The following is a 72,089-nucleotide window of genomic DNA, read 5'->3' on the forward strand; positions in this document are numbered from 1 at the left end:
AGTGGAACAGTATTCCCCAAAGTCTGATCGATAACCTCATCGCATCCATGGCAAACAGGTGTGCAGCAGTCTTAGCTGTTCGAGGAGACCACGCGCCCTGTTAAAACTCATGTATCATGTCTAAACAGTACTTTTTTTTATCGTTTACATGTAACCAAATTGTTGCCCTAAATCATCTTTTCATGTTTTTTCCATATTTTCAAAGAATTAAAGCTTAATTCCAAATTTTTTTACGTCGTTTTTCTGTATTGCGCATTGATACGCGTGTACTATCCATTGTATGCACAGAGTAATAATACTATATTTATATCTTAAGTCTATGATTGTATGCCAATACGTGGCTGTCTCGCACGGTTTTCTTCACTTTGTTGCTTGCTCCCCTAATTGGTTTGAGCAGTGTATATGTAAAATTGATGTGCAGTAGTTCTGTTGTTAAGAAAAGCCAACTATTCTAACAATTGCTCTGATTAGTCTAAATTAAAAATCGCTGGTACAAATCAAAGTGTAAAAGTGTATTTTAACACAATAAGTCAAGTAATAAGAGCTCTTAAAAGGTAAAAAATTCTTTTTTTTCCTTTCTGCAATCTGTAACTTTTCTTAATATTGAATTTTTAATTCATATTTCAGTAAACGTTATATTACTTAAAATTTATACGATTTTTACAATACTGCACAGTAAAACTGATGGCACTTTGCTTAAGACGTCGACATTCATTTCTTCGAACCCACTACAAGCTTGTTGTCACTGCCAATTGGTCGAAGTTTCTTGATTCTCATTGTGATTTAGCTCCTCGGATACCAAATTTCATCGGCTGGGTCTGGCCATAAATGAAAAATTTGCCAACTTTCTTCATGGCCCTTACACACGGTTCCCCATTATGATCAAAATTGGTGAGCATCTGCTTGTACCTTATCGCACGAAGAGCCTCTTCAAGTGTTTCATTTGAATATTTGCGGTAGGGTCGGCCACCGGCTTCCTCCCGCACTTGCGAACCATTGTTGGAACAATAAAAAAAATAACAAACTAGTGAGAAAATATAGCCAAAACGCTGAAAAAACACAGGCGGCACAAAGTCAACACCCGAATCCCCCATTTTTTTGTTTATGCTTCATATTTCTGCCAAAAAACGCAGTATTTTTACAGTTCAAATAGGTATTTCTGAACTAAGTAACTTCTACACAGAAACCTTAAGTTACCTATTAAGATATGGTATTTTTTCAGCCGAAATATAATGAGAAATTGAATTTTCTGGATGTTATGCCGAAACTAATATTTGGAAAGGGATTGACCGATTGATGACCGCTCACGCCCAGACCTCTTGTGCAAGAACAACTTCCTCCTAGGAGACTGGGTCGTGTCGGAGAGAATCTTCTATTTATTCAACAAATGCAAGAAATATATACAATCTATGGAAACAATCAAGACAAAAATGGAATAATAATAAAATACACAAAAAAACCACGCTAATTTATACAGATTAACGATGTACATTTACATCTAGATCCTGTAATTGGGATGTAGAGGGTGTCTCCGAGGGATGGAAGGGCTGCCTGGATTGATTCTTCTTTACTCCTGAGTCTTGTGATCGATCCATCAAATGCTGGCTAGGAATTTTCGGTCTTGGTTCTGAAGCGGTACATTCGGAGTCGTTGAAACCCTGGTAGTTTAGTATGTTTTTCAAGATGCTTAACAAGTTTTAATATGCGATTTGCATTCATTGGACTTCTGATGATGCGTCGTTTCCAGAGTGTCAGCTTGTCCCGGTCTGGCAATTCATAATGGAACTCTGGTTTTTGGGGCACTCTGAGATGAAATCAAAATTGTTTCCCTCTTTTTCGCATAGGCCTGAGGCTACTATTTTGAATCTTGAATCTGTCTAGATAGACCGGGAATGGCCCGTGTTCTGTGAAGAAGATGGTGATGTTTCTGGGCCATGGCAAGTGGTGTATACTGACTTTGGATAGAATTTCGTGGATCTTATGCCCTGCACATTCAGTGTCCCATCTTTCTTGCCATTGACGTAATGATTCTTGCATCCACTTTCTTTAGTATTACTGATTGAGAGATTGGTAGAGTATGGGGGGGGGGATGGGGGTCCTTCCTTGGTGGCGAGCTTTGCGAGGAAGTCAGCTGGGAAGAGAAGCGATTTGTCTCCTCAGGGAATCGAACCCGGGTTCCCTTTCATACCGGAAAAATTTCTTGTAAAAACACAATATAACCTACAAAATTCTCCTAACAACAGCTGACAGGAGATGAGGCAGTAAATGATGTCAGTAGGTCACCTACAGCTCCTGAATCGGCATGAAAAATCTTAAAACCGATAGTTCATCCATACGCTCCCAGGAAGCGCTTGCGTCCTAAAATCCGTGAATGGCACATAGTCAGAACCTTGGCACAAAGTTACCCCAGTTTACGGTACGCAAGTATAATTTACCTAAATTCTCCAAAATTCCCCTTAGCGTGATTATTGTGAACTCATGGCGCATTAAAAAAATAAAAACGTCTTACATTCTGAACAAAGTACACTGGTGGATGAAATTAAAGGATTGAAAATGGCCTCACTCTGTCATAATGCAGGACGCACTTCTGTGTGAAGACGCTATGACTAGATTGTTGAAAAACGATTAAAATGCATAAAAAAAATAATTCCGCAGTTAATAAAACAAATATGATGTTACCGTTGAAAATATTTCAAATTTAGATTTTATCAGAATTCCAAGTTGTAAGTTGAACATTCGAGTTGTAAATTACTGCAATTAGGTATAAATTATATAGCCAGTGGTTTAACTGCCAGAATGGCTATGTTGATAGCATCTTAGAGTATTTCACGGTTGGTTTTCATGACGTCAAGCATTTGCTATAAAATACAGTCGAATATACCGTTATAGCGAAAATCTCGTTTTGATGAAAACTTCTTTAATCCTCCCCAGTTAAAAAGAAAGCCGATTCCAAGGACTAAAGACGTATGAACATGAGGTCCTTACGATATTGCAGAATTTAAGATGATTTATCTGCAAATTATCCAAGATTTAGTGATGCCGAGGTAGATCTTCTCTAGACGATTCGAACGATCACACCATCATGATCTCACTGGGTGAATCAATTAATATACAGTCGAACTCGGTTATAACGACACATCAGCTGATCGCCAATATTCGGCGATGGTGGTTGATTCCAACGGGGGATAATATTAATGAACCCTGCTTATAACGCTGATTAAAATGTAACAACTCGTATTTAATGACGCATTTTTTGTCACTTTCATTCCGTTTCTGAAGAAATTCCTAAAAAATTCTCAAAGAAATGTCCGGTTTTTCGGACATATATAGAGTTTGTTCTAATCCAAATACTTATAACAGAGATGAAGATAACTTTTCGTGTGGGGATAAATCATTTCGCCACTACACAATTCACCGACAAACAAGTCATAGACAAAGTGATGTATTGAGTGAGTGGATGAGCAGGTGAGTGAGCAAGGGAATGATCACTTGCTCACTCACCTGCTCATCACCACGCCCGAGTGGCGTGGTGGTGAGATGCTGTCACGGTCCCAAGTTCAAATCCGAGGAAGGGTACAGGTAAGATATGTTCCCTAACAAGCTCGAGGCGACCACCGATACACAGCTCCTTCATTTCCAACCGTAACTATGATTTTTGCCGCCAGGGGCAAACATTATTTTATCGCCCCACAACATTAAAATTCGATAATTTTATAACGGTGTTCTTTGTTCCCTCCTATAAAATTGCCTCCCGGGACAGTTGCCCCCCTCTTTCTTCCCCCCCCCCCCCGCCGTCCCCCTCTAGTTACGGCCCTGATGTATTTAATCTAATTAATGACAGTGTAAATTGCAATACAGCGATATGGCCGGAGTTTTTGTTTGGTCAATTTTCTCAGCTGTAGCTTTTTCGTCGATGAAATTTTTATCGGTGAATTGTCGTATCGAGACGAGTTGCTTGGTGGTGAATTGTTTGTCGGTGAATTTTCATATCGTGAATTGCGTGGCAGTGAATTTTCCGGCGCTGAATTCTCTGTACAACGACAAGATTTCAAGAAATTTTCAATGTCGTTATAACCGAATTTGACAGTACTCAATAATATCGCTTCTTGTCAACTCGCATACTCTCGATATCTCCAACTTTCAGATAAACCTTATTTATTAGGCCTTCATTTTGTTAGATGTGTACATGTGTAGTATATGATGTTTATATAATAATATATAGTTTATATCGTCCGGGAATTAAAACGTTCATATAATCGTATCTTTGGTTCCTCACATCTGGAAACTTGGCACATATACATTTCTTAGAAGTCCCGGTGGCAACAGGCACGTGGCGTTGGAAGTCACGGCACCAGCAGGTACGACGCAGGCCCCGTAGTACGTGGCCGAGACGAGCGGCGATGGATCGAGAGGATGGTGAGGGTGACTCAACGACGAGCCCTGGTCCTTCGTCTGGCCCTGGGCCTGCTGGCGGAGCTGTTCCAGGCGCTGGCTGTTCTGTCGTTTCCATTTGGTTCTGGAAGCGAAGAAAACGTGAGATTAGACATCGGTAAATCAAGGCAGAGCTCTTTTTTTGTGCTGCCATCTATACATATGCTTGTGTGGTGTAGCAGTAGTAGGTGGGGCCTCCAAAAAATGGCTCGGGATCCATGATGTTCTTAAGTCAGCCACCTCGTTGGGCAATTTGCCTGTTGTGGCGTTGTATTTGTATTTGTATTGTATTGTATATATCATGAGGATGTACATTTTTGTTTTCAGGTTGTTGGGTTCTATGCGGTCAAAACAAATTGTCAGAAAATAAATTTGAAGACAGCATTTTTCTATGATTATATTCACTATGATGTTTGTTAGATAAATAGAAGAAAAACAATTATGTTTAAAACATATTTAAAGTATTTATTTTCATTATAATTATGTATTATAATTTGTTAAGGCGCCAAGCTATTGCTATATGTTTGTCCACGCGATCTTGAAAATTCTTCAGGTTGCTAGACGTGTTTGGTCTGACAAACCTATACAATGTCCTGAAAGTGTTAACGTGGACTTTAACTAACGTTCTACCTATTGATATTCCCCTACAGAGCCACTTTAGTAATCACTAAATGTCTCGCGGATCCAAGTGCTCTGAAGCTGCGCCGCGCATCACTCAAGTAATCTGAGAATTTCCCGCAGGTAACTTGAGTGATGTAGGGCCGCTTGAGTGCTCTAAAACTGTGACATGTGTCACTCAAGGGATCTCTAAATGCACCACGGATCATTTAAGTGTTCTGGAACTGTGTCATGGGCTACTTAAGTGATGTGCGAATGTGCCACGGACTGAGTTATCTGGAAATGTGTCACCGGCCGCTTAAATGCTCTGAAATTGTGCCACGGGTCACTTAAGCGATCTAAAAATGTGCCGCCTAGTGCATTTTCAGAAAATTAGGTTTGGGGGGGGGGCACATTTGGTCTGCGGACCATGGGTTCAGCATATATGGCTTTAGAGCAGCGGTTCTCAACCTTTGGAAGCCACGGCCCGGTATCATTTATTTATGTAAGTGGAAGGCCCGGTCAAATACACGACTAATGGAAAATGAATGGGGGAAAATGAAACGGCAGGTCAGTCGCGGCCCGGTATGAATGATGTCACGACCCAATATCGGGCCGCGGCCCGGCGGTTGAGAAACACTGGCTTAAAAAAAAATTCCTTAAAGTGAAATATTTAGTTCTTGGCCTTCAAATAGCGCTGAAATGAACAGAAATTGATTATAATGACATGTACCCTAAACTAAATTTTAATTTAAAACATATTTTTGCATTAAAAAAATGATTTTTTGATCGTTTGGTTAGTGGGATGCACGACCCCTCATGCCCCCCCCCCTCCTCCACGTACGTCTCTGATCCCACCAATATGCGCTAGGTGGTAGGGAGCAGAGCTGACGAAATTTTGCTGACGGGGGGGGGGGGGGAGGGGGGGTCAAAAATGGCTAAAAATTTGCTGACGTAATATTTGAACGGCCCCTTTGTCACAAAATAGGAAATATAAATTTTTATACGGTCCCTCTGCCCTGCCTTCTATATATATAACTTCTAATTAAAAGGACAGCACTCCTTTCTCTCATTTAAGTTGGAATGTGTGCGTGCAGTGAACCTTCCATGAAGTTTGTATCTGCGTAATGTGTGTGTTAGTACCATCTACCATTAATTTTCTCTAATTATGCACGAAGTACTACTATACCGTTGTAGGCCTGTTGCTCTCTGCGGCGACTCTCATTCATGCTGTCCATTGCCAACTTTTCTTCAATTTTGAATTCGAATATCTTCAGCGAATATTGTACTTGTAGAAACTTTGAAATTGCTTTTGTTGGTCTCGGGATGGGACAAATGTTGCCGCTCTTCTTACTGATTTTCTTGACCACTCATTCCTGAAATTTGCCGCTCTGGTCAACAGCCAGCTAAGCCCCCCCCCCTTCCCCCGTAAATAGCTGCTTAATAGGAGACTCGGTATCCAGGGAATCAAACAAGTAGGCTATATTTCTACGGAGCTCTTCACACGAAAATATTGACGTATTAGCGACGGAGTCACTGGCGACATTACGTAGTAGTGGACCGTGGGAAAATGTAGAATGTAATAAAAAAAAAAGCCCATTTTTTTCACCTGGTTGTCGAAAATTGAACTTTTTTTTTCATTTGCTTTATTGTGGCTTTTGTATTTGTATTTAAAAATGGTTATGGATTCGAAACTCACCTACGATTCTGGTACCACGTTTTGACTTGGGTTTCGGTGAGACTCAGAGCTTCGGCCACGTTGCCCCTGTCGGCGACGCTCAAATACTTCTGACACCTGAACTTCCTCTCGAGGAAGGCCAGTTGGGCCTGGGTAAATGCCGTCCTCCTCCGTCGGGGCTTCTTGGACTTGCTGCTGTCCTGCTGCAACAGATGGTCTGCCTTCGTAGACGTGCAATGTCCATTCGCTGACGAGGGACCTTCGCTCCGGTGTTTCTGCTGGTTCGATAGGTTCCTGTGGTAGTGGTTGTGCTGATGGTGCTGATAGGCTGCTTCGTCGTTGCTGCTGTTGGTTGAAAACTCGCCGTCTCTTCCTACGGAACCTTTTTCGACTTCACCGTATCCGTGGTTGGAATCCAAAATGTACAGCGACTGCGGAGAAGGGGTCCTGTCCAACAAGTCGTATCCTAAATGATAGAGAAAAACGAAATATGTCACGACATATAACACATACAATTGGATATCCAATGACAGGCCATATCCGAAACATCCTGAAGAGACAAGTCGTAATGTATCACTCCGCCGAGTCTCTGACGTCACACCAAGATATGCTTCAGACTTGTAGTATCTAGGAGTCTTTGACACTACCCGCTTCACATCTTTGAAGCTGGATCCACACCAGTAGAACAATGCAGAATTCTGTAGCGCGAAAACCGGTTTTGGAAGTTGGTGGCATTGCGTGGGCGATTTAAATGGTCGATTTTGCGTGGTTACATCACAAAACCGGTTTTTTGCGCTGCGGAATTCTGCTGGTGTGGGACCGGCTTGAGAGATAGAAAGTGTTTCTGAATAATATGTGCTAGATCATTTTATTTTAAACTGTGATGGGCCACTTTTGAGGAGGGGGGGGGGGGGCATACAAAAAGAACCGGATTCTAAGGCCCACGATTACACTATGCAAGTTAAATGAAAGATCTTCTGAAGTGTAATCTCTGCCTATAAGGCAGGGATTCCCAAATTTTTCAGGTTTACCACACTCTTAAATTTGAAATACCTAGCAGCACTCTTGTTTGATGCATTCTAAAGTGCCGAGAGAAAATTTTCAGGAGTAATAACCTTATTACTTACTTCAATATAAATGTATTTTCAAGATACCTCACAGTGCCTCAACGCTCCACACAATCAGGAATCACTATATTAAGACTTTTCAAAATTTTCATTTTCGCGTTAACATTGGAGAAATGAGACTAAAAATTTCACGTACCTCGCAGCGCTCTGCTGATGCGTGTGCGCAAAATTCACCTCCATGACAATTCATATAACGTGTAGAACTCAGATACGTCGTTCGTGCTGCAACGGGTTGTAACATGTTATGGTTATCAAAATATTAAAAAAAATATATTATACTGACACCTTGTGCCCAAAAACCCAATTAGAAAGTTGTAACCCTGTCTCTATTGATGCCAACAAAATAATATACATGTTTTTATGTGCAATATTCAATGAGATATTATTGAATGAATATTGCACTCAGAAACGTGGAAAGTTTTGTTTTTTTGGCATCAGGAGAGACACGGCAACAACTTTCTAATTGGGTCTTTGGGCACAAGGTGTCAGTATATAAAAAGTTTTTTTTAATTTTTTTATTATTTTGATATCTATACAACCCCTTTCAACATGAATGACGTATCTGAGTAATAAGCGCGTTATTTGGAAATTTTTTCTAATTGGAAATATGCCTCTAGGATCAACGGTTCACCAATAAAATGCCACGCGTAGTGTTACCTATGTACCACCCTGTATAGTTCATCTATTCTACGTACATATTGATATGAGTGGGTCTACATAGGTTTTCATGGCTTTTACCCTGTATAGCAGCAGAATCATCATAATCACTTTACTAATTTCATCGTGATTGCAATTTTCTTAGGAGATTAATTGATACATTTTGGAATAAAGGATAATTGAATAAAGTTTTAAATTATTTGAAATTAATTCTTTCCCCTGAAATTGATGAAAGAAAGGCGTTTCCCTGGAAAGCTGTTTAGGCTGTGAAATTATGTTACTCACCACAATCGTCTTGGTAAGTTTGATAAATTTACCACTTTTATAGGTGATTATACATAATAACCATTGATGAAAACTTGAAATTTATCGTCTTTATCTGTGATTATGCACAATATCCTACTATAATTGACGAATTTAATAAATTTAAAAAAATAATTCCAAATGAGTCTGGTATGTGTGAAGAATATAGTCGGGACGCGATATAATGAGAACAAATTTTACGATCGTACCCCGATATAATGATATAACAATAAGCTTATATATGACATATCGTGTACAGAATATCATATAGTACAATTTTTATGTTTATCAACGACGCCACACTTAGGCATAAAGCATAATCACCGATAAACGTGATTAATTTTAGGGAATTTATGATATTTTCCTCTACCGGATCTAACTAACTATATTTACATTAAGATTATTTCTATAACTCAATACTTTAAAGAAATATTAACCGTTAATATACAGGGTGTTTCAAAAAGAATCATTCGATTAAAAAAAATATCATAACTATTTAGCTTTTAATCTGTTTTGATCGAATAATGTATAGGTAGAAAGAGGAAAATCTCGAGTTTCACGCAGTTGCCGGCAGGTAGCGCTAACGCTCTTCCTTTGGCAGCCACTTCAGTGTTTGTCAAGACTGGCTTTTCCCACAGTTGGAAACCCGATTCGGATGACTTCATTTTCCAGCAGGACGGGGCATCGCCACACTGGAGCTTGGACGTTCGATAATTTTTGAACAATCGCATTCCTAAACGATGGATCGACCGTACGATTCAGTTAAACATCACTGACCTCCAAGATCACCGGACTCACAGTGTGTGATTTCTTCTTGTTGGGGTTTATAAAGAGACTATAATAGCAGCCGTGGATGCAAACATGCCCGCAAAAGCTTGGGACGGATTTGATTACCATATAGACATATGCCACGCATCCCAAAATGGACATATTGAGCACCTTTTAATTTGGTTTGTAAAAAAACTTTGTGATTAGTCATGGAATATAAAATTGATCTTAAGTGTCTATGTGTTCAATATTTTTCGTAACATACTCATTTTAAATCGGGTGATTCTTTTAGAAACACCCTGTACATTTAAGAAATTCTCAATGTGAGGATGAAAAAAATAAGCAAAATTATATTCAACGTAAGTGACGCATTTGCGTATCTCCGCGGAAAATTCTTATAGATTTTAACTTCCAAGTGTTATCGCGCATTCTTGAAAAGCAAATATTTCTTTAGAGAATGCTCTGGAAAATAAGGGTGACCATACAGTCCGGGTCATTGCGCCACGGGTCATTTAAGCGATATGCAAATGTGCCGCTTAGTTCATTTTCACAAAATTAGGTTTGGTGGTGGGGGTTGGGCAAGCCACATCAGATAACCTTCAGGGCCACATTTGGTCCGCGGGTCAAGGGTTTACCATATATGGCTTAAAGGATGGTCGCAATGAATTTCTTAAAGAGTAATTTTGAGTTCTTAGCCTTCAAATAGCATTGAAATTAACCGAAATCGATTACAATAACATATATAAAGGGATTTTCTTTCGAAATTTTAATTTTTGTTTAATGTTTTTTATATAAAATTTTTTTTTCGTCTGTGGCAGGGGAGGCACACCAAGCCCCATATGCCACCTCCCTCCCGCGTACGTTTCTGATCCCACCAATATGTGTTAGGAGGTAGGGGGGGGCAAGGCTGACGAAATTTTGTTGACAAGGGGGAGGGGGTCAAAAATGGCTAAAAATTTGCTTACGTAATACTTGAACGGTGCCTAAATCCCATTTGGCGGAACGGGACACATGGTAAACGGTTATTGGCAAAATGGGACAACTGTTTTTCTTTCCCACATGCAGAATGTTCAATCGTTTCATTTTTTTTTTCATTCGATTCCAAAACGCGACTTTCCCCCCATAAGCTAAAATCCTGCATTTTTGTTATTCACCCATTTTGAGACGTTAGACTAAAACTGTCATATTATATCATGAATTACGATATCCTATATATATATATATACAGGGTGATTATAAAAAAACTATCCCGACATATGGGCCCCTAACTATCATACCATTCACAGAAACTGAATGAAATTTTGGCATAAGGTATTTTGATGCATGCGCTCAAGAATGATATGGAAAACAACAGCGTCACTCTAACAGTTACGGTTACAGTGAGAAAATTGCGAAAATATCAAATGGCAACACCAAGTTTTTTGTATTGGAATGTGATCTCCATTGTCAAAAACCCCAAATAGCGTTCGAACGGCAACTGTAGCATGAAAATCACCGGCGGTAGATAGGCCAAAAGTGAGGACAACCAATGAGGACAGAGAAGCAGCATAAAATAAAGCATTTTATTGTGTTTTCCACATGACCTTGTGGAGGGCTAATCAGGCTGGGATCTCAAACGGTGTGACGAATGAAACGAACATTAATGCTCTGGTGCACGGCAAAGTCCTTTTTCCTTGCCTAGCTCCGGGCATTTTCGTGCTACAGGTGCCATTCCAACGCTATTTAGTGTTTTTCAGTATGGAGATCGCATTCCAATACAAAAAACTTGGTGTTGCCATTTGATATTTTCGAAATTTTCTCACTGTAACCGTAACTGTTAGAGTGACACTGTTGTTTTCCATATCATTCTTGAGCGCATACCTCAAAATACCTTATGCCAAAATTTCATTCAGTTTCTGTGAATGGTATGATAGTTAGGGGCCCATATGTCGGGATAGTTTTTTTATAATCACCCCGTATATAAATGTACAATAAGTTTCATAGTTTCCTTGAGAAATTTCATCGGAAAAAGGAAATCTGAACCCGGCCAACTGAAAGAAACTGATCAAGAACTGGAAGAAAGGGATTTCATTTTTCATCATACATTTGCCTTCCCTACAGGAAGGCCACACGTGCATGTATAACAGCGAATTCTACGGACTGATTCAACACCACCTATTGAAGAAGGCCTTCAGCACGAAGCTCTTGACATCACTGAAGAAATCCATCTCACCTATAGATATTGGATATAGCATGCCGACGCATGTGCCATCTTTACCCTTTTTTTTGTAGCATATCCAATGGCTATAGGTGAGATGACCTTCTTCAGTGACGTCACGAACTTTCGTGCTGTGGCCTTCTTCTATAGGTGGGGATGGTGGTGTTGACTGATTACAACATAAAGTACAGAGATGCTTGTCAACAAGGGCGGGGCCAGAGATTATCTTCTAGTCTCCTACATGGTCTCTTAGACCGATAACGATAACTTACAGGGAAAAAAAAATTATGGAATGTTTAGCTTCAGAAATACCGAAAAAAAACTATCGATTGTAAAAAAAAATTGAAAACATTATCCAAAGTCTTGATAATCACAGTCGAATCCCGTTTTAACGAATACCGATATAGCGAAAATCTCGTTTTAACGAACACTTTTCTAATCCCCCAGATAAGCTTACATAGGAACAATGCATAAATCTGGAATTCCTTTATAACGAAATTTCGTTATAGCGAAGTGATTTCTTCGGTCTCTTGGAGTTCGTTATAGCGGGATTCGACTGTATAAATGAATTTTCCCGTGTTGTGATATTGTCCCGTTCCGTTCTTTCCAAAAAGTTATAACAACACCTGAATGATATGAGTTTCTTTTTTTTTTTCCTGTCTTAAAAAAATTCCCGTGACCTAGCGATGCTAACCCTGAAAACCGTTTTTGATTTCGGTTTTTATGAATTTTTAAAGTTTCTACACGGACTTTTTGCCCACCACCTGTATTTATTCATTAACAGAGGCTATTGTTTTTTACTTTTCATTCCCTACTCGTATGTATGTAATGTACTGTATATACTGTAATGTTATAGTAAATGCGCTTGTATTTTTAATAAATAATGTATCATATTCATTGATAACTATTTAGTAATTGTACGTAGAAAATGTACATTTTCATATTTATTTTTAATACAATACAAATACAACGCCACAACAAGCAAAATGCCCAACGAAGTGGCTGAGAAAAAGATGCCCATAAAAATATGATTGTCATATATTTCAAAAATACAGCAACCCAATTAAAAATGCAATTGACACAAATTATAAACAATATATACACGTGATAAAATATTATACAACGCCCATAAAGAATACTTATGGTTGTCTTATTCTAAGTATGGACAGAGCTTCTCGATTTACCCCAACGTGTTTATCGTATTTCTTTTTGAACGTGTCAATTGTGTTACAATTTACTACCTCCGGGGGTAAGCTATTCCATTTATTAACAACCCTATTGGAGAAAAATTCCCTGCGACACCATAGCCTTGCATTGTCCCTCACCAATCGATACTGGTGTCCCCTTGTAAAAGCATTCGATTGGCGGTGTACTAAAAGTTCATGGTCCATCCTATCCATCCCATTGAAAATTTTGAACACTTCGATCATATCTCCTCGACACCTGCGTTCTGTAATTTACTTCATTTTTATATAGTATTTGTTTATTTTTTATGCAATTACACATGCATCGGTCGTTACGTAATTTCACACATTATGGCAATCGAACCCGTATTTAGCGCAAACCTGTGTTCAACGGGAAAAAAATCTCGGTTCCTTGAGTTTCCGTTAAAGACAGGTTTTACTGTATTTTTAAAAATAAAATTGCATCATCGGTAACAGTGAAATGTGCGTTTCTGCACAGTAGAAGCTTCTATGGGGGAGAGAACTGTCACATTTCACTATTACTCTCTCATAGAGGCTTCTACGGCCCAGAAACGCACATTTCACTACTACTATCATCTCGGTACTGAAAACATTCTCATTCAATTCCTGATGGAATAAATCTCTTTAACTATTTTCTCTTTGAGCACTTGAATTTGGGCAGGGCCGGAACTGGAGAGGAAAGCAACTACCCTAGATGAAACGGCAATCTTGAAGGGGGTGAAAAATTTTTAGAGAGAGAGAAAAATAGTACGCATTCACTTCAAAACATGATGAAAAAAACGCTGTTATAGAGTTTTGGAGTTTTACAGTGACGGGGGGGGGGGTACTACCATTTTATCGCAACATTGCCCTCGTAAGCATTCCACCTAGAAACTTTTCAAGTTTTAACGAATTGGTGCATGTTGGAATGTGTTGTGCCAGTAACGTGAAGTTTGTTTCTGTGGAATGCATGTTATGCGTTTCATAGAGTGCTGTCTTCTGATTTCAGAAGCAAACAATTCGGCAGCTTTAATTTATTTTAATTTATTCTGCCTGTTTTCTTGTGTGAAAATTTCAGGTAAAGGGCCTTTCAAGTATTACATAAGCACATTTTTAGCCATTTTTGACCACCCTCCCCCCTTGTCATAAAAAGTCAGCAAATCGGAAACCCCTCCCCCCCCCCTCGATGCTGACGTAATACTTGAATGACCCCTAACATGGGCTCGTTGTTTTGTTTAACCACTTGCCTGACTTGCTCGTGTCAGACGCGAGCATCCGCTTCTTCGCGAAACTGATTTACCCGTGCTTAGCCATCTCCTAGAGATAGAAGGCCTCCGCAGTCTGCTTGTGACGTCAGTAAGTAGTCCATTTTCCCTCAGAATATTCAGGGAAAAAAAAATTCGCTGCTCGTGCCAGTATCATCGATGTGCGGAAAAGAAATGATCTCTGGCTCAGAAATTGGCGATTTCTATGCCCCACATCCAATCACTATGCAGTATTTTTGAGCCAGTCAGGAAGATTCTACGCCAAAGTAAGAAGAAACGAAATAGGATGCTGTGTTTTAAAATGTAGCAAACTTGCTAGGTAGTCTGAATGACGTTTATGGCAAACCCCGTGCAGGCCTTCTATTTCTAGGAGGTGCTGGCCTAGCACGGGTATCCTAATCATTGCTCCTAGAGGGCGCTAACGGAAAGTAGACATTCAACTAAATCTACACAAACGATATGTGGTTTCATGCAATATATAACGATATCTAGATACATAATATCTAGTTCAGTTGCATAATGTATCTAAAAACTAGGTTATTTATATTCCATACAAAAAAAAATTCATTATAAGAGCTTTTTAATTTTTTATCAACTTCAAAAAAAGGTAAAGAGTGAAAAAACATGTGGTTAACGTTCAATGAAAAGCTTGAGGGAAATTTCCCACAAGTGCCCATCGTTGTATGAGGGGTGAGTTCACCGAACATTTCAAGATTCTACACACCTGTAACACATAATGGCTCTCAGTGTCCAATCAGTGCTGATCATGCAACACTACCTGTCAAGACTGATCATGTAACATTGCCTGGCAAGACTGATCATGTAACACTACCTGGCAAGACTGATCATGTAACACTACCTGGCAAGACTGATCATGTAACATTGCCTGGCAAGACTGATCATGTAACACTACCTGGCAAGACTGATCATGTAACACTACCTGGCAAGACTGATCATGTAACATTGCCTGGCAAGACTGATCATATAACATTACCTGGCAAGAAAAGATTTAGCATGTTCCGGGGGGGGGGGGAACCCACATGGTCACGATTTCTAAAACTGGCCGTCCTTTCACTTCATTTTTTTGCTCGAGTTGGAATTATTCGCTTCGTTTTTTACTCTAGCTGGTGTTGGTTTGACGCACTGGACCAGCGGGGGCGGGGTAGGCGAATTCACTCTTTCTCTTCCTTGGATCACTCTTTCTACATTTCGGTTTAGAATGGTGTATGCCAAATTTCACACCACACTCAACTCGGCTGGCCAAATACAAAGAGAAGCAATTTTTTTCTCTTGTTCTGTATTTTTTTTTGTTATCATAAATTTACTTTTCATTAAAAAGACCATTTCATCAAATATATACACTGAAGTGCCAAAAGTCATGGGACACCTCTTAATATTGCAGCACTGCGCGGGGTAAAAGGAAGTCCCATACGATATTAAGAGGTATCCCATGACTTTTGGCCCTTCAGCACTGAAGTCATGGGACACCTCTTAATATCGTGTGGGACCTCCCTTTACCCGGCGAAGTGCGGTAATATTAAGAGGTATCCCATGACTCTTTTGGCACTTCGGTGTATATTTTTTTTACTATTTTCTCGTTCTTTTGACAGCTTCTTCCATATTTCGTAAATTATAATGAGAATACAGTAGAGTTTCGATTATCCGAAACAATTAATCCAAACAATTCCCGTCTGGGGGTCGTCGGATAACTGATTTTTCGGATAACCGAATATTCGCGGAAAAAAATTTACCAGTGTTTATAGGAATAATATGAAACAAAAAAACTGATATTAAACACAAAACTGATATTTGCATGAATTTGGGGAACATATCATTTGCCGCTGTGGTGGTCGAGTGGTTATAGTGCCGGACTCGTGATGCGAGGATCCGGGTTCGAACCCCACAGTGGTGGTCGGCTGAAGTTGGTTTTCTGTGGTTCCCAACTTCAAGGCGCAAATGCGAGCCGATCTCCCCGTTAAAAAGTCTCGCCACAGAGAGCAACAGTCCTACAACGGTAAATCATTCAACCATAACACTTCACTCATAGTTAGTAAAAACTGGGGGCAGATGACAGCACTACACATAACAAGCATTACACAGAAACAAACTTTACGTCAGGTTGCACTACACGTACACGCACATTCCCGCATGTACCGATTCGTTGGGGGGTTCCGCGGGGGGGGGGGGGTGCATGTGTGGTGTAGCAGTAGTAGGTAGGGGCTCGGGGGTCCATGATGTTCTTAAGTCAGCCACCTCGTTGGGCAATTTGCCTGTTGTGGCGTTGTATTTGTATTTGTATAAAAAACGGTACAGATATAGTATAGAAAGCTATACATGATTGGAAAACCCTCGTCCAATAGGCCAAGAATTAATATTAACACAGAAAAAGCCATGACATAATCAGACAATAATTTATAATGACGTAATACTTATAACATATTATTGTGATGAAACATCAACAGATAAAAAATTTGATCTTAATATTTTCGGTATAAAAATGTATTAGTTTTTGACATAAAAGTGCTTGCATAGATTGTAATTTCTGAAAATAAACTACATTTGCAAAGTTTGGAAGAAACACGACAAAAGCAAGATCGCTGAATTTTGGTACTAAAACGTACCTACTCGTACAATTCTCAAGATCACAGACAAAGAGCTGAAACAACATTCAGCTGTGAGCAGGCCCGTAGACAGAACTTTCGTTCTGGGGGACCAAGGTAACAGAACAATAGATTTGGCCATCTTTTTTCCTTTTTTTTATCCATTTTCTCACATTTCGGAGGGGGACCAGACCCCGAAGTTCCTCCCCCCCCCCCGCTCTCGCTACGAGTTTGGTTGTGAGGTTATGTACACTGTTAATGGCACCATTAGCAGGATCCCTAGGATGAAATCTTTAGCTAGCCTTCAAACTACACTTTTCACAGGTGCTTCTGTAGTGGCTTTATATCAGGAAAGAACAAAAATTGACAAATTCTCCCAGGGCCGGAGCCCTGTCAGCACTACCCTTGTGGGTGGGGGGGGGGGGCACGATACTGCTCAATCCATTTCAAGTGTGTTTACTTTATAGTCAAGGTACAACAGTTTCCTCCTTACACTCACGATTGAAATACACGACAGACCTCAAAATGGCAGGATAAAAGAGAAAAGTAGGAAAAGTTTCACTTTTTACATACGAAAGCGCATTTGGAAAACGCGCTGGCTTCGCATTTCCCGTAGAAATGCTCGGAGACTTGGGGGGGGGGGGTTCGAAAAGAATCACAGCTTATTTTACGGGAGGTTTCCGACAAATAAAAAGAGGGTGGGAAAGATAAGCAATTGTTGTTTCCGACCCCAACTACCGCGGGACCGTGACAATGGAAATTCTATTCCCCCGGCCCCCTCCCTGCCTACAAAACACACAACCTCTTTTGACTACCCGACCGTCTCATTCCCAATTGTAATCGACAGTCAACGCGTGATAAGCCGCCCCACACACACACACAAGAGGTCGACCTCACTTGTACGTACTTTATATACAGCTTATTATAGGGATCAGGGGAATACCCCGCGTGTATTAAATAAATACATAAAAAAATTTTTTTAGTGTTGTATAATCCACTTCTTTCCCATCCCGACCACTTGAAAAAACTGGAGTTTTACGTAAGTTGCTTTTAAATTAGGCATGAGGAGGATAGAGGAAGTACCGACGGAGAGTGGGGAGATGATACAATACCATGGAAGAAAGTGATGATGGGGAGTTATATGTGTATAATCAGACCATTAAGTTTTTTTTTTTATAGTGAATACGTGTATAATGTCGGATTAGGACACGTAGATCCTCAACTTTTGACACGCTTAGTTCCGTCGAGGTCTTTCTTGTACATCCCCTCTCGCGTAACACCTGAGCCCACCGACAGAGGGCGCTGCTGTGCCAACGCTGCTATGTTGAGGGGAATCACAAAAGCAATTGCCTCGATTGTTAACTTTTTCCTTCCTCGACCCCCCTTACGTCTTTTTCACTTTCGCCGACATATTTGCATGCATGCACAGTCCCCCCCTGCCCGATACAATTTTATTATTGGGGCTGTGTATTACCATATTTTATTCGGTTAATAAGGTCGTTAAAATTCTTGTATCCTCCCTCCCCCCACTCGTTGTAGGGTGAATCTTTGGATATCCCTAGGCTGATTATATTTCCTCGAGAAAAATACGGCAGCGGATTTGCCGCGTGGATTACAACACAAACTTTGTCGCCTTTCCCGCATTCTGGTCTAATTTTCTTGACCCATTCATTCCTCGAATTCGCCGTCCTATGCTCTCTTGGCCCCTATACCTATAAATTGACCTGTGTCCCCGCTAAGTCACTCTTTTGGTTACTCACAATCTTGCGTAATCTTTTGGTCTCACTCCAATCTCACGCATTCTTTACATCAGCGTTTCTTAACCTTTCTAAACCCAAGGACCAATAAAATATCTGAAACAATTCGACGGATCACTTGTGTCCCGTATTATGGGACATGCCAGCATTTTCAGTTGTCCCGAATTTTGTTCAGTTTTTTTAACGATGTTTGTTCGAATTTTTGATGTTTACTAAAATCTTGAGAATAAACAGCGTTTTTAATAATTATTATGGTAATTATGGCTATGAATACTAATATTCATCTCACGCATTTGTCAAGTTTAATGCCTTTCCCTCAACTTTTCTGGCGATTTTAATTACAATTAGGGATTTTTCCGACTTATGGCAACTTTTCGGATGACAGTTGGTGACGCCCCGTATTTTACTATAAGATCCCAGTTCCCCCTCCTGTATTTTTCTCAATGAAATATGGTCATCTATTTATTTGAATGGTTTTTTCTCGTCAAATATTTTTTTCTTTACTGCGATTTGTAGCAGCCCTTTATTCCCACCCTTCCTTTATTTTTGCATTTGGCAAAGTTGCCATAAATTCCAATTTTTGGCTGCAATCACTGATATCCCGTATTTAGGTTCGTCATTTAAAGCATTTTCCTTGATGGTGAACGTAAGTATGAAAGTATTATATTTACTTGAACTTACATGGGTATTAGTGATATATGAATTAAAACAATTGAATAATTTTTCATTCAGTAAGAATCGCATTATCAAGTCTACCTGTTGAACACCTATGCCATCGTCACGGACCCACCTCTGGTCCGCGGACCATAGGTGGAGAAACGCTACTCTAGGTCACTTCTATGTTCATACACGCTTTTGGTCACTGTTTTGGTCATTAATATGCTTTCACAAACTCTAGGTCACTATTTTGGTCATTAATATGCTTTCACAAACTCTAGGTCACTATTTTGGTCATTAATATGCTTTCACAAACTCTAGGTCACTATTTTGGTCATTAATATGCTTTCACAAACTCTAGGTCACTATTTTGGTCATTTACAAGTTTGCACACGCTCTAGATCAGTTTCCCAACCTTTTTTTGTCACATCCCCACGGTCGTCTTAAGAGCATCATGGGCCCCCGGGTCAAGTGATTTTTCTGAGGCCCTTTACCTGGCAAATTCTCGAAAATTTCACCCGGTTTTGATTTTTGTGAGGCCTTTCTTTCTTGAGGCCCCGCCCGGGTGGGCCCAAGTGTTAAGACGGCACTGCATCGCCCCTTTTTTTCTTCAGAAATTTTTTTCTTCCATCCCCCCACCCAACGCAATCTAACCCATAGTATCCTATGTTATACCCGTATCTTCTACGCCCCTCCCCCTGGAATCCCATCGCCTCCGGGGGCGTTACAGCCCAAGTTGGGAATCACTACTCTAGATAATTTTTTTGGTCACTCACATGCTTGCAAACTCTTTTTGGTCACTCACTGACCTTTCCTTGAGCTGTCCAGACATAGGAGGATTTATTGAGGGTTATGCAAATTTTGCTGCACCCTTCTCCCATTCTAAAAAAAATTTCTTCGCCAATCATTCCACAAATTTTCCGCCCCTATGAACAAACTATAGCCCGCTAAGAGGAGTCCCCCCCCCCCTCCAGTCAATACGCTACTGATTGAATAACATATTTGAGAAGTTTCAAAAGAATTGGACACTAATTCATATTATGGGCATGTTTTTCGTCGTAATTATTGTAAATTTCCTCTTAATTTACTCAATTTAATTAAAATAATTAGAGGTATTATGGTTTTGGGAACCTTCATATCCCATGTAACAAAAAATTACAGAAAAAACAATTTGTTTCTATTTTTGAAAAATTTATTTCTGTTCATAATCATGAAAAAAGAAATTCAAAAATTCAAAAATCCAGATCGAAAAGCAGCACAAAATTTCCAAAAATTTCATTATTACCAAGAAATGCATTATATTCATTGTTAATAATAAATTACCAAGAAATTTATTATTTAAAAAAATGAATTTCATGGTAAACAAATTTTAAAAAGCAACTTGTCAAATTTATTTTAGACTTTTTAACTTCAAAAAAATATTAATTTCATCCATAATTAATCCATATTAATTTTTGGAATGAAAAAATTTATTAAAAATATTTCTCGACCAAAGCGTCAGTAGAAAATGGTTATAATGCATAAATACAAACTTTTATCGCCAAATGGCGAACTGTGAAGAGGGCTGATGTTTTGGGGAGAGGCTCTGTCGCCAATCAGTGAAATTTCGATACAACGATAGTCTTTGGACAAGGAAAAAATATTGTTGTAGAGGGATTAGGAGACCTTTCAAGTGTTACGTCAGCAGATTTTTAGCCTTGTTTGACCCCGTATCCCCGCTCCCGCCCTCCGTAGTGCGGCCAGCGAAATTTCGTTATTGTAATCAGGGACGTACGCGGGGAGGGGGGCATAGGGTAGCTCATGCCCTTCCCCCCCCCCCTTCCCAGATGATCAAATATGTTTGTGCAAAGAATATTTAAAACAAAAAAAAATTTCGGAAGAAAATGTTTTATTATGTTATTATAATTAATTTCTGTTAAATTGAAGGCTAAGAAGTTAAAATTTCTTTTTAAGAAATTCATTGAGACCTCACCCTCCAAGCCATATATGCTAAACCCATGGCTGGTTAGTTGATGTGGCCCGCCACATTAAACCTAATTTTGTAAAAGTGAACTAAGAGGCACATTTACAAATCGCTTAAGTGGCCCGTGGCACAATTCCAGAGCATTTAAGTTACCCGTGACACATTCACACATCACTTAAGTGACCTGCAACGCTGTTACAGAACACTCAAGTGGTCCGTCGCACATTTAGACATCCCTTGAATGATATGTTCCATGGTTTTAGAGCACTTAAGTGATCCCCAGTGCAGTTCTATATCACTCACGTTACCCGTGGCACATTCCCAGATTACTAAAGTGATCCGTGGCGCATTCCCAGATTTGCTTAGGTGATCCGCGGCATAATTACGGATCGCTTGATTGACGCACAGCACAGTCCCGGAGCACTAGAGCGGTCCAGACACATTTTCAGATCACTTGAAGGGTCGGCGGAACGTTTAAGGATCACTGAGGTGGCTCAATAGAGAACTTATCAATATGTAGAATGCATTTCGGGTGACCACAAACTAGCGAAATGTGTATCCCCGTTTTTGGCACAACGCGTAAGATGTCATTAAGGATATTTCACATACAGGGTGTGCAAAAAGTCCGTAGAAACTTTATAAATTCATAAAAACCGGAAAAATAATAACCGAAATAAAAAAAGGGTTAGCATCGCTAGGTCAGGGGGATTTTTTTAAGACAGGAAAAAAACCCCTCAAAAACAGCGGACAGGGGGCACTGACCAGGGGCGTAGCCAGAAATTTCGTTCGTGGGAGGGGGCACTTTCATTTTGGGAGGGGGGACCAAAGTGACAGAACAATGGATTTGGCCATCTTTTTTCCTTTTTTCGGTCATTTTCTCACATTTCGGGGGGGGGGGGGACCAGACCCCCAAGCCCCCCCCCCTCGCTACGTCCTTGGCACTGACGTACACAAGTCAAAGAAAGGATACGCAAATAACGAACAGAATGCCTCCAAATCGTTCATTTACAGCAGTATGTATAACACCTTACAGGCATATGTATATATATATATATACAGGGTGGGCAAAAAGTTTCATATTTTAAATGAGAACAAGTTAAGTGAACTAGAAAGATATTATAGCAAAAATATGAAAATTCAAAAAGAAATGAAAATTTCAAATAGGAATCCAAAAAAAGTTACAGCCAATGTCTAGGACTCTCATCAGGGGGCGGGGGGGGGGCACCCTTACAGTGGCTTAACACAGAACGTTTCTGAGAGCATTTTTCCTGGCATTCATAGCCAAAATATATGCTCTATTCCCCCGACGTTCTGCCGAAGTACCATTGAATTCAAAAATCAAAATAGAAGCAAAACACATGTTTTTTTGTCAATTTGAAAAAAAAGGCAAAGTGGCAGTCAATATAAAAATATGTAAAATAGATGCGAAGGTGCAAGTACATACTATGTGTCAGTCCTACGTGTGGTGTGGCGGGTTGTGTTCAAAGTGAATAGTTATTGGTACGAGGAGGAAGAAAGTCCAAGGTGTAAGTAGTGTATATATATGTATTAAGACTGTATATTAAGATGTTTTTGAGATTGTTAAATGCATTTTGAAAATCGTTGGCATTATTACAGATATGTTTGATGCGAGAAAAATGATTAAAACACAATATTTTTGAAAAACTTTTTTGCTGATATTTGAATTGTGATCGGTTAGAAAATTAACTTTGAAATTGAAGTATTTTATTTTGTCGTGGATACCATATTGTTAGCAATGTTTATTTCTAAGTCGAGGAAATCAGTTTGATTATTGTTGTGATTAGTTTTTTTTTTTTTTAAGGTTTAATGTGTTAGGATAGACTTGCTGCCTGATTTCGTGAAAGTGTCCTTATTTTGGTCATTCACGTGCTTGCTCCCTTGCGTGAGCAAATCAATCTTGCAAAATCGCAAATGCAAATGACCATGTCAATCATTTGCTCACTCACGTGCTTGAAAACCCTCTAGGTCGCTTTTTTGGTCATTCACATGCTTGCACGCGATCTAGCTAACTCTTTTGGGTCACTCACTGACCCAGTCCTTACTGTCTCGGTAGACATGGAATGGATTCATCTAGAATTATACAAAATTTCCCGCCCTTCCAACATTCTACTAATTTTCTTATACAAACATTCCTCAAATTTTCCGTCCCTCTGAACTCGCCACCCTGGGCCACTAAGCACCTACCCCTTCTCTAAATACACCGCTGACTAGAAATGCCACCTAGATAATGTGTGTGAGATCACAATATTAATTCTAGAGTTTCTAAAAATTTCGTAGCAAATAATTCATAATTTTCATGTGCCGACGGAAATTGATTTTCGGCAGTTTCACAATCAAAAATATGCGTATAAAAAACGTGAAATTCAAAATTTCCTTCAGGATTTGAAGAGATACCCCTTAAGATGAGCAGTAGGTAGTACTGATGAAGCATGAAAAACTACTGTTGAGCCCTCCCCCCACCTTCCAAGGTAAATTTTTCATGATATCCGCCTGTTGCCGACAAAAGCCGCCCTAGAGTTAATTTTATCGCTCTTATCCTTGTTCCGTTTTCTGTATCATCTCTTTCTCAAATTTGCAGCCCTGAGTGGGACCGCTCTGCCCCACTCTGTGAATATGCATGTGTTTCTAGGTCACATTTTTGGTCGCTAACATGCTTGGACACTGTTTTGGTCACTCACATGTTTGGACTCCTTTTTGAGTCGGTACCGTTACGGATTGTTTAAAATACATGAAATTCGGGTTTTTAACTCATGTCTAAGGGTGCGAACAAATTGCGCGCTGGTTTCTGATTCTGCATTGGTTGAAAAACATGAAATTCAAGTTTTGAACCAATCCGCAACGGCGCCGGTTCACAGATCGGAAACCAACTTGCACATACCCTATATTCAGGTCCACACAAGTTCAGCTGCGTAGGAGTGGGTGATTTTTATGGCCGATTCTGCGCACAGCCACACCCCAAAACCGGTTTGTGCCGTGCAGAATTCTGCGCGTCTCAGCTGGTGTGAAAACCAATGTATAACGTTTGATTAAACTGGTTTTGAGCGACATCAAACAAAACAAGGCATTGAGAAATTGAAAATATTCCGAAGTCTTAAAAAAAATAAAAATAAAAACACTCCAAAATGAATTGAGCGCTCCAAAGCTTCAAAAATAACTTTCATTGTTTACGGTTTATTCCCTCAACAATGCTATCCTTTCGATTATTTAACAGCCTCATCTATACTGTTGACGAAAAGGAAGTAGTTCATTTGAAACAACAATAAATAGGAAACCTATTGTTAGCAAAAGGAGCAAAACGAGTATATAAGGAACCACCATTTCACACACGACATCAGTAATAGTTGTGTGAAAAGTCAGATGACGATGAAGATCTGCAACTTCATGGAGCGGGTCACTTAGCTATTAATCTGAACTCTTGTTCTCTGTTCTAACTTAAAAAAGGTCCATATTCGAAGGGTAACCCTCTCCCAGTGCTTCTTCAACAGTTTGGTAGTTGGATGGTTTTTATCGGTCGTCTCAACGCCGTCCAAACGAGTTTGATTTCTCGGAGGCAATTGAACTGGGATCGGAAACATATAGGATGTATTAGATAAAGAACATGGTCTTATAGAGATCAAGTATTGGCTAAAAAACCTGCACCACAATTATTTACACACTGACACTAATTTTGCAGAAACACTGCCTTTGAAAAGCACCTTTGAATGTTAACGAGTTACTCTCTTAATTCAGAGGTGTCTAGGCTGAATCTTTTTGGAAGTTGCATTTCATTTGTATACACACCCACGAATGTGCCCCGTAACTATTTGCAATATGAACGATTCTTATTCGAAGCCATTTTTATATCATAATTTTAAGTAATGGGATATTTTTAGATCCGCGAGCCGAAAAAAGGGTCCAATCATAGCCTCACTGGCCGGGTTTCGGGGAAAATTGTAGAACATCAAAGAAAATGTCTCTGATGAGATTTGATCCTTCAGATAAGTTATGAATTGTACTTTTGCTGTAACCCGCGACTTCGCCGCTCTCGTGAATTTGGCCATCTGAGAATTGTTCTGAAATGATTTCCATCACATAATAGTTTCACCCCGTCGGGGTTTAAATTTACAGAAATCCTATCATAGAGTTGACTCTCTATATATCGTCGCTGTGGTGGTCGAGTGGTAATGGTGACGAACTCGCGTCGCGAGGTCCCGGATTCGAACCTCACCGTCGCCACAGTGGCGGTCGACTGGAGTTGGTTTTCTGTGATTCTCCACTTCAAGGCGCGAATGCGAGTCGATTTCACCCCTCTAGCCAAAAAGACAAACAGACCGTACAAATGTAATTCAATCATAACACATCGTTCATTTCACTTCTGAAATATCGATGGCAGCACTGGAGAAACCTAGAGCCACCCAGACTCTGTCTCGAGAAGCAACGTGAGCTCTTTGGCCCCCCGGAGTTCGGGGGGTCCAGGTCATCTCCGGCAAAACCGAAATTTATTGATACGTCAAATATTACATATAGTGCAAGGAAAACAAAAATTATATGAGTCAAGTCAAAGTGCAACGGGCACGGATAATACTTAAATAATCATAAAAAGTAGTATAAGGTCTTATCGCAAAAGGCGCAATCAGAAGTTTGGTTCATCAAGGATTGTATGACAGGGCAGAGCATCCCCATTGCAGTTCAATACACTCAGTCTAATTCGCACTGTTGAAGATCTTTTAAAAGTTCTCCGGGACTTCATTACATTTGGGATTCATTGTGATCCTCGCTTGCAAACAGTGCTTGCTACCAGCGCGCTGTGAGGTGAAGACGCGGCGATCTCCTTAATGGCGCTGGTACCGAAGTTACAGGAGCTGGAGGAGAGACGGATCCTTTATCTTCCCAGGATGTTCCTCAAGGAATTTCACCATTTTTCTTGTATTTCCTTTTGATTCCTCTCGACGTAGTATACCAAGCATCCACGGTCTGTGTAGATGGGCAGCCCGCGAACGGAAGTGAGAGGGCGTCGTTTCTGGACAGCATGTGGCGTACCAGGTTCAAGACAAGAACATTTGTCACTGGCAATCGCGGACGGTCGGACCTAACTCAGGCTAAAGCTAGCAATTGCTGACAATGCCACCAGATGGACGTGGGTTCGATTCCCCGCACAGGGGCAGTTGAATTTTTCTCTCTTTCCAAACTATACCTTTACATCAGCCAACTGTTAAAAACCTTTGTATGGATAGCGGAGAGTGACATCATCCTCGGATAATTCCTATGTGTTCTAAATAAAAACTGTGTGTGTGCGTTAGAGTGTGTGTGTGTATAGAGAACTACAACTAGACCAATAGATGTGCTGAGCGTGGATTGGTTTAGGAAATTAGGAAAAAAAACAACTCATGTCTTACTCTTGTATTATATAATTTTTAGCTTGAAATTGTATTTCCCCCCCCCTTATTTTTCACAATGCCAGCAATATAGTTTTATTTCTTATTCTTAATTATTTTTATTGCCAAAAAATGCATCAATTTCATTTGTGATATTGCAAATGCTTCGATCACAGTTCAGAACCAGTTTTGTCTCTCGTTTTTTGCTCAGTAAATCGCATTTATTCCATTTATTCATGTTGCTCTTATAATTGACTCTTGCATTATCATATTTATACATTGCTTGCAAATGTATTTTCTCCTTATTTTTGCGATTTCAGCAAATATGGTTATTTTTCGTATTCTTGATTATTATTGTTTCTTTTTTGTTATGAACAAATAATGCTTCAAATCCGTGTGATATTGCAATTACAGTAATTAGAGATATACGTAGAAATAGTGTGTATTATGTCTTCATTATAACTTTTTCTCTGACGTTCTTATGTCTTTACGTTCGAATGTATGTAGTTATGCGACTGATGCCAGTCCAACAGAATCTGTAGCGCCGACTGAACTTGCTTACATCAAATTTTGGCACGAACTCATCTTGTATTGATCAAAGATCTCTAATTAGTGTATCTTGATAGTGTAACATTTTATAATGTTGCATAACATCATCCCCTTTTATGACTTATAATTCTTTCGACTGTGTTGTTTTGCATTTTATCTCGATGAGCCCTCGTTTTGCAAAGATGCTTCCCGATTGGACGTTTGCGGGATGATGCTACCTGATTGGTCTATTCGAATTTTCTCAGAGTTCCCGCTCGAAATGAATCTAAGCCATGGCGTTGCGGTCGGTGATGTAGATTTATTATCGTTTACTAGTGTATTTTTGAAGGCCCGAATATATGTGCCTCAATAGAAATCCAAATCAACTGTGGACTTGACTTTGTGAAAAACTCTCGCTTCCTGAAATTTAAATCTATGGCCCTCTTGTCAACAGTGAGGGGCGATGTGATCGATTTTTCACATTCCTGATTCTTAACACAGCGAGCGTGTTAATTTAATCTTGCTTTTATGGGTCTCCTTGTCTGCCCTACATAACCGAGAGGGCAATCACCACATGGAATGTAATAAATGCCCCATTGTTTATACTGTATAAGCATCTTTAGGGGGGGGGGCATGAAACCAAAGGTTTTAGTGGGCAAATTCCTCACCGAAGATCAAATAGATTGTTAAATAGTTTCCGCGATCTTCTTTCTACATTTTCAATTTCTTCCAGAGCTTGAAGATACGGCAAATATTTACGATAGGAAGCCATGTTTCAAGAAGTAAATAATACTAGCGCGAATGCGTTTACCAGCACCGGTAATGCTCACGAAGCTGGGCTGGAAGAGATCTCGGCAACGGGATAAGTCCGGTGGCAGAGACCCTGGCGTTCATTCATTCATTCAGCACCGGTAATGCTAACCACCCAAAAGCAGCGGTAAAAGTTAAAGCGGAAAAGGAGTGGTAACTCGTCGGTTAAACGTACGGAGAATACAGTTTTTCAAATAACCGTCATTTTTACAACTACCTACCGATTAATCGCTGATGGTGAGTAAGGCCGTTAATCCATCAACCAGAGTGGGAAACACGGTCAACGTGACTAGTGGTTAAATATTCTTCCTCTGAAGACGACACCCATTGGTGCCGAAATTGCATTAGGATTTTTTGTGTTTTTTTTCATGTATTTCCCTTATTCGTTGGTGTCTTCTTAACATTTTACGGATCCGATTATTATTTTATGATTATTTAATTATTATTATGATTATTTTTAAAATTATTTATTTGATATTTACTTTATTTGAATATTTGCTAACTTGTCTCATTACCTGAAGCGGATTTTAGTCGGATAAGGCCCGGACGCGTGTAAGAGGAAAACATTGGGCCCCTTGAATTAGAAAAAGTGTAAAGTTTGGGTTTCTTGAGGCCCCCCTTCAGAAGTCGGGGCCCTGGGCGCTCGACCGATGCGCCCGCCGTTAAATCCGCCTCTGCTCATTACTAACTCTAAACCACAAAGCATTATTATTATTATTATTTTGGAATTTTGTAAATGTTTCCTCATTTTTGATATTCAAGAAATGCATAGAAAACATGTATCAGCAAATGTTGAAACTTGTTATCAGCCAAGAGGGGATACTGGATATACACAAATCTTCACATACAATTTTTTTTCCAGAAATTCATTGCCAATTCCCCGCCATCGCCCCCCCCCCCCGCACTTTTCCCAGAGGTAGCGTACTTTCTCTTAGATGCCATTAAAGAAACCCTGAAAATCTATTTTTAAGAGCTGCCCTCTGATGAGAGCTTGTGTTAAGTCCATGTCCACCATATTTCCAACTCAAAACACACGATCCTTTATGTTAGAGCATAGGTTCCCAACCTTTTTTGTCCCATCGCCCCCTTCTTCAGAAATTTTTCTCTCCCATTGCCCCCCAACGCAGTCTAACCCATAGGATTCTAGGTTACACCCGTAGCTTCTACCGCCCCCCTGGAATAATCCATCGCCCCCAGAGGGCATTAACGCCCATTTTTGTCCACTCGCACCCTTCTTCAGAAATTTTTTTTCTCTCATCGCCCCCCAACGCAATATAACCAATAGGTTCCTATGTTATACCTGTAGCTTCTATCGTCCCCTGGAACATTCCATCGCCCCCCATCCAGATGGCATTAACACCTTTTTTGTCCCATCGCCCCCCTTCTTCAGAAATTTTTTTTCTCTCATCGCCCCCCCAACGCAATATAACCAATAGGGTCCTATGTTATACCCGTAATAGAAAGTGCCCGAAAATGACGAAAACGGTAATCAATTTCGGTGACTACCCGCGTTATTTTCTATGAAACTGACCAAATTTTAAGCACAATTCATGCGATATTGCAAAAACTTCTATAAATGGAAAAAAATGGAATAAGGTGGTCAAAAAATCGACTAGAATGCTTGGTCTCATTTTCAAAAAGGTCTCTTCGCGTTCTCCTTAAGTCATTTTTCCGCTTTTTCGAGGCTTAATTCGTCCTGGACTGGAGTATGCTGTAAGGTTTTGGAGACCATACCTACAGAGGGATCTAGGCTTTGTTGAGGGGGTGCAGAGAAGAGCTACGCGTATCCTTATTGGCACACGGGGCTTGAGTTATGAAGAGGGACTTGATTTTTTGAATATGTTTACATTGGATGAACGCGGGCGTCGAGGAGATATGATCGAAGTGTTCAAAATTTTCAATGGGATGGATAGGATGGACCATGAACTTTTAGTACACCGCCAATCGACTGCTTTTACAAGGGGACACCAGTATCGATTGGTGAGGGACAATGCAAGGCTATGGTGTCGCAGGGAATTTTTCTCTAATAGGGTTGTTAATAAATGGAATAACTTACCCCCGGAGGTAGTAAATTGTAACACAATTGACACGTTCAAAAAGAAGTATGATAAACATGTTGGTGGTAAATCGAGAAACTATCCACTCTTAGAATAAGACAACCATAAGTATTCTTTATGGGCATTGTATAATATTTTATCACGTGTATATATTGTTTACAATTTTTGTTAATTGCATTTTTAATTGGGTTGCTGTATTTTTGAAATATATGACATCCATACTTTTATGGGCATCTTTTTCTCAGCCACCTCATTTTGCCTGTTGTGGCGTTGTATTTGTATTTGTATAAAGTTTTGTTGTTTTCACAGTACAAATTCAGCTAGTCATGGTGGAGGTAATAAACTAAAATTTATAGGATTGCGCATATGTTATGCTCATAAGTTACGCTTAAATCTCGTGATACACGTGCGAATTTTTTGGAAATTTGGTTCTACATTTCGTCTATAAAGCACTGTTATTAGACAAATACAGGTCGTCCATAATTAAAAAACCCTATTTTAAAATAGCCTACAGGTGAAACCATTCATCAGAAAATTGTGAAATTTTGTGAAGGAGGACTTGGGAATTTGTTTCGGGGGAATAAAAAATTAGTTGCTCATGTCACCAGCAGAGGGCGTTTTTAGTGGAAGACGTGCATCTTACCACTGCTCCACTCGGGCGCTTGCACACAACGATCATACTGGCACGAGCAGGGAATTCCCCCCCCCCCCGAATATTCTGAGAGAAAATGGACTACTTGCTGATGTCACGAGCAGCGTGTGGTACTGCCCGTGTTCGAGTCCCGGTAGGGGCAGAAATGAATTTTTTCCAAACGTCAGTACCTGTAAAAAATTAGCCAGTTTTTCTGTGTATATTTTGTATTAACAAATGGAGTTGTTAATACAAAAATCTTGTATTAACATCTTTCTCTAAATAGAGAAAATACTCAGAATCGACCGTGGGGGGAACAAAAAAAATAATGACAGCCACACAACCTACACACGGCCTATAAACTAACGTTGCCATCCGCCGCTCCCCACGCAAAGGAGTAACAGAACCGAACCAAATGTCCGTCCTTATCCAGCAGCACATGTCCCATCCGCCTTACTCACTACACCTTGTCCCTAACCCTTCGTCTGTTGACGTGCTTGCCGTCCAACCCTTCCTGTAGCATTCTGGATGCGCATCACTAATGGATTTCAACACACAGCCCGGTCGATCAACCTACAGGATCCTGCGACGTGTAATACCTCGGAACCATAAATAGTCACGTGAGATGATAATGTTCGTTACGGGCCATGGTCCGTTTCCGGCTGACCTTCATAGGTTCAAATCGATCCCTAGTGATAAATATGCATGTTCGGCCATAGGCAGACTTCTTCACAACGCAACTCTGTGCCCCACGACAACGGCCTTCCACTTCAGAGAGCCACAGCTGAACATGTGCAAATACCTTGGCAGCGGGAAGATTCGAAAAGTAAAATACGTAGACCTGGTCCGCTTTCTAGAGTAGCACCCTGAGGATATCAGTACTACAGCCCCGGGGCCAGAACCAGATAGAGAGCCACCTATGCCTGTTAGGAGATCCACTAGAATAGACGTCAACTACACCCAGACAGCGATCTCGTACATCTGTTTAGAGAAGAGGAGCCTGAGTAGTCGAGAATATAATATGATCCACGCGGGCTTATCGAGAAGCAGGATGCAGGCACCACTTGCTGGCGAATGCCTTTGGACCAAATCAAACCACACGGTGCAGCGATTAGATCAACCCAGCAGCAGATTGATAGCTTTCATTGATGTGATAGTTACTGATTCAATGAAAATCCCTGGAAGAGAATCAAATCAAAAATTTTATCTAGAACTATTCCCGATTATGATTTATAACCTCTGATTTACATAATTGTGATTTATTTACATGAATCACCATTTTTTCGATCATAAATTTTGAACTTGTTCACTGGCACCTGCCCATGTATGTAACATATCTTTCTCAAGCCCAATAAATGGTTAGGTTCCCCGGAGGCACCCGAGTCCCCTGGGACAATGTGCTTATATCATCGAATGTGACAGAGCCTGGGTGTCTCTCGGTTCCTATCACTATTACTATACGGTTATAAAGCATAACCGCCGGTAAAAAATGATAATAGTCTCAGTATTTATCGAATTCACCAACGACGCTTGGATATCATACATATTCGCTCGTAAAAAAGTGAAATTTATCAAACTTACCAAGACGATTGGTAATTATGGCGATTCAATAACCGGTTATTAATGTATAATAACCGATTCTTCACATTTACCGTAACATATCAAATGTAATACATGACGTGAAATTTCCAAAGTTCGAAATAAATGCAGTAGGAACCTCTCGATAACGGACACCCGTAAGACCGAAGAATCTGTTCGTTGATGGATAGTAAAATACAAATGAGACCCGTCGGCGGGATTCACAAACATTTCCCGTAACTGGAGACGTCCGCTGACGAAAAGTGTCCTTCATTGAAGGTTCCATTCGGCAGAAGCTCGTATTCTTGTCTAGATGGCGATTTGATGCTAGGAGACTTACCTTGACGATGAACGAGAGAGAAAAGAAGATATTTAGCTCGGCCGACCCAGTAAGGGAAAAAGGCCCATAAGCCCACCGGTTTCTATTCGAGGATTTATTAGGATGAGGACCCTACAAGTGGAGAAGTTGGATACCCGTGTAGTCAGGCCAATGGGGCCCTGCACGTGAAGGAGAAAGAGTCTCGTGTGGACTGGCCACAGGGGCCCTGTACGTGAAGAAGACGGATAACTGTGTAGCCAGGCCATAAGGGCCCTACACGCAATGCAATGAATATCTGAGGAACTGTTGAGAATTGACATTACAACGAAACGGATGCGCCGTTAAGGCCAGTGTCGTGAAGCATCCAGATATCTGCAAATATGTTTTGTGTGTAACTATTTATTGTTTTGGCTTACAATGAAGCTCCGGAAGGGGCGGGAGAATTCGGTCGTGGGGAGTGATGTGGGCTTTTTGGGTGGTCGGATGGCGGCTGTTGTGGGACTTGGCTGAGGATGGGCTTTAGTTGGGGGCGCGAACGTCCTGGTGGGGCCGGGTTATCGTTGGGTTGGAAATATGAAGGAGGCGGGGTGACGACAGATTCGGTGAGGGGAGTCCTGGGGGGTTCCGTTGGCTTGGGGTGGCTTCGCTTGGCTGATACACCAGTAGGTTTTCCCGGTACGTCCGCGGTCTTATGACCACTGTGCTTAAATTGCAATAGCGATAGAGCATGGACGTGCCCGGTTCATTCTGTATTCTGATGCTAGGAGAAAATTAACGAATAGAAGGAAAAATTCAAAAATTGATATTTTTTCTTAGTAAAGCAGGACCAACAACCACTTTTATTGCTTATTTGGTCATTTTTGTCGCACCACTGCCATTTTCTGAATGGAATATCTTTTAAAGAAGATAATTAATATAGTAGAGTCTCGTTTATCCGACATGCCGTATTACTCGACGTCCCACCGCCATAGGCGTAAACTTATTGAAAATGTTGGGGGGGCTCCGGCTCTAATAGAACCTCGTTTATACGACGCGTCGTATAAATGCGAAAGCAGTACTGCAAAACGAACTTTTTCCGAAAATTACCCCCCCCCCCACCTTTTTTTTACAGACGTTTCCGAAAAAAAATTTTGTGAAAATCTGTCGTTTTGATTCAAAATCTTATGCTTGAGAAGAAATATACTTATAATACTATCATAACATTACTGTTGCTAAAGTCTCAAGCACTTTTACGGTATTCATTTCAAGATTCAACAGAAAAAAAAGTGTTATTTAAACCTTATGTAAAACGTCCTTTACTTGACAGAGAACACCGTTACAAAATTATCGAATGTGGGGGCGACAAAAATCCCAGTTACAGCCCTGGCTATCAGCATACCGTAGCCCGTTCAATAATTATTTCAGTACCTGTCAAAAGCCATTGCACACAGGGCCACAACTAGGGAGGAGCAGGCGGGTCTCGTGCCCCGGGCGCTAGACCGGATGGGGTGCAAATTTCATTCTAAAACCTCTCCTTCAACATTACAAGGGGGGCGTCAAAATGCGCGCTTGCCCCGGGTAACCAAGCATCTAGTTGCAGCCCTGATTGAACCAGTCAATCATCTTAAATTTTATTACTTTTTCAGTAAAAAATATGCATGAGAAACTACAGTCGGTCCCGCTTAGTTTTTCCGCTTACAACGTTTCTTCATGATGGGTTTTTGAAAACCGTAAAACACTGTATTTCAGTGACACGTTTTCACCAATTGAAAAATTATGTGATTCGATTGATAGAAAAGGTGTTTCCAAAGACTTGGGAGTTCGAATCGAAGTGAAAACGTCGATTAATTGAAGTGTATACAGGCAGGGCCCTGGGTAAAGCAGGAATTAGGAGGCTCTTGCGACAAGAGTCAAAGATGTTAATTGGTCAGTGAATGTATGTTGTTTGTACTAATAACTAGAAATTCCTAAATAAAATACATGTAGAAATCATTTGCATGAGAATGTTTTTGCAAATGAATATGCACCGAGATAAATAGAAAAGATGCATTTAAAAACGCATTTGCGTTTTTTGCTTGGTTATTTGTTCTTTAGCACATATTTTCTCAGTTTTAGTTCATATTTAGCCATTTTTTTAAGTGGAAAATTCGGGCTCTAATTACAGGCGAATCCCGTTTTAACGAATACCGTTACAGCGAAAATATCATTTTAACGAATGGTTTTCTAATCCCTCTAATAAGTATACATAGGAACAATGCAAACAATCTGACATTTCTTTATAACGAAGTGTTTTCTCCGGTTTCTTGGACTTCGTTATAACAGGATATTCGACTGTATAACAATCATTTAATGTATTGTTACCAAAGTGAATGGGACAAGGGCGTAGCCAGAAATTTCGTTCGGCAGGGGGGACCAAAGTGATAGAACAATAGATTTGGTCATCTTTTTCCCTTTTTTCGGTCATTTTCTCACATTTCGGACGAGGGGACCAGACCCCCAAGTCTTCCTCTTCGCTACGCCCTTGGAATGGGATACCCCTGAGCATGAGCTACCCAAGAAAACCAATCTATTGGGGGGGGGGGGACACGGAATTTCTTCCAGAGAATTTTTGAGTTGGTGCCAATTTTCCAAAAGCATTTAATTAACAAAAATTTATTTGATTGTTGGGGGCGTAGCCTTTGCCCTTGAGCCCCATTCTAGTTTGATCACGGTCCAAGTAAAAATATACTTTCATTCTCTCTCTCTCATTGAAACGAGCACAACTCCGGTCTATCGCCATAGGCAATTTATTCAGATCTAGTCATGCCGTAAATCTGAGTATATCCTCCCAGGATCCCCCAGATCTCATGAATCCCGAAATCCCCTGGGCGGGGTCATGAAAATGACTATATACAAAAAATATATTTAGAACAGTATATGCATCTTTATTTATTCCAGGGTTGGACAAACCCCAAGTGCCAGGTCACCATGGTGACTGGAAAATCTGTATTCGCGCCTAAAATTTTGTATATGTGATTGCTAAATCAGAATCTAGTGATGGCTCAAAATTTTCCGATTTCATAATTGTCTTCCAACATGGAAAGGAGCAGAGCCACAACTAGAGAAAGCAGGTAGGTCTGGTGCTCCGGACGCTGGACCAGAATGTGAGTCGAATTCACCCTTTAACTGCTTCTTCTACATACAAGGGGCGCCAAAATTCCGAATTGCCCCAGATGACAAAGTATCTAGTTGCGGCCCTGGGAAGGGGTCATCAATTCCCAGAAAGGTTGAAAAAAGATTATTTAAGATACTTTTCTCGTGAAAAAACCATGCTTGGCTCTTACAAAATTTGGCTGGTGCCTAAATTTTTTAATGATTTTTGTCAAGCCCTGTATTTATTTATTTATATTTTATGATACAGTGTATATTTCCCCCAAAATCAAATTACATGTCACTTATTTAAGATTTATTTTACTCTCATATATTGAGTCATATATCAGGTTTTAAATTAGAAAAATAATAATTTTTTTAGTTGCATAAATTTCTTATTAAAAACTCGATTCAAATATTGTCACTTTTACAAGTACGCAAGCCAAATGGAGTTTAAATTTTTCTTAAATAAATTTTAAATATGATTGAAAAAAATAAGACATATAGTAAGTTTTATTAATTTATTGATGTGTCTAACAGAAAAAAAATTATTTTATACTACGCTTTTTTGATTATAAGTATTAGAGGGCTGCAAAATCTAGATTGTTTTTGAAGATTCTGAATAAATTATCATTAAAGAAAATGCTTAAAATGCAGGAATTTATCAAAAATGTGTAACTATATTTAATATTGCTTACTTTTTCTGTCAGGAAACTGTGCGGAATCACGAGGAACTTTTCCGTTTTCTTGTAATACAACATGTTTTACTAACAGAAGGTTTATACTGTACGTGCACAACCGAATGTGGTCCACACAAACCATAAAATACTGTGGAACTGTCTATCTCAACATTTGTGGGGGGTGGGGGGGGGGGTTTCAGTGGAAAAACAAGGAGTTTACTTCAAGTGGCTCCAAACACAGCTATTCTTATTTTGCAGAATCACAAACCTCGTCTAGATTTTTCTTCACCACCGTAATTTCTTTATATTCCAATTAGGATCATCTATGTCGGCGTCCTTCACGGATGGCCATCCATTAAGCACAAAAGCTTTTAAAGCCTTGACCGGCGGCGTCAAGAAGAATGTAGTTTTCAGGATCAGAAGGGAGGTCCCCATATGGACGGATGCCTCCAGGTGACATATTCCCCACATAAAAGCGACACGCTATACACTCCCCGTCCTTCTAATTAGGAAATGGTGATTGTATTCAGTAAACCTGCATTGAAGCAGCCGAAACTGAACCCTATTGAAATGCTCTTTGTCAGCTGCAGAAGGTGCGGCCCCTTTATCATGAAAAAAAAAAAAATACATGGAATTAAAAGTCCGCCAAAGATCCCAGGCTAGAAGCCCTTCTCCAGTATGTGGGAGTCCATGGCCGTGCTTATAGCTCGCTGAGTGCCCCCCCCCCCCGGGAAACACGCCACTAGATGCCACGGACGGGCTGTAACGAGGAGTGAAGATCATTTTATTGTCGGGAAAGGGGGGGGGAAGCATCGAAATGCCTCCTTGAGATCGACTGTGATGCCGCAAGATATTTAAAATTTCTAACAGTGCTGCGAACGTAAACAGGGTATGTAAAACCCCCTCTTTGCGGTCACCGGCTGGACAAATAGAAATTCGTCCGTAAAAAATAATTGATCGGGAAAGGAGGAACCCTATTAAAACATTGAGAATAATTCTTCATTTTGAAATAAACACAATTTTTTGAATAACATAAGTAAGAAATACTACATCCTTTTTAGAAAAATTCCCCAATTTAATTTGCAATGGAACATAGAAAAAATTACAGTATTTTCCGATAAATAGAGGTCGCATCCTGTAAAATGGCCGGAAAAAGTGTTTGTGGAAAAATCGCCACTTTTTTTTTAACATGTCACAGCTTCGTATAAAGGCCGAAACTCACTGTACTGACGTGACGTGATTATTCCGAGTCTAGGTGTGGAAAACGTGTCCATGCGATTTTTTGGGGGGGGGGGGGGAAGAGGGGAAGATTGAGCCAGCTCTCCGAAATTAATAAGGGGGGGGGAGAGTCTCGATCCCATTGGCTTAAAACAAGTTACGACAGGTAATACAAGTTACGACTTAATGCACTTAACACTTAATACAAGTTACGCTTACGACAGGTCCAAGCACTTCCCTGTAAAAAATCGGGGTCCTCGCGAAAGATCTGTCCAAAAGCCCGGTCCAACGGAGACAGGATCATTTTAGTCGTGGAGGGAGGGAAGAGTATGTAATTTTTTCACCCTCTCCCCACTAAAAAAACGATCGAAACGATATTTTTCGTTCTTCCACCCCCCCCCCCCCAGAATTAGCAGTCCCCACAAGAATTCCGCCTGTGAAAACTGCCTTCTTCCCTAGTTCCGGCCCTGGCTACCTAAGTGTTGGAGTACTGGAAACAGGGCTGGGGGGAGGGGTCAAATGTCTAGGGTGCCGGACCAGAGGGGGGGGGGGGAACGCAAATTTCACCTTTTAACCTCTCTTCAACATTTATTGAAATACCGTATTTAAAATTTCTATATAAGAATGCTGCTAACGTAGATAGTTTGAGAATCCCTGATTTATAAGGAGGAAATTTCATATTCCTAGTATTAGAATGCAATGGTACCCGGCTCAGGGGGCTTTGAAATTTTCCATTCATTTCTTATTTTCTTTTTTTTTTGTGTGTTAATTTTATTTTACTATTATTTATTTGATTCCCCTCAAAGGCACCGGAACCTAGGAGTGGAGGATATTTGAGCCCAAAAAATTTTGTAAGGCGGTTGAGCCCCCCCCCCCCCCCCTGAAAAATATTTCGGCATCGGTCCTCAAGATCTGTTATGAATGGGCATTTAGAATGTGCTTTTTTCCCCAATATTTTTCAAAAAAACATTGGGGGGGGGGGGCCAAAAAGTTATTGGTCCTCCCGCATATACGGGACTCAAGCGTGTACAAAGGAGAGGGAGAATGCATTGCACAATGGTTTTTTTCAGTAATTACTGGGAGGCTCAGTCCCCTTACAAAATTTATTGCGGGGGGGGGGGGTGTGCTCAAATGGCCTCAGCCTCTAGGTTCTGGCACCTATTATTTATAGAGTGTAATTTATTTCGGTTTCAATATCATTGCTTCCCAATTTTCAACCTCCCCCCTCCCCCCCACCATGCATCTTTGGGCTTATTTTCATGTCGGCGCCATGGCCGTCCTCCGGTCGCAGTGAACAAAAGAAGAGACACTCAGTTTTTGCCACAGGCAAAGAAGAAAGAGCCCCCTCAACACCTCAAAGAATCTTCCTCTCAGCCGTGCCTTCTGGCAGTAAGGATTGGAACTGATGGAGGTTGCAATTGGGGATTGAACGGCAGGGAAGAAATGAGATAAACGTATTGTCATGGAACAAGAAAGCCAAAGACCATCCAGATTTTTTAAAAGAACTAAAATTTTGAGCAGATTGTTTCCATTAACTAATTCATAATCAGGACAACTTTTGGTTAAAAAAAAATTTTTCATCATTGCAAAATGAATAAGCCATATTCATACGAATTTTTGGGGGGGCTGAGCCGCGTCTTCAAAAATGTTGGGGGGGCTCGGGCCCATGGGCCCTATAGAAGTTTACGCCTATGCCCACCGCAGAGGAAAATAAAAAGACGCATAGATCGGCAACAAGAACTGCAAGTTGTGAGCGTAGTCTATTTTTTGTTGCGCCCGACTGTACAGTGGCACGCCCGTCTAAGCTATGCCTCAAGGGTCTGTCATTCGCCCCGTCCACCCTCACTAATTTACTCCGCATACCAACTCCAGGTCATATACGGCAATTTCCAACCAGAGGAGTTGGGTGGGAAATGAAGGTTCCATCCATCGGTGGTCGTCCCAGGCTCGGTTGGTAAAGAAGTTGCTTCTGACGTTCTATGCCCGGACTCGAGCTCATGGACCTCGATTGTAACCTTCATAGTGGAAGACGAGCATCTTACCACGGTGCCACTCGGGCAAATACTCACTCACTCCTTGTCACAACTCACGAATCAATCAACATCATCTATAGTAGAAGGCCTCCACACCAAGCTCGTGGGGTCACTGAAGAAGGTCATCTCACCTATAGCCATTGGATATAGCAGGCAGCCATCTTTACCCTATTCTGTAGTATATCCAATGGCTATATAGGTGAGATGACCTTCTTCAGTGACGTCGCAAGCTTCGCGCTGAGGCCTTCCGCTACAGATGGTGTTGATTCAGTGTAGTGCAGTTTATCATTGTATGCTGTTTATCGTCTGTTAAATGCGTATGTGTCTGCGTGTTAATTTGACAAACGCTGTGTTGTTTTTGAAAGTTGAAATTTACTCAAGAAGCATGGCGACGGAAAGAAAGAAAGAAAGTTATAAAACATGATTACTAGGTTCATAATGTGTAAACTTAATGGCGATTAATAGGCTTTATCCGACGTTTCCGTTTATCCGACGTTCTGCCGGTCCGTTTATGTCGGAGATAAGCGAGACTCTACTGTACCTCGGTTTTCGTTGACTTCGGGTATCGTCGGGGTTTCGGTTTTCGTATATTTTTTTCCTGAAACATTTGTATTGGGTTTTCGCCTCGGATTTCGTCGGCGTGCTCACGTGACCTCGCTTCTAATTTCCGTTCTCCTGTTCAGTGTGGCGTTGTTTCCTCGTTGTCTGGGCATCACCCCCGCGCGTCTAGCCAAACAGCTCCATGGGACTAAAGAAAGTTTCCAGAGCCAGCAGTCCTTCGAAGGAGGCTGCAACCGGTTTAATGTTGATGTCTTGCCTTATTTTAGGCAAATCTTAAAGAGGAAGGCAGAAACGGACAGCTTTCTTGTGCGACATGCGTCCACTGACTCGCTGGTCCTAGTGCCAAAAGACCAAGAAGGAAATTAACTCCAGATAGTGCCTTGATACCTAAGGCCCTTATGGAGGAAGTGGGGGGATTCTCCTTACAATACTATCTGCACCTCTCTCTTACCCCTCCTCGCCGTCTTAGTCAGAATTATAAAGTTTTGTAAAATTTTTGCTGAAACGAAATATTGTTGCAATTTCTTTGAAGCAATTTTATATAGGAATTCAACATTACGACGCACTCAATCGATTACTCAATCAGTTCGCGGCGGGTTTTCGGATCATTGAAGTCACCCGCGGTGCAGTTACACATCACTCAAGTATCTTGCGGCACGTTCCCAGATCACTTGACTACGGCACAGTTTCCAGATTACTCAAGTGTCCCGCAGCACTTTCGTAGATAACTTAATTGAGCCGTGGTATATTCACAGGTCACCAGGCAAGCAACAGTTCCAGAGCACTTAAGCGACCCGCGGCTTAATCCCAAACCACTAAAACGGCTTATTTTCTGGTCACTTTATCGACCCTCAGCGCATTTACAGATCCCTTATGAGATCCGCGGCATAGTTCTAAATCACTCAAGTGGCCCGCGACGCTTTTTCAAACCAATAAAGTGGCCGAAATGGTTGAGCACCTTGGCTCTAGCGCAGTTTCTCAAACTTTTTGTTTCATCGCCCCTCTCTTGAATTTGTTTTTCATTCCCGTCGCTTCGGGCTCAAACCAGCCCATAGGATGCCCTATAGTATAGGGCCTATACCAAATTCAAAGCTTCTACTGCTCTCCTGGGCTTTTGCATCGACCACTTTCACTGCAATATTCACTGAGATATTCGGAAAACGGTGGAAAGTTGGGAAACGAGCTCTGAATGCGAAAAAAGAAAACCATTTCACCCGCATTTAACGCTGTTTTTCCCCCCAACTTTTTGAATTTATTCAAAGTTATTCGAACAAATCCAATTCAATAAATAGAAAGTGTCTCGTGAAGCTATTACTTTTAGGGGTTTTTACGAAAAATTCACTTACAACAGTTCGGCACGAGTGAGTGAGCGAGGGATGACCAAGTGAGCGCGAGTTAGTAAATGATACAGTAGTTAGTGAGTGAGTGGCAGAGTGGTTATTGTTGGTGGTGAGCAAACTAGTGAGTGACCTAGTGAGTAAGTGCGTGACCTGGTCGTTTAGTGTGTGGCAGAGTGAGAGAACCTAGTCAGGAAGTAACAGAGTGACCGACCTATTTCCTTTGTAAGCGGAGGAGAGTAAGCGACCAGATAGTTGAGTGTGTAACAGAGTGAGCAACCCAGGGAGGTTGATAATAGAATGAATGACCTAGGGAGTGAACGTCCTAGTGGGTGAATGACAAAGTGAGCGACCTAGTGAGTAAAGTGAGTTACCTAGGAAGTAAGCGAGAAACCTAGTGAGTAATTGAGTGACCTACGGAGTAAATGAGCGACCTACTGAGATAGTGATCGAGTGACATAGGGTGAGTAATTGTCCTGGTGACACTCGTTCATTCACTAGCTCATTCATTCACTAGCTCATTCATTCACTCATTCATTTATTCAATCTTTCATTTATTCACTCATTCACTCGCTTATTCATTCGCCCACTTGCTCACTCTATCGTTCATTCACTCATGTCCAACTATTGGCGGTGAATTGTTTGTAGATGATTTTTCCCAGCGATTAGTTTTCCTTACGGTGAATCATTGGTCGGTGAATTGCATGGCGATGGCCTTTCCGGACACGACTTCCAGGGTGCCCTGGATAAAGCAGGGGGGACGGGGGGCACGAGAACAAAATACTGCTCAAATCAAAAGGGGACCCATGGGCATAAAATTGATAATACATATTGCTCTAGCGTTGATAAAAATCGCATTCTGCTACCAAAACCGGAAAAGCTTAAAAAAACACACAAAATACCCTCGATATCATGTAATTTCTCTCAACATTCAAGAGTCACTCCTAAGGAGAGTTTCCGCAGATTCATTGTTAGGGGTAAAGTGAAAATGTTTTTCCTCTCTTCGGTGTAAACATGTCACCTTTCAAGAAGCAACAAGTCTTCAAGGGTCGCAACAATATCACCTCTTGTGCTCACATGGTCATTGTTAGCCGCCTCAGTGTATGGGGCGGCCGGCCAGCCGGGACTTCCCACCTTACATGCAACTGCGGGGTGTCCTTTCCATAGGAAAGAAATTGGCAATTTCTCGACTTCTTCTTTCCATGACACGTCTTTCTCACGCGACTTTACTAAAAGAATGTCGCAGAAAGAAAAACATGTCCAGAATGGAGAAAATTTGCAACTGAATATGCTTTATTATACGTAATAAGCGGTGTACTTATATGGAAAAAATACTCGTTGTAAAGGTTTCTTTTTTTGGAATTGCGTGGGAAGAGTGTTTTTCACCATTCTATTGGTATTTTTTTTCTCCGAGTTGTGGGTGGTGGGTGAGAAACCCTTTGGAATGATCACCAGGAGGCATGGCCTGTTATTTTTCGTTTTGTCCCGGCCTCTATACTTAGTTCAGCTTCTAGAAACGGGACATTGAAAGAAAATATGGGAAAATTACGGACCTCTAGGGAGGACTTCATTGCCATAAGTTTGAGAATATTATTGTCTGTAAGAACATTTACAGGCCGTTTACATTGAATTGAGGGGAAATATAAATTCTATTTCAGTCACAGGTTACAGGTTCTAAATCAATTCAGTGTCCATCAATCGATTACGATCATCTTCATTTTTTATCGTCAAAAACTAGTTATTAGAAAAAATTTTCAATAGATTAATCGAGTTTCAATCTGCTATTTTCAAAACGCAGTGCACGCCGCTTAATGTGATCAGTCGGGACTCTAGGTTTCCTGACAGCAATAACTGTATCTGGAAAAAAATTAAGTGTTAAGTATACGATGTACGTATGCCACCCCATTGAAAGGGATGTGTGTGGAAATGAACGCTACTGTCCATTTCCACACATCTGCGGTGTAACAGGGAGGGCTAGCCGGTTATAGGCCAGGGCGAGAAATTTGAAGGAGCGGAAATTTTTTTGGAGTGAGTGCTCAAAGAAATTCATTGAAAATTCCCCTAACAGTGAGTGCTCAAAGTGGGATGGGAGAAAAGAGCGGTAAAATTAGTGTAGCTCACATGCAGAGGAGGCGCTTAGACTATGCAGCCCGTGTCGCTCTAGGAGCGACGCGAAATTTCAGTTGAAAGAGCGAAAAAAAAAAGTGACCGGAAGCCTCAAAAATAGGTCCCTCCCGGGTAGAGATTTTTTTCTCGAGCCACTCCTGCCCACGGGCCATAAAGGCACAAATCCACCTCTACCTAGACAGCGAGGGACTATGTCAGTGAGTGATCAAACGAGTGACCTAAGGAGCGAGCAAAGGACCAGTTCAGCGGGTTACCAAGCGTGCGACCTAGAGAACAACGGATCAGGTGAGTGAACTATTAAAACATTACCTAGTGAGTTTCAATTCACGTGTTTGACCCAACAAGTCACCCAAGTAGCAAAGTTTAGTGAGTTAACCTAGAGAGCAAGGATGAGGTCGGTGGAGTGACCAAAAGATTCAACTAGTGACTTTGTGAGCATGTGAGAGACCAAAAACGTGATCTAGCGGTAGCATAAACCGAAGCCGTGATAACTTCTTACAAATCTTTTCACATGTTATGACATTGGTCCGTTTCCTAATTTGCAAAAGTGATAACTAGAGCCCGGATTATATGTAAATTCGGCATAAGTGCCTACACAACTGCGTGTTTTAGCACTTTCCATAGTTTGTGCATATAAATGCATAAAATCATCAAAATTTTGTAATAAGTCCATATTTTTACCAGGTTTTTTTTCTATTAATCGCACTGTATTGTTGTTTTCGAGATCATTTCTAGCCTTTCGTTTTCCGAATTTCATTAAATTTCTTCAGTTTTCTTTTTAAGAAAATATTTCGCTATTGGCTATTGTTCATTTTAGGGCATATTTTAGTGATTTTTGAATGCGTTTTTGCATTTTTGAATGCATGCGTGAATGCATTTTTTGCTCATATATTTTTTAGTTTTATTGTGTATTTTTTTAGGTTAGGCTTCCATACTTCCGTGCTTTTAATATGAATTTTTCTTTTTTTGCATTTTTGTGCATATTTTTCGTTTCTTTTTGGAATTTTTTTTTTTTTTGCATATTTTTCTCTTTTTTTTTGCATTTTTGTGCATATTTTTCATTTTTAGGGAAACTTCAGCATTTTTAAATGCATATTTATATTTTTTTCATTTCAGGTGTATTTTTCAGTGTAAATGCCCTATAGGGCATATTGAAGAATTTTTAAGGCATGTATTTTATTTTAATGAAATATTGCATCCCTCCCTCTACCTCGCCCCCCCCCCTCCCCCCAGTTCCGGCCCTTGCTCTAGTGATAACAATACTCAAATGATAAAAATATCCGTGATACTAATAAGCAGCGCCTGCTATGTAGCGAGAAATCATTTTACCCTGTAAGTGGTTTTTAAAATTTTCCTGATACGCATTTTACCTGCGACAGTGGAAAAAAATCGCAAATCCTTCTAGAAATTTCAACCTCCTTTCAAAAATCCCCCCCCCCCCAATCTCGTGTGCTGATAACTGCTCTTCTTCCATCAGCGCACAAAATAATAATAACAACAAAATGCAAGGAAGAGAAAAGAAACTGTCGTTTTCTGTTATTCATGCCGCAAGCATAATCGTATAATATCTCCAAGGGAAAGGAAAAAGATCTTTTCTCTCTCCACCTTCTCTTATCAGACTTTGAACAGAAGCTGACTCCGCCCACTGGAACCTATTGACAGGACGGGGAGGGGAAGGAAAGCATGTTATCGGCAGAAGAAAACTTACAACGGTATCTGGGTTCGGGGGTTGCCGTTTTGAGAACTATAGTTATATCGGGACTGCCGCTGTAAGGGTTAATTATTCAATGGAAAAATGACTAGAATAAAACACTGCGGGCCAATGCGACTAATATCACCAAGCCGTGGCCCGGTGGTTGAGAAACACTGTCTTGATGTAACCTAATACATAACCATTACATGTGGAAGATATAGCATGTACTGACGGGACCCGAAGAAGAATTTTTATGACATTCCCGTTACAAAATGATGTAAATGTGATAACCACAAGTGTCCTTCATGCCGCTATTCTAGCGGGAGTGCTAGGCGGGAGGACACGAATGGTTTCATAATAACCATTGCATGTAGTTTATATATTTTATATATATTCTTTTATTTTTAATATAAATACAACCAGCCAGAGCGAGTCAACCAAAACACCAAGACCGAAGCTGATCCTTAGCTAAAGCTCTCACCAGACAATTCCCCATTAAAACCAAGCCCTCATTGCTCACCAAAATAGGTTTAGGGCTAGACGACTCGACCTGGCAGTTATGTATATGTATATAAATGTGCGTATATGTGTATTTCTCTTTCCTCTATTCAAGTTCTTGATGCATTTCATGTCCACAACACACGTGCGTATTCATATTGTCGTATTCATGTTGCTCACCGAATAAGGTGCTGAGCGAGATGCCACGGGTGATCTCCCTATTTGTATATATTCCACCACACAATATTTCTATTTTGTATATTTTCATTGAATCCACCGGAGCGAGTGAATTCAACCCAATTAAAGGGATGCTGGCTTCTAGTCCCACACAAGTTATCAAACCCATTTGGTCGCCAATAAGCTGTTAAGCGAGATGACTCGCTCCCCGATGGATGTTTTATACTTCACAATAAGATTCTCATTTTGTTTGTTTTTCATGTAATATGGCAAGTGTAAGATAACAGATGAGATGGCATGGGGGGGGGGGGCGGCCCCCTCCAATTGCTTTTAAAATATACCTCCATACTACGAACGAACGAAACCCAGAAACTTTTCTCCAATCCCATCTCATCTGTAATCACCATAAAATTTGCTAATCGCGACAGAACGTCCGGGGAAAATATGTTGTAAAAATTTTTGTTTATTCTTTCCCCCCCCCCCTCTTTCTTACTTTGCCACAAAATAAAGCGTTCCAAACTCTCCCACGAAGCTGGGCTGGAAGAGATCTCGGAAACGGGATAAGTCCAGTGGCAAAGGTCTTGATGTAACCGAAACACGTTCCATTTAGCCAACCCTAATATTTCATTCCCATGAATAACTAACCCCTGAAGTTTTCCCGTCTTTGATCCATAAACTATCGTTAAAACGTTTCTATATAAAGTTTAAAAAAGCATCACTTTACATACAATAAGAAGGGGGGGGGGTATAAAAGATAGAATAGTCACTTACGTTACTGTAGGTACTTGGTACGAATAGTATACGGAAACGGGAATAGCGGCTAATCTCTCTCTCTCAATACAAAGTATTAGTTGTTCAATAAGAGTGAGGGGAAAAGTAAACTTTTTATAATCCTAATTCTGTCTGAAGTATCGAAGTACACATATGCACCCTATAATACTTGGTACGTACCGTTTTTTACTTCTTCTGGAGCAGCACCGCAACAAAGAACAACACTTCAACAAAAATCTAAAGAGTGGTTTGTTGTAGGGCTTTTAAAAGAAGCCCTCGATTTCTATTCACGATCATTGATGCAAAGGATTTTTTTTTTCAATGAATGTACCGGGTTCGGACCCACTGAAGAGAAGGGGTGGGGGGGTTCTTCGTGATCATGGGTTCGTCAAGGAGGGTCTCTATTTATTTTTTTTTTAAATATAGTTCTATTCTGTCCACGTTTCTCCCACTCGAGTTTGCCGCGTGGTCAAACTCGACTTAACCCCCGTGTGTAGTACGTAAACTTTCTGTGGGAATCTACTGACGGGAAAAATATTGTAGGGGGTTTACTCGGTTTTTTTTTTTTTTAAAGCATTTTCCCGATGAGTTGGTTCGTGAAGTGGTTTGTGGGAACTCATGTTGCGTGATAGAGTCATTGCATAATATGGATAGACCCAATCCACCATTTTATCTATGACTATATAAAGAACCGATATGGATGGAAGGGTTTGGTGCGCAATAAACGCAAAAACGAACATGGTTCTCTTTTCCTTTATTTTTTTCATGATATTGGTTGGTGTATTTTGTGGAATATAGGCATGGGTTTCAGTTTTGGGGCTCGAGATGAATCCTGTAATATCAAGATAAGTGTAATATGATCTACGGCTGGATTAAGCTCTATTGTCCGACATGCCCTGGGCACGTAGAAATTTGTCAACTGGGAGTGTATTTTTTTCGTCCACATCCCCGAAAATTAAAATTAATAAAATTAATTTCGCCATCAGTAATGCTGCAAATGTTCCTACCACATGTCTAAAATACCACGTCATCCTAACCGAAATGTAACGCAGTCAATATTCCAAGGAATTTCCAACTGGAAGGTCACCGCCGGTTTATGATACCAACTTTCTCCACGGGGTCCCAAGATCAGCAACACGGGCAAAAAAAGGCCCGCTAGCACATACCCCCAATGCGACCACGAGCACCCACCAACCAAAGCATCATATGTTGTGCTAGAGAAACTAATACAGGCAGGACTCGGCTGTGGGAGCCGAATAGGGCACTTCACAGGTCCTAAAACATGGCATTGTTACATGGCAATTGGACAACAGACAAATATAGTAACATAACTACACATCAATACGTTATATCGAAGCATAGTTAACACTGGAAAACATTACAATCGTGTCGTTAAAATGTTGATCAAAAACATCCCTGTTGTCCTTGCTATGGATATAGTAAGTCTAAAATGCCACAGAAAGACTTCCGTAGGTAGTTATGACACCAAATGTAAGTAACGTATTTTGATCTATTTTCACGGGCCCCGTGAGGTCATGAGCCGCTCACATCCGAAGGCGTACTCGGCGGGAGGGGCGGGCACAGGTAAACCCTTGTCCTCCTACCCCAAGCCAACCAAAAATTAGGGGAAAAAATAATAATATTTCGGTGAAAAATTGAAAATATCAAAAGAAAACACCCTTCATATGCCGTATCAACAAATTTCCGTTAATTTAAACGCTTTTTGAATGGTAGTAACTCAAAATTTCTCGGGAAGAAAATTTTCCAGCCGCCCCCCCCCCCCCAATCCAAGTCTTCTGTGCCCCCTCCAAATGCGTAAGCCCCTGTTGCTCACATCCTGCAACTGGGTCCATGGGCTGGAATCTTTGGCGGGTCAAAAGGCTAGGATTTTTACTATAGCCTACTTCTTTATACTTCAGGTAAGAATGCATAGGTAAATATATAGGTTAAAATAATAAAGGTATTTATCCATGGCCCCCACAATGGTAGGGCAGACATGGCTCCAGCCCTGTGGCTCTGGGCGATTTTCATAATTTTTTCTGTGTTTTCATACTGAAAATCCACTAGAGATGTTCCCGCAAATAGTCCGGACTGAGGCCTCACAGAATGTCCCAGCCCGGGGGCCTTGCTGCAGGATCTGGGGACCATAAATTCACCTTAGGTGCTTGGGCTAAAGGGTCCGGCTGAACCCTTCGCATCTGACTAAGTCCGGTTCCGTTCAGTAAATCGTCTATCACCAGAGCCGAAGTGAACAGCACTTACCGACTTATTTTGCGATGCCAATAGCGCGGGAAATTTTAAATAGCAGTTTGACTGATTTCAAACTTAATTGGTGACAACGTGCCTTTTGGAATTTTTATACTTCTTTGAAAAATTTGATTATTTTTCAACCATTTACTATCATTTTCAATGATTTTTATGCAAATTAATTTTCTTTTTCGTAATTCCAGTGATAAATTTTTGAAGATTTGTTCAGTCCTATATTATTTCTTTCATTAAAGCTAAAATTTTTTATTTCATTAAATTTAAAATTTTTCATCTCATTTAATTTAAAATTTTTCATCTCATTAAATTTAAAATTATTTCTTTATCAATCCTTCCATTAAATCTAAATTTTTTCTTAATCATTTCTTCCGTTAAACTTAAAATTCTTTCATTAAGTCTAAAATTATTTATTTCTAAAATTACATCTAAAATTAAATCTAAAATTATTCCTTTCATTAAGTCTAAAATGATTTCTTTCTTTAAATTTTAAACTATTTCTTTATAATTTCTTTCATTAAATTTTAAATTATTTCTTTCATTAAATCTAGAGTTATTCCAGAGTTATTCAATTCATAATATCTAGAATTATATTTTTCTTTAATTTCTGAAAATTTCTTTAACTTTCCGAACTAATGTCTTCCAGTGTTTCTGTATAATTTCGTCGATGCCCCACCCCCTAACATAAACACAAAGGCTCACAATCGGAGCTCCAAAATTTTTCCAGACATTGGGTTCCCGAACTTGTTGAGATCTCCCTGCACTTTCCCCGCAAATACAAAACATTGTTTGATGAGAGAACTAAATTTACATATCTGAGTAGAAAAAACAATGCTTTTTTAACGCCTTACCGGTGTCGCACCTACAAGAAAGTAGGCTGCAATGTTTGTGATTAGACGATGTTTTTTGTAACGAGAAAAATTGGTTTTTCCTTTACACATTGAAGGCCAAATTGAATTTGTTTATCTTTTTTTTTATAGATATACCGCACGAAATTAAACAGATAAGATATATATTCATGTTTTGATGAATTCTTCCGAAACATATTCCACAGTAAAGGGGTTAAAGCTTTTTTTCCCCAAAGGGCCGGATCCAGGACCGTAACTTGACTGGGCAACCGGGCGCTGGCCTCTCTCTCTTCTTCCCCCCCCCCACAAAAATATGCCCTTATTTTGCATAATAATAACTCTTTCGAGGGACCCCAATGAAAAAGTCTGTCCCATGAGCCCCGAAAAGGCAAGCTACGGCCCTGGCCGGATCAGTGTATAGTCCGGAGTTGGTGCATGCAAGAATTAATGAAATAATGGTAAAGATTATATAATGTAAATGATATATATATTCATTTACCCTGTAATATGTTACGAAACACACAAGTAGTAATAATTTAAGTTTTATCTAACACCCTAGAATGCCATCTGTTGATTGAATACGCAAGGTGGTAAAGATTTAGCTCTTTTCTCCCATTTATCATGAAAACGCACTTCCACTTAGAATACTTTAGAATTTATACTACTGGTATCTAAGATTTCATTTATTTTTTACACGGAACTGTATATTATCGAAATATATTTATTAATTTTATTTTACAGTCCCATTCGGCATTAGTCTATCTGAGGAATTATTATGTGACAATTATTCATAAATAATTCAAAAATGAGTTCGGAAATAAGTTTTTACCACTAAATTTGCAATTCATCAGTGTATGTAGGCCCATAAATTTTGAAGAAATGCCATTCAATACCACCAAAAATTCAACAAGATGTGGGGTAAATACGTCAGAAACTTTTTGTGCCCCGAAAGCTTATGGGCCCAGGGCACGTGTCTCTCTTACAGTTAACTTTTTGTCCCCTCTGAAGTATGTTTGCCGCTCGTTAATCGTATAGATTCATAGATTTTTGATAATTTTGTTCCGATTTTCGCAAAATTCTTGAACACATTCTACAAACCCCCTTTAACATAGGTCCTACGGGCCAACTTTTGAAAGCCATCACAATATCCCGAGGGTAAGACCGCGATACAGCAGTGAATAGATACATCGATGTTTGAAAATTGATAAATCGAATTTTCAGGAAATTCGGGAATGATACTGAATCATCGGAAGCAGCAAAGCCAGGATCGAAAAGCCCTTTTCTGGACTATTAGGAAATTAAATTACTGCATTGCATTCATGCATATATAGATAAGGACCGAACATAGCCTTTGGCAGATTTGCATTCATTACAGGCGATGAAAGGAAAATAATTTGTGAGTATTAAGCATACTGTAGGAATATGTGATAAATCCGTTTATTGTACACAATAACCGGTTACTATGCATAATTAATGAGCATTTTGGTAAGTTTGATAGATTTCCATAAATTAATCACTTTTACTGGTGATAATGCATAGTAGGAACCCAAACGTTGTTGGTAAATTTAATAAGTATAAAAATTACCACTATTATCTGCGATTATGCATAAAACCCAAGCGTCGCGTCGTTGGTAAACATGACAAATCGTGTACATGGTAATTCATAATTCATTCATGCGACCGTAAAATTCACTGTCATTTTATAGAGGTCCGACTAAATTTATCACACACTAGACTCATTTGGACACATCCTCGGACATTCACCAACTTAGATATTATGCACTATCGCCGTTAAACGTGATGAATTTATCAAACTTACCAAGACGATTAGTAAGTATGCACATAAAAACCGGTTATTATGAGTGATATCCGCTTTACCACACTAACCACATACATTTAATTAAGTAACACACGATTCCATAAAATGATTATTACCTGTGTTATAGCCCGGAGGAGGAGTCCCAATAGGTCTCGACGCAGATGTTTCGCTCGTCTTGTCCGAGTCACCGGGCCCAAGGATATCTCTGATCAGGAATGTCCGCATTCTGGAAGTCATTGTCACTCCACAATAGTCCATAATCATTTAGTCCGAGAGAATATTTCGATTCTCTTGAATATTTTCTCTGAAAAAATTACTTATTTCCTTCAAAGTGCTTCAATTTTCAGCCATCGGTATTGTTCAGGATGCATCTGGAACTAAGATATTAGGCTCTGGCTCAAAAAAAAACGGTGATAAACGACGCTTCTCTGAATGTATTTCGAGATAATTTTTCCTCTTTAACATCTAATCGCTCGATTAAGGGATGGCTGAGCTTCAAGCCTTTAGCTCATTAAGCGATAATTAATGACAAAAGAGAGCGCAAGAGAAAGAGAGTGAGCGAGAGAGAGAGAGAGAGCAATTAGTATATAACAATAATTACTCTACCACCGCTGAATCCAACATGGAAATAATATATTTTTTTTCAAAATTATCTCTCCTCTCTTTATCTCTCTCTCTCTAACAGTACTTTCTTCTTGTTAAGGGAGTCTTAAAAGCCCAATCGTTTAAAAAGACTCCGTATTCAAAGGGAAAAAATTGTTTTTTGGGGATCATTTCACAGTCTTTTCCTCTCACCATCATTTTCCGGAGAGCCGCTATCAGCGACGATTGGTGGAAAGATCTTACGTGACGTCATGAACGATGGGCGTGTCGGTGGGCGGGGACCCGATGCATTCCGAACGCGCATCCAGTCCGACCTCTCCCCCGTGATGGCGAGTGTCGCGTGATTGGCTGTTTGGATTTTGAACGGCAATTGGATTATCAGAGCGGAAAAAATGGATGCCCCCAGGTGGCACCCATCTGCGTTGTGATTGGAAAAAGTTGTTAAAACTAACGAGGGGCACCACTTGTCCCTCGTGGAAGGGAAAATAATAATAACAATAAAGGAAAATAATAAAATATATATTTTTTTGCAGTTTTCTGTATTTTCTCCGTTTTCCTGAGAGGAAAAGTGACAATTACGGTGAGCATCACGCAATATCTGGGGAGTTTTCTTCTAGAGGGAAAAGTGGCTAAAACGAAACTAGCTTCGATCCAGAGATTCTGGCAAATTCTTTTGTCTTAATGTTTCAAGTCCCAATGAAAAAATGCGACCAATTGTAAAAGATAAACATTTCACAGGGAAAAAATACGTCATGTCCATGTTGTCGTGAATTATTTTGTCACACTGAAGACATTCTGTCATAATCCCGGACCACTAATTATTGACTCTATAACGTCAATAATTAGTGCAGAGGTCTTCAACCTTTTTCTTATCGCGAGCACTGCCTGTACCCAATTTCGAAAAAAAGCACCCTTACGACAAGTTACGCATGAAATTAGCATAATTTCAATCCTTGAATGAATTGCGAGCTTGACTTGTTGATCAAGTGCTCGTGAGCACGAAATCGTAAACTGTCATCGAGCACTCTGGATGCTTCAGAGAGCACCGTGGTGCTCGCGAGCAACGGAGTTGAAGATGTCGGAATTAGTGTTATAACGGCACTTTGGATATTATCAAATTTTTGTTGCATCAGAGATCATTATAACCGAGTTTGTGGATGCGTAGACTCTTTTTTTTTTAGCATTTTTTAAAAATTCTTGCATTTTTCACTTTTGTAGTGTTTTTCTTAAGAAAAATTCTGAATTTCCGTTCAACCGTATGATAAAATGTCTCTCCCTGTTGATATTAACTGACTGGATTCATTGCATGATTTTCGATCCTTCGGGGTCTTCAACCTTTCAGACATTGCCGGGGCCAAGGGCGTAGCGGGGGGGGGGGGGACTTGGGGGTCTGGTCCCCCCCCCCCGAAATGTGAGAAAATGACCGAAAAAAGGGAAAAAGATGGCCAAATCCATTGTTCTGTCACTTTAGTCCCCCCCCCCCGAACGAAATTTCTGGCTACGCCCCTGGCCGGGGCCAAACTGAACTACCCACGAAGTCCACCACGGGCCACGGTTATATATTCTTGGTTATTAAAACATTTTTCTCCAAAATGATCACTTTTATTTACTCTGCATTCATTTCTTTTATTGAATTTCAATTTTTGTTTATTTTCAAACGCCTACTCCCTTTCATTAATTAATTCATTAATTATTTCTAATCAATTATTTCTTTTATAAAATCTGAAAGTTGTTCCGATGATTCTGAAATTGTTTGTTTGTTTGTTTTTTCATCGATTTTGAATTTTTCCCATTAATTATGAAATTATTTCTTTAAAAATTATATTTTTCCCTCATGAATTATTACTTTTAACAGTTGTGAAATTATTCTCGACAATTCTGAAATTATTTCTATCAATATTTCTGCGTACAATCATTTCCTCATTATTTTTACATTTTCATCAATTATGAAATTATTTTTCTCAATTCTATTTTATTAAAAATAATTCTAAAATTATTTCTTTCATTGAAGTGATAGTTTTTAGCATTTCTTTAAAATCTGTAATTTTGTTTACCTTTTGGATGCCGGGTTTGGCCTCTCAAAATATGTAGCCTGTATGAAATCATGGGCCTCAAAAACAGTTTCGGCTCGAAATCGTTGTGAACGGCCCTTTTAAGTTATCAAACGCTCAGCATCACTATTTAATATGGAAAGTACCTATCCCACAGTTTTAATACAGATTTCAATGGCCAGAACTCTCTCTACAAGGATTTCTTTTCTTTTTTTGGAATTGCCTTGTGGTAAGTAATCACGTGGTCCATTGAGGGATTAAAATTATTTTCTCCAATAACTGCATGCAGTGAAACTTCCCATCACGGACATCATCATCCCCGTAGCGGACAATGCCCGTTAACGGACACTGTTCTGAATCCGTAGAATAGGCCAAAAATGTACAGTATTCAAATCTGTGATGGCTGACTCTCCTCTTTGCGGACTGAATTTTCTGTCTAACTCAATGGAAGTGGGCGATATTGACCCCTGATGGGCGATGAAATTTCCAGGGGGACGATATAAGCTACCAGTAGCCTATAATATGGGATCCTATGGGTCCCCTTGCGTCGGAGGGGGGGGGGGGTGAGAGAAAAACATTTCTGAAGAAGGGAACGATGGAACAAAAAGTTTGAGGAACTATGGTCTAATGGTAGGTAATGGCCCGTCTTTTATGAAATATTCTTGTCTTTTCTCTGATCCAGACTTTTTTTTAGAAATTGTCAGTTTTTTTTAGCTATATACATTTATTTCAGCTCATTGTGACAATTAATGCCGTGCATTTCCTTAATTTCCCGGGTGTTTGCAGTTTCATTCAACAATGAATTAGTAATTTTTCGGTGACAATTATTAATGTTCTGTATATCGATGAGGTACTTATGATCAGCATAAGTCCCACAGCGATGTGTAGGCCTCCATTGATTTTACGGAAGTGAGGAACTAAATACACGGAAAAATACGCGAAATACAAAGGAATGCACGGGAAGTGAATTTTAACAGGGCCCGTAACTGGGATTTCTGTGAGGTGGGAACTATGGCTTCCACATCGTGGAGTAGGGCTCCTAGGCTATGATCTTCTTCGGACCCCCCATCCTTCCCGGTCAGACTTTTCATGGGATATTCTATAATTAATTTCTAGCGTGAGAAAGCAAAAAATTATGATAGTTCTCCCAGTCCCCAGGGCTACAGCCCTGTCAGCCGTACCCTTGTGAGGGCCATGGTGGTAACAAACATGGATTTTGCAGCTCCCCCCCCCCCCCAATGGTAAATTTTATAGAGTTAAAACGTTAAATTTTGTTCTTTCCTAATATTTTGCACCCTAAAGTTTGTTGCCCAGGGCAGTTGTTTTTTTTTGCCTACCCCCCCCCCCCCCACCCGATTAAGGACCTGATTTTAATGCAGTGGGGACCGGCTTGCATTTCAGCTCCTACCAAAATTGGTAGTTCACGATAGCCAATCAGTGAAATTGAATGAATTTAGTGAGTTTTCATCACTGCCTTCAATGAAGGAAAGAGATAAGTAGGCTACCTGTCATGATAAGCGAATCCTCCGTCATGGGAACTCCAGACTTCACAGGGTCAAAAAATGTGTCACTTAAAATAAGCGGGGAAAAAATTTTCCTGATGTGCCACAAAGACGTTTGTGGGACTAAATGAAGGACCCTCCAATTCCGTATGCATTTTATTCCATTTAAAAAAAAAATCCTTTTATAAAGTATTTCAATGGGAAAACCCAAAATGAAGTGCCCTTAATACAGTATATTAAATGGAAAAAAATGGCATCTGTGTGCGGTGCTAATAAAGCTTTTCTCGCGCGGCCACCAGAACATCTGCCAGCGAAGACCACATGCAGTCCCCCAATATATTTTATACATACATATTTTAATTTAATCTTTTCAATATGTTTAGGGCGATGTACCGACAAAAAGAGAGGGGTTATATGCGTGAATTTTTGTGGAAAAAGGTAAAAAAAGAATAGACTTTTCTGCGTAAACGAGTTTAAAACTAACGTTATCTTTTGTAAAGTGTTCTCCTCTGACGGAGGATCTTCCACCCTGAGAAGAAAGGTCCGAGATGAATTATTCATAGCCACAAAAAAAATCTTTGAAGGAATAATCAACCTTGTCAATACTGCGGACATCCCCGTGAATCTATTAGCATTGAATTCCTTTTTTTGGCTGTGTGAAGTAAGACGTCTGGGTACTTCATTAACTTCGCCAGACTTCGAACATCGGCCATGGTGTAGGCCTACACATTTCTACATGTTGTTACTGCACTCTATTGATCTTTTATTTATCTTGATAATGATGATTCCTGCCATCACAGCTCAACCCAAAAGCAAAATCATCATTCTTATATTGATACTTCAAGATTTTATTTGAACGATATTAATACAGTGAAAGTTAATTTCTTATTCCGAAGGTATAATGATAAGATACACAAAAAAATATTCGAATTTACTGCGAGTTTACAGTGTCAACAAAATTTTCGAGAACATCAGTTATACCCTTCTCTCTCGCTTCAAGAATTGAACAGTGGATGGATTACAACCACTTGTCTTTGTTCATTCTCTTTGTGAATATTTCTCTGAGGTACCTTTGACATGAGATGGACACAAAATGAGTCGTCCACTTTTTACCACTTCTTCCTATTTCTTGGCTTTCCCGCATTAAACACGGAGCGTGTAACGATTCAATTCGAATTTCGTCTTTCCAAGAGACCATGATCGCAGCCGAGTCTTATTTGAACGGAACTCAGTTTGAAGCCGTTTCCTAACACTGAAAAATCTTGCCAAACTTTTCCGATCAGAATGTGCTCCGATTAAAAAAAAATGTTAAAGGGTCCACAGGATTAAGCAATGATGAGAAAATTGGGAATTTTGAAGGCGCTACAGGGAGCAAAGAAAAAGAAATCTGGATGTGAAAAAATGAAGTTTTAAATGAAATATGAAAGGAAAAAGTGTGTGCGTTAGTGTATGTGGCTAGTATAGGAATCGACTAGGCCGTCCATAAAAACCAGGCCGTTTAGCTCATGAGTAAATCCGATAATACCCGGGGGGGGGGGGTCTCATGTCCATAAGGACCTGATTAATAACTGATGAGATTTGGTAGTAATAGGCTTCGAGAGAGAAGAAGAAGTAATAAACATGTAAGCTGTCATTTCCAGATAAGTATGCGAGTTACAGAACCTCGCTATGTTCGGGGGGGGGGGGCGGCACGATGTTGAGACGGCCCTAAATAGATTTAGGACAAAAGGGAAGCTCTCTGAACTCTTGGCCGGTGGTCTGTATGCAGATCTTAATTACAATTTGTTTTTTTAATACAAATTTGCTGGAAAATAATATCAAGACGAAAAAAAGATCCTGAATAAGAGTGGGAAAACCCAGGTAAAGCCGGGGAGTCCCATAAAAAAAGGTCCAATAAGGGCCACGGGCAAAAAAAAGGTTATGAAACACTGATCCAAATTCAAGCAGACTGCAGAATATTCAATAGCGGTTGGAAATTGCACAGTGGAAGATCTACATCAGTACTTCCCAAGGAAGGCGACATCCCCCGCCCCCTCTGGAGGCGGTGGAATGGACTAGGTTGGTCGGTACAAATTACAGAAATAACACGGGAGCCTATGGGAAAAGAAAATATGTGAACGGGGCAATGAGAGAGGAGGTTTGGAACACTTTATCTATAGGAAAAATGTAATCGTTATGATCCAAATATGTTCGATTTGGATGAATTCTGGAGAAATAGGGAAATCAGAAAATTACTTGTAAATCTTAGTCATTTTTTGTTCTTATTCATTCAAGGGGGATTTAGGATTCATTCCAGAACCTACTTGAAGGTGTGCGTCAAGACCAAAAGCACATATTTGTGCATTTTATCGTCAATACAAATTTTAAATATGTCACCACTGTATAGCTAGCTAACACAATTGTCAAGATCTGGACCGCTGTATACTCGAACAAAGTCCTCACCTAGAGGTTGCGCCATCTTCAGGCATGATTCAAACTCAAGTTGCGTATCCCCTTTCAAGGCAGTATCTGATTATATAAAGTCGAGTTCGCTTATAACATACACCCTTGGTGATTTGAGAAGTTTGTCATAATCGGCGTGATATGTTATAAGCAAGATCTTGAAATTAGCTTACATAGCAGTTGCATGTATGTATGCATAAAGTGCATTACTGAGACTGCCCCAGACAAAACAAGCTTTTGCAGCACACATATATTTAATTAAATTTAATATAGAATGTGTATGGTTTTTGGTTGATATCTCCTGCGAAATTTTGAAAACTAATTGGAGCTGTGAAGTACGTACAGAACTCACATACCTGCGGTACATACGGGATATATAAAGCATGCAACACATTGTTCATGTGAATTTTACTTGTCATCAATCAACATGCTTTTGAAAAGTCTTTGAATAGGTAGGCATTTTTGATGCTATTGAAACAGTGCATATTTTTCTGCTTTTACCGATCACAACATTCGTTCATCACTGCCATCTACCAGGTGATCTAAAAGTTACAGAAAAGTAAACATTTTTCAATATAATTGAAGAGCATATACAGTCAAAACTCGTTATTGAGTCACTCTTGTGAGAGCAAAAATATGACTAAATAAGCGGAGTGACTCGTTAAACGGAGTAAGCCATAGCTGTGCCAATTCCTGCCTGAGCACAATTGGGACTTCCAAAAAGTGACCCGGTAAGCGGAGTGACGTGTTAACCGGGTGACGCACTAACGAGGTTTGACTGTATTATATGCATTCTTTAAACACAACACAGAATTTTATAAAAAAAAAAATACATTTTTTTACTAACAGGTAATACTTTTTATCTGTGGACCATTACAGTGTAAATGTACTAATTATTTCGGCAATAAATCTTTTCTTATTATAAAAATTTCCGTGTCATTAATTACAAAAATTCCCCAATACATGTTACTCAATAAGTCAGTTCTGGTTTTTCCAGGTTTTTGTTTGCAGTACCTACGCTATATCCGAATTATTTTCTAGGTTAGGAGATTACTCTTTAGGTATGTTATATTCACAATGCATGTTTTAAGTACGGTATGTAAGTGACAGAGAGGGAAATGTTATATCCAGAGTAGGCCCCTATTGTTTCAAATGCACTCGACTGTAGTTCATGTCAGTGTTCTTGAAAACCTCAACCTCGATTATACACGAGGAAACGACACAATTTTGCTGTAAATTGAACGAAGTAATTAAATCTCGAAATCGTAACGAGCGCAGCAAGTAAATTGCATCGAAACATTAGTTGATGGATAAATCTCGGCCGAAGACGAGCAGGAAATCTGATAGGAGAAAACAAAAAGAAACCTCTCTCTCTCTCTCCAGTGTACCTCGAAGCGTTTTGGCCGTGTTTCATCCAACTCTCATACGTTCATAACCAAGAAAATAGCCGGTGCTTTCTCTCCTCATAAAGCCGAAAAATCTTTAACAAGCCGCTCTCTCTCTGCACCCCATCTCTTCCAATAAAACCCGATAACAAGCCTTACAAACAGGGCCAGTAATTGGGCGAAACGGCGGCTCTCAAAGATATAATATATATATAACGGGAGAGGGTAAGGGCCACAAATACACACACACACACACACAACATTTTTCCCACCTCCGGTAATCGGCCCTCGTACCTTATATTTACCCCTCACCATCATCATCTATCTATGTGTGTATTGGAGAGGTTTCTTCCAGAGACCAACCAACCCAAATCGACACATCTGCGGGAATCGGCGAGCTTGCAAATTGAATTTGTAGCCACCGCTTTAGGTGGTAAATCGGCAGAAAAACCGAACCTTTCCCGTCCATTTTCTCTCTCTCTCTCTCTCTCTCTCCGTACATCTGTACAGATGCGTCAGAGGCTTTTTCCTCTTTTTTCCAACTCGAAGAAAGCATATTCATTGGTTCGAGGAGAGAAAGAACTACGTTGAAAAATTTCCGAAGGTGGTGTTTTTTTTTTGTTTCGAAATTTCTCTACGCACAAAGTTTTCGTTGCCCGAGTTTCATATTTTATATGTAGAAAAGGGTTGAACGAAAGTACGAAAATGTATGAAATGTTTTTGTTTTGGAAGCGAAAAGTGTGTTTTTGGAAGAAAAAGCGAGAAATTTTCGGAATGTTTTTTTTTTGTTTACCCGCTTTGTCTTGAGCTATTAAGTGTTGAAATTTGAAATTCACACAATGTATTCGTATGTTTTATGATGAAAAAAAGCAAACGAACAACAATAAAAGCTTTCGCTTTTCTTATCTTTTAGACCAGTGGTTGCCGATTGGGAGTGCCTTGACCCCCTCCCCCTGGGGTCCGCGGTCCAATTCTATAATTATGTATTTAAAAACATAAAGCTGATTTGAGAAAAAAAAAAAAGATACGTAATAATACAGGAAGGTTATAAATAAACTGACACTACCTCGACCTATGCAGTGCCCGTTGCGGGTGGACATATTTCATTGAAACTTGTCATATACGTTATTTGCACCAGGGAAAAAGATAACTGCGATGGAAGAGCGACACTTTCTCACCTGGTGGTCGAAAATTGAATTTTTATTATTGAATCTTTATCCCCCATGGTCCGTATAACCCTATATGCAAAGTCTCATCCGAATAACCTCCATCAGAATGGACGCTACATACATCTGAGTAGTGTCAGTTTACTTATATATATATAGAGCCTTTCTGTATAAATTTACACACTTAAAAAAGGACAGTTTAAATGAAATTAACGTGCATAAAACACCTCTGGCAGACTGCAGACTACAGTAGAGCATCGATTATCGTAATACCGATCAACCGAATTGGTTAACCGAAAGTGTTCTAGTCGTCCAATTCACTGCTTTGAGACGGCTATGAAGTGATTAAAACAGCAAGAATGCCATGTTGCCCAATTTCTCTCTTTAAAATGTTTGCGAGGTTTAGGACTCATTTTGGACGTCTTTTCCTAAACTGTAGGCTTACTTTAGTGGCCATTGTGAACTTGTAAAACTAGGCTAGTAAGTTCTCTTTGTTGTTTGTAAGACGTTGTGATACAAAATGTATATTGTTCTGAGTTTAATATCAGTTTCTTTATTTCATTTGTAATTGTTTCTTTCAATTGTGTCCGATTCATTTGTTTCTTTCTTTACATATTTGTAATAGTACACTGAAGAGCCAAAAAACCTGTTCACCTGCCTAATATCGTCTAGAGCCCGCAGAAGTGCCGCGACACGACGTGGCATGGACTCGACTAATGTCTGAAGTAGTGCTGGAGGTAATTGACACCATGAATCCTGCAGGGCTGTCCATAAATCCGTAGGAGTAAGAGGGGGTGGAGATATCTTCTGAACAGCACGTTGCAAGGCATCCCAGATATGTTCAATAATGTTCATGTCAGGGGATTTTGGTGGCCAGCAGAAGTGTCTAAAGTCAGAAGAGTGTTCCTGGAGCCACTTTGTAGCAATTCTGGACGTGTGGGGTGTCGCATTGTCCTGCTGAAATTGCCCAAGTCCGTCGGAATGCACAATGGACATGAATGGGTGCAGGGGATCAGACAGGATGCTTACGTACCTGTCACCTGTCAGAGTCGTATCTAGATGTATCAGGGGTCCCATATCACGCCAACTGCACACGCCCCATACCATCACAGAGCCTCCACCAGCTTGAACAGTCCCCTGTTGACATGCAGGGTCCATGGATTCATGAGGTTGTCTCCATACCCGTACACGTCCATCAGCTCGAAGCAATTGGAACCGAGACTCGTCAGACCAGGCAACGTGTTTCCAGTCCTCAGCAGTCCAATGTCGGTGTTGTCGGGCCCAGGCGAGGCGTAAAGCTTTGTGTCGTGCAGTCATCAAGGGTACACGAGTGGGCCTTCGGCTCCGAAAGCCCATGTCGATGATGTTTCGTTGAATGGTTCGCATGCTGACACTTGTTCATGGCCCAGCATTGAAATCTGCAGCAATTTGCTGAAGGGTTGCACGTCTGTCACGTTTAATGATTCTCGTCAGTCGTCCCGTTCTTGCATGATCTTTTTCCGGTCGCAGCGATGTCGTAGATTTAATTTTTTTACTGGATTCTCGATATTCACGGTACACTCGTGAAATGGTCGTACGTGAAAATCCAAGTTTCATCGCTACCTCGGACATGCTATGTCCCATCTCTCGTGCGCCGACTATAACACCACGTTAAACTCACTTAAATCTCGATAACCTGTCATTGTAGCAGCAGTAACCGATCTAATAACTATGCCAGACACTTGTTGTGTTATATAGGCGTTGCCGACCGCAGCGCCGTACTCTGATTGGTTCCGTATCTCTTTATTTGCATACGCATGCCTGTACCAGTTTTTTTGCCTCTTCAGTTTATTATGATTTGTCAAAAACTGTACTTGTACAAGATTCATCGAAAGACTAGTTATTTGTGGAGATGAAGATTACAGGGAAGAAAATTCATCACTGCCCCGCACGGGGACTGAACTCCGGTTGGCCTATGTCATTCACGAGCTATTAGTTGATTGTTGACGCCGTCCATGTATGGTGCCTTTCAACATATATATACCCTCCATGGTTGAAATATTCTATCTGCTTCCATAGCTTAGATGGTAGAGCACTCGTCTGGCAAGCGAGAGACCGGGGTTCGAGTCCCCGTGGGGGCAGTGATGAATTTTCTTCCTTGTAATCTTCATCTCCACAAATAACCAGTCTTTCGATGAATCTTGTATTGACAAGTGGAGAGGACCTTTCTATACGGTGACATCTCTCGATAGGAGTATGAAACGTTTTAATTCCAGCAGTCCTGAGATTGCTATCGCGCATCACATTTACTAGAAGGTACGGAATAGGGGGGGGGGGTGTCCTCCATTGTTCGAGAATATTCTCGTAGATGGATGACTGTCGTTTCTGCTGCTATGAGTTAGGGTTGCGTGGCAGACATTAATATTTTCTGTGGGGAGTCCATGACGAAAGTGCATTTGGAAACCGCTGTTTTGTAGGCAAATGATAGTTATGGATTCGAAACCATTAATATTAGTATCGAAATAATCTACGGTCATTTAAAAAAAACAAACGCCTGAAGAAATTCTCCTAAAGATTCATAGATAATTTGCTAAAAAATATAGTAAAACTCCGATATAACGAGTTCAGCTTATAACGTGAAAATCTCGCTGTAGCAATAAATATAAGAATGGCTGTCAAATACAGTCGAACTTGGTTAATTCGAAGCCCGAAAAAGTTCGAATTATCCGATTAATCACATACGATTAATAATTGATCTTGTAGCTACATTGTTCCACCGTTTCTGGAATAAGCATCACCGTAGAATTTCTTGACCATGCTGAAAAGCCTGATTCACGGAAACAGTTAGTGATATTATTAGTTATGGTTTCCCAGAAAATGCCAAATTCTTCACCATTTGTATGGTTTTAGGTATATTTATTTTCATTAGAATTTGTTAAAAGAAACTGCTTCGAAGAAATCTGTTTCCAGAGGGTGAACAACACAATTCATATCAAGTGGTACAAAATTTTGGTGCATTCTAGCTGCGCAATGTTAAAATAGGCATTAAATTATTTGGGAAAAAAATTTACAAATTATCATTTTGGATTCTTTCTATACGGATAATCGTTTCTGAAATTACTCACTAACCATCCAAACAATTTTGGCGGATCAATTCAGAGTGGATAACCTTTGAACGAATTCGGATCACGTGGTTTTGCCGGTTTCCGATCACCAAAACGGGCAAATTTTTTTCCGAGCGGAATTGTTAAGAATAAATCCAACGTGAAAAACAAATTAAATTCTGATATACATTTTGACATTCAAAGAAGTGCTCGTCTTTTATTACATACAAATTGTCATAAAACTTGGGGTTATCTTTAGGAATGGGCCCCACAATTCCTTACACGTTTCTCAGTGGACAGGATGTTAGCATCACTGTCCGAGCCAGAACCGGTACCCATTGTGCGCCTAAATTCAGAAACACCGGAATTTTTTCAACTTTTAAAAAACTTACCTCAAAGAAATATTGTTAGTGCCTGTCTATATATTTCCGAAACCTGGCCATTCAAAATTATTAAATTAGTATTTATATATACTTTCCAGTTAAAACATGGAAAACTCAATTCATCAACACAGTATTTGGCAATTTCTAATGAACCCGAAGTTGTTTATCATAACGCATTGCGAGTCTATTTCGAAAAACGCACCTTCTGTACCCGTCATTGACAAACGTATATTAATTTTGAGAATTATATTTATGAAGCAACGTGAGAAGGGCAAAACATGAACCTGATGAAATTTATAGGCAGGGGTAAGATTCTATTTGGGAAAAAACACCATTTTTTGATACAGCCAGATATTTTTAATCAGATGCACTATCTGGAAAAAAAATGGTCTGGACCTATATATTGAAGGACGAGGATGGACTTGGAAATGTATATGGTTACTTATGGACAAACCCACTATTTTGTTATTAATGCAATTATCTGTTGCGATGGCTACAACAATAAAACCAATAACATCCAAAACTGGATCCATTTTGAAAATTACATTATGAAGCAACGAGTCATCTATGTTCAAGACAGGCCAAATATGTATCTGACCAAATTTATAGACAAAAAAAATTCTATTTAATACTCTATGACTGTACACTACCTTTTAAAAAATTTACCGTTTAATTAACTTGTCAGCACAGCCAATAGCTCTGGATAATGAAGATTGAACAAAATTTTCGACAGCAAATTGCAACGTCTGACTGCTTCCCAACTATCATACTAAATAATTTTTTCTTACTAAAACCATGATTTCCTGTCGCCCCCCCCCCCCCAACATTGAATGATCCAGAATATTCGAAAAAACTTTGAATATAACAAGAAATTTTTAACATTAAATTAGATAGAAAACTCAATGGCAGTTTGTAAAATTTCGAATTATTCAAAATTTGGTTTAACCAAGTTCCTCTGTAGTTAATGGTAAAGGTATAAAAAAAATATACAGTAAAATCGAGTTGAAAATTATATACTGCATATGAAGCTTTCGCTAATAACATCTATGAAATTCTCCTAAAAACACCTGTTTTTTTCATTCTCTACTTTGAAGAAGTGGAATAAATGGATGGATTGTTATCATTTGTCATCGCACATGCTGCTCGTAAACATTACTCTGAGGTACATCTAGCAAAGAATGGACAAAAAGGAAAGGTCACATTTTTCACCCTTCCCTCTCCCCGCTCCTGTATTTTTTTTTTTTTTTTTTTGGCTTTTCCAAAAAAAAAAATACAGGAGTATTGGCTTTCTCAAAAAAGTACAGGAATATTGGCTTTCTCAAAAAAAGTACAAAACTTTTTTTAAAACTTTTTCTATAAGATATATATAGCCTCTTGCCTCGTCCCATCTTCACGAATCCACGGAAAACAACCGTAGCCGGTCAATTTGTCGCACTCAACTTGTCGCGCTCAACTCGTCGCGTCTCAATTCGTCGCGGTACAAGTTTGTCGCATTGTCAATTCGTTGCGATACAAATTCGTCGCAGCTCCAATTCGTAGCTGTACAAGTTTGCCGTGACGTCAATTTATATATTACAGCGCAGAATCAATTCGTCGAACCGTCGATTCTTCACTGTACATGTTCCACGCGAGCTTGTATGTAGGTTTTTGTCTTACACGTGAAATAAAAACATGAACGAAAGTGTACACGCAATTAACTGAAAATAATTATTTTTTGTCAATGCAAAAAGAGGCCATCGAAATTAAAATTACAATATCAATTACATTTAAAAATTTAACTGCATATAAAAGCTTAATTATATTTGAAAATTCAGTTATAAAAATTTGAAATGTTAAATAATTGATTTTTGCTGTGATAAAATTTCAATATCATGTGGAGAAATTTCGGTTTGTATGATTTCCCCAAATTACAGTGAACCTTCCAACGGTAAATTTCTATCTGCCCCATATCAAACGGTAATTTCTCCCCACCCCCCTCCCCTTCTAGAGTAACCAACATTTACCATTACAGTATCTCCATAAGAACTTAAAATATTTAATTAATTAATAATTCAATTATAAACTAATATTTAATTTTCACCGTAAAAGCTGCACTTCCCGCTTTTGTTGGGATTTCTATTTCTCACAGCAAAGGGAGTTGGGCGCAGATCAAGGGTAGAAATGTACAGTGCTTATGAATGACGATTCGATGAAGTTTTCATAATGCCCACAGGATCAGCACCGACAAAGGCAATGTAATCACCAATAAGAAAGATGATTATGAGTCAGTCGCATAGATATAATACAACCATTAATCTTGTTTATAATCAGTCGCATATCTTTGGCTGGCTAGTTTTAATATTTTCACATAGTTTTCATTAGCGTCTAAGCTTTTGGTACAAGGTTGGTGTGCTTGGTCTACATATTTCTGTTGGCAAAAACATAAAATATTGCAAAACCGAACGTGAAAATGATATGTTGGTTTGCGTGTATGTTTAAAAGTTTTCCCCTATAATTCGTGTTCCGAAAACTTTTCATGCAATTGAATGAATTAGCCTATTATTAATTTTCTTTATTTGAGTTTTTTGTTGTATCATAAAATATACAGATTATACGGATGACAAAAAATAATGTAGTACTTTTTAAATTGAGTTGCTTGAATTCAATTGAAATTGCAATGAATTGAAATCTTCTCCTACGTATTGTTAAAAAAAAGAAAAAAATATGATAGTTTCAAACAGCATCACTTGTTATTCTATTAATCATCATCTGGCTTTTTATTGCGATATTCACGTTAGATAAGTGTTTATATAAAATGTTACTCAAAAAAAGGCACTGAAAATAAATAAAGGTTTAGATATTGTGGAGTATTTATATATGTACGATACGAATCGTTTTTAAAATTATCCTAATAAATGTAGGCTATAATCAGAGGCGCATTTATAGTTTTCCCACCTGTGGGCTATTCAAACCTTGCCTTTTCCTTCTTCCTTTCTAATTCTTGTTCTTGATCACCAATTACTCAATTCTGGTTACGCCCTTTCACTTGAACTTGTCATCTTGGGATAAAGCCCGCATACCCCCTTCCCACCCAGGAAATATACCTCTGAATATAATCTTACATTGTCTGTTAATGTTAATTCACTTGTGTTGTAAGAAGAAATTTTTACTAATCGTTGACTGGAGCCGTATGAGTGTCATGTACATGAAGTTACATACAATGGGCTAATTGAAAGTCTGATTTCATTCTTTTCACTCGAGAGTTGTTACTTTAGACTTGAAAAAAAAAATCAAAAATCGATTGACATTTGCAGTGGTGTCAGAGACAGACATGCTGTTGGTGCCCAGGATACTTTATGGAATGGGTATGAGCACCCAGAGAAATGATCCAGAAATCAAAATTTCCTACTCCAAGATCAAGACAAGAACCCACAAGTTCCAAAACTTCTGGCATCCTTGGCCAGTCAAAGGTGCCGACACGAAGGAAACATTGAGGGGGGGGGGACTGAAAATCACCATTCATTTCGTATATAAAGGACTCAAACCCGTACTCGGCAGGCGAAATGGTGCATTGCATTGTATATTCATGAGTTATTGGAGTTGGGGGGGGGGGCTGAAATGGCATCAGCCCCTAGTTTCTGGTGCCTATGGTCGGAGTGTTTGAATATTATTTCGGTGTGATAATACAAAGTGATTTGAAATGTACATTGCATTGCAAAAAAAATAATTTGAAAATAAGACTTTTCGCAGCTGTTATACATAAAACTTAGATATATTGTCATAAAAAAAATTCCTTAAAGACATATTCTCTGCATGGATACATTTAATAGTGAATTACGGAAATCGTACTGGGGGGCTCACATTGATCACAATTTATTATCTCGATGTGCACCCCCAACGCCCCTCGCTGCAAGAAATGGAAATTCCTACAGAAAGCGGGAAGCGCGGCCTATAAGATGGAAATTAAATTTTCAAAATTTACTGGATCCCAATTTATTATCTTGTTGTACGTTTCAATGTCCCTCGATGACTTCAATGAATACTTTCCTTCATTTGTTAAAAATTAAAACAGATGGGAAGGTGGAACATTTCCAATAAATGAGAAAAAAAATTAGTTCCATTTTTTACGCCTAAAGCAACTACCCTATTTATAAGATCACAACAAACACATGAATTTTAAAGCAATTGAAATTTGTCGCGACGAATTGGTAATACAGCGACGAAATGAGCCTGCGACAAATTTGTTCCGCGACGAGTTTGTATCACGACGAATTGACGCTGCGACGAATTGTCCGGCGACAAATTGACCTAGACCCCATTTTATAGAGAATAAATATAGTGTTTAATACTGAAAAAACAATAATAAATTAATATAAAATGAATATAAAAGACTGAAAAAAATTTAATAATGTAAAGGATAAATGTACATTTAATATGACACTTACATTTTTACACATTTCTGAAGACTCTTCTTGGCGTATGGAAAACGGCGAGGAGGGGGGGGGGGAGGAGAAGTGCAGATAGTATTGTTTGGAAGAGGAATCCTCCTTCTTAAGGACCTTAGGTACCAAGGCACTATCTGGAGTTACTTCCATTCTTGGTCTTTTGGCACTAGGACCAGCTTCAGAGTCAGTGGACCCATGTCGCACAAGAAAGCTGTCCAAAGAGGGATCCGTTTCTGCTGCCTCAATATTTCAGCAAAAATTCTATAAAAAATTTATAATTGTGAAAAGATTATGTTTTTATGTAGGTGATTTATTTTTGAAAATCTTAATGCATAGAATATTGGTCTTCACTCATCAACAATATCGGAATAGAACAATCCATAAATATATTCTCTCGTTAGATGACAGAACAAACAACTCGATTTAAGATGTTCTATCAGATTACGTGACTTTCTTTTAAAACGGCAATGCAGCGATACCTCGGCTTTCGTCGATAATCCGTTCGAAAACAATCGGCGGAATCCGAAAGCGACGAAAACCGGGATAATTATTTCCATACGAATCTCAATGTAAATCCAAATAATTGGTTCTATAAATTCCAGAATGATACGAAAAACACAACTTATAGAGAATAAATAGTGTTTAATACTAAAAACAATTAATATGGGATTTACATTTCTGTACCTTTCTGAGGATTCTTCTTGGCGTATGGAAGACGGTGAGGAGGGAAGGGGGGCGGGAGTTGCAGTTAGTATTGTTTGGAAGAGGAATTACCCCCCTTTCCCCTTCATAATGGCTTATCAAGGCACTACCTGTGGTGCCACTTGTTAGAGTTTCTTCCCTTTAGTCTTTTGGCACTAGGACCAGCTTCTGAGTCAGTGGACGCGTGTCGCACAAGAAAGCTGTCCAAAGAGGGTCCGTTTCTGCCGCCTCTTTAAGATTCGCATAAAATGAGGCAAGAAATTATCATTAACCAAACTTCTTCGAAGGACTGATGGCTCTAGAAGCTATCTTTAGTCCCATGAAATTGTTTGGCTGGACGCGCTGGGGGTGATGCTCAGACAACGAGAAGCAACGCCACCGACGAAAACCAAGACACAAGTTTTTTAGGGGTTCATTCAAGTATTACGTCAGCATCGAGGGGAGAGCGGGGGAGGGTTTGAAGGTTGCTTACGTCATCAACCACCCCTTTTTGAAGATATGAAATATTCTAAGCTGCTGACGAAATTTTGCTGACGGGGGGTGGGGGTCAGTGTTTTGCTGACTTTTGCTGACAAGGGGGGGGGGTCAAAATGGCTGAAAATTTGCTTACGTAATACTTGAATGGCCCCTTACGAAAAAAAATCCACGGAAACCGAAACCGACGATACCCGAAGTCAAAGAAAACCGAGATATTACCGTATGTGTTTCAAGTGAGAAAAATTTTGGAAAATTCTGAGCGTTACTATTTTTTATCGCTATTTTTTTACGTGGCTTTACAGTTTTTACTACACTGAAGTATTCTGTGTGTTATCTGTGAAATGTGATGCCTTGAAAATTCTAAACATTTTACATTCACACCTTAGAATGTTTACAGGATGATTACTTAATGACCTTCCTCAGTGCATATAAGTGTCTGATATATGCTGATGACGTGAAAATTTATCGCGAGGTTGTGAGTCTGGAAGATTGCATTGCTATCTCCAAAGAGACCTAGAGTGATTGTTGTGGTGTCAATTTCTTCCAGCATAATATTCGTAAATGCCACGTCGTCAGCTATACAAGAAAATTGGCATCCACCTAATTTGACTGCACTATTGATGGAGTCCCAATCGGCCATGTTTCTGTTACCAAAGACCTTGGTGTTTTCTTTGACTCCAAGCTTACATTCGCCGATCACATACATAAGATCTCTCACCAATAAATGCTTAAAACTGTTAGGGTTTGTTGTGAGGAGCAGCAACAATTTCAAATCAATTGCAACACTTTTCAGGATTTATGTGCTCCCCAAACAGAGGAATATTGCGCTTTATATGTAGTCCACACAACAATCTATACTCACTGATGCTAGAACGAGTCCAGAACAGATTTCTGCGATACATGTTTTACAGGCACTTCCACGTTTACATTAATCACATGAGTACTACTGAAGTGCGACATTTTTGTGTTTTCATTTTCAATCATTAGAATAATGGCGAATAACAATAGCGAAGAAGAAGTTAAATTCGATTTTTGTATGAAATTGTCAATAACGTAATGTGACGACTGCGATCTTTTTCAAATTGTAGAGTTTTCTGTGGCAATTAGTAATAGGTCTGTTCGGCGGACTTTTCGCCTGCCTGAACCCCGAACAAATATTTTGCGCGACGGTCCCCTATTTTTGAGATGTGTAATATATACAGGGTGTTCTGCAAGTTAAGCAATTCATCAAGAGGAACAAAAATTGCAATGGAACAAACTTCACTTCAGGTTTCAGTATACGTACACGCACATCCCCGCATGTACCAATTCGTTAGAGGTTCCGCAGATGAACATGGACGAGGTGCGTGTGTGGTTCAGTAATAGTAGTACCGGTAGAGATAATTTTTTTTCACCCTCGCGATTTTCACCCTCTCACGCAAACCACGTTGAGAGGGTGAAAATCGCGAAAAACGCATGCAGTTTTTCGATGTCACGTTGGAACGACAAAAAGTGCAATAATAACTAGAAAAAGATTTATTCGATTAATTATTACAAGAGTTGTAGGAAGTGAAGGCCCTGACGTCATTGCACAGTCTACCACGACGTAAAAACGTTTCCCGGACGCGCTCGAAGATACCGGGTATGCTTTTGATGTCAGCCGTGGTGCGGACAACGCCTCATCGGACATTGCTGTTGGCACATCCGCTGTGCTAAGCGCCCATTGCCATCTGCTCGACTGTAAATGAGATGCATGTTAGCGTATTCCGCGTTCGTGTTGTCAGCCATCACGATACTCATTGAAATAGAAACTAACTGCTACACGTGCTTACTACCGCAATAAGGTTAATTTATGTCATCCGCAGCTCATGCGTTTCGCGACGCTGCTTACGTCAGATATGGTGAGAGAACCAACGAACGCATTCAGCGACCAACTGGCATCCACTTTTCGTCTCCTCTGGATTCGCAGCCTGCATGCGTTTTTCGCGATTTTCACCTTCTCAACGGGGTTTGCGGCACCATTTTCCATTACAATATTTGTTATACAAATACAACGCCACAACAGGCACAATGCCCAACGAGGGGCATTTTAATAAAATAAAAATTAACTTTCTATATGGTCACTCAGTGCTCAATTACGTGATTAAAAAGTTGTTGCCCTGTGTCTCTTGAGGCCAACAAAAAAATTCCACGTTTTTAGGCGCAACATTCGCAGATATATTCGAATTTATAAAGTGGAGGAAAGTTGGGAAAGAAGAGCGCAAATAACATGGAAAGA

At 39.8% G+C, this 72,089-nt stretch overlaps 1 protein-coding gene and 1 non-coding gene across 3 annotated transcripts; one reads left to right on the forward strand and one right to left on the reverse strand.

Moving 5' to 3' along the window:
- Nucleotides 1-4,138: 4,138 nt before the first annotated feature.
- On the reverse strand, nt 4,139-52,374 carry LOC149078071 (uncharacterized). Of its 2 annotated transcripts, none has more exons than XM_089241662.1 (3): nt 51,731-52,374; nt 6,728-7,172; nt 4,139-4,516 (listed from the first exon to the last, which is right to left on the reverse strand). In XM_089241662.1, the coding sequence occupies exons 1-3, from the start codon at nt 51,876-51,878 to the stop codon at nt 4,273-4,275; spliced, it is 837 nt and encodes a 278-aa protein (XP_089097788.1). In that variant the 5' UTR covers nt 51,879-52,374; the 3' UTR covers nt 4,139-4,272. The 2 variants fall into 2 exon arrangements, with proteins under 2 accessions (XP_089097788.1, XP_089097789.1); XM_089241663.1 differs by lacking the exon at nt 51,731-52,374 and adding an exon at nt 36,289-37,003.
- Nucleotides 52,375-62,811: 10,437 nt separating this feature from the next.
- Nucleotides 62,812-62,883, forward strand: TRNAA-GGC (transfer RNA alanine (anticodon GGC)). Its single transcript has one exon. It is a non-coding gene; the product is annotated as a tRNA-Ala (tRNA).
- Nucleotides 62,884-72,089: the final 9,206 nt, after the last annotated feature.

Source organism: Pholcus phalangioides, unplaced genomic scaffold (assembly GCF_987345545.1).
Source record: "Pholcus phalangioides strain wild (caught in Gottingen) unplaced genomic scaffold, Ppha-v1.0 ptg000014l_1, whole genome shotgun sequence".
Classification (NCBI taxonomy): domain Eukaryota; kingdom Metazoa; phylum Arthropoda; class Arachnida; order Araneae; family Pholcidae; genus Pholcus; species Pholcus phalangioides.

What these genes read in the sequence shown, in the direction of transcription:
- LOC149078071 (XM_089241662.1), bottom strand. Translation starts at nt 51,878, where the DNA reads ATGATTATGGACTATTGTGGAGTGACAATGACTTCCAGAATGCGGACA. An exon ending in TCCTCCGGGCTATAACACAG is followed by an intron (nt 7,173 to 51,730) that starts GTAATAATCATT and finishes TCTATCATTTAG; the next exon opens with GATACGACTTGTTGGACAGG. An exon ending in ACGTGGTACCAGAATCGTAG is followed by an intron (nt 4,517 to 6,727) that starts GTGAGTTTCGAA and finishes CTTCGCTTCCAG; the next exon opens with AACCAAATGGAAACGACAGA.